Source organism: Scleropages formosus, chromosome 16 (genome assembly GCF_900964775.1).
Source record: "Scleropages formosus chromosome 16, fSclFor1.1, whole genome shotgun sequence".
NCBI lineage: Eukaryota > Metazoa > Chordata > Actinopteri > Osteoglossiformes > Osteoglossidae > Scleropages > Scleropages formosus.
In genome coordinates, this window is record NC_041821.1 from 962850 (window position 1) to 1026846 (window position 63997).

The 63997-nt window shown below is 47.8% G+C and overlaps 7 protein-coding genes and 2 long non-coding RNA genes across 14 annotated transcripts in view; 1 reads left to right on the forward strand and 8 right to left on the reverse strand.

Moving 5' to 3' along the window:
- The window catches only part of LOC114912437 (salivary glue protein Sgs-3-like), a 6045-nt gene extending 4167 nt beyond the window's left edge, over positions 1-1878 (reverse strand). Inside the window, exons 1-2 of the mRNA XM_029259266.1 lie at positions 1577-1878; positions 456-958 (exon numbers count right to left, since the gene is read on the reverse strand). Of these exons, the coding sequence (XP_029115099.1) occupies positions 456-958; positions 1577-1874 (801 nt within the window). The 5' untranslated portion in view covers positions 1875-1878. The remainder of the gene's footprint in view (positions 1-455; positions 959-1576) is intronic.
- A 1661-nt stretch (positions 1879-3539) lies between these two features.
- LOC114912410 (integumentary mucin A.1-like) lies at positions 3540-4179 on the reverse strand (the record flags this gene model as incomplete). The annotated part of the gene is made up of 1 exon (XM_029259045.1): positions 3540-4179. A coding segment is annotated over exon 1 (639 nt), but the record flags the coding sequence as incomplete, so codon positions are not given.
- A 3366-nt stretch (positions 4180-7545) lies between these two features.
- On the reverse strand, positions 7546-9839 carry LOC114912438 (mucin-2-like; the record flags this gene model as incomplete). Its single annotated transcript, XM_029259267.1, has 2 exons — positions 7546-7587; positions 7725-9839. Coding segments are annotated over 2 exons (2157 nt in total), but the record flags the coding sequence as incomplete, so codon positions are not given.
- A 1217-nt stretch (positions 9840-11056) lies between these two features.
- Positions 11057-14971, reverse strand: LOC108929981 (uncharacterized). The gene is made up of 3 exons (XR_003798261.1): positions 14753-14971; positions 11530-11591; positions 11057-11239 (listed from the first exon to the last, which is right to left on the reverse strand). It is a non-coding gene; the product is annotated as an uncharacterized LOC108929981 (long non-coding RNA).
- A 7520-nt stretch (positions 14972-22491) lies between these two features.
- Positions 22492-27088, reverse strand: LOC108929988 (ladderlectin-like). The gene is made up of 10 exons (XM_018744957.1): positions 27065-27088; positions 25541-25575; positions 25254-25319; positions 25064-25102; positions 24436-24483; positions 23720-23764; positions 23462-23550; positions 23233-23358; positions 22937-23036; positions 22492-22559 (listed from the first exon to the last, which is right to left on the reverse strand). Exons 3-10 carry the CDS (start codon positions 25303-25305, stop codon positions 22492-22494), a joined length of 567 nt encoding a protein of 188 aa, XP_018600473.1. The 5' UTR covers positions 25306-25319; positions 25541-25575; positions 27065-27088.
- A 2563-nt stretch (positions 27089-29651) lies between these two features.
- LOC108929976 (E3 ubiquitin-protein ligase DTX4-like) lies at positions 29652-40745 on the reverse strand. 2 transcript variants are annotated; one of them, XM_029259008.1, is made up of 9 exons: positions 40286-40745; positions 38971-39183; positions 36886-37882; positions 33902-33963; positions 33573-33734; positions 33311-33372; positions 31913-32233; positions 31742-31831; positions 29652-31471 (listed from the first exon to the last, which is right to left on the reverse strand). In XM_029259008.1, the coding sequence occupies exons 2-9, from the start codon at positions 39176-39178 to the stop codon at positions 31241-31243; spliced, it is 2133 nt and encodes a 710-aa protein (XP_029114841.1). In that variant the 5' UTR covers positions 39179-39183; positions 40286-40745; the 3' UTR covers positions 29652-31240. The 2 variants fall into 2 exon arrangements, with proteins under 2 accessions (XP_029114841.1, XP_029114840.1); XM_029259007.1 differs by lacking the exon at positions 40286-40745 and having other exon boundaries at positions 38971-39196.
- On the forward strand, positions 39910-43808 carry LOC108929975 (CD48 antigen-like). The gene is given in 5 exon segments (XM_018744940.2): positions 39910-39954; positions 42208-43188; positions 43271-43360; positions 43363-43512; positions 43677-43808. Coding segments are annotated over 3 exon segments (648 nt in total). The 5' UTR covers positions 39910-39954; positions 42208-42779; the 3' UTR covers position 43512; positions 43677-43808.
- A 3244-nt stretch (positions 43809-47052) lies between these two features.
- On the reverse strand, positions 47053-54813 carry LOC108930001 (matrix remodeling-associated protein 8-like). 5 transcript variants are annotated; one of them, XM_018744978.2, is made up of 7 exons: positions 54435-54813; positions 50097-50191; positions 49903-49999; positions 49136-49453; positions 48682-48996; positions 47877-48188; positions 47053-47794 (listed from the first exon to the last, which is right to left on the reverse strand). In XM_018744978.2, the coding sequence occupies exons 2-7, from the start codon at positions 50118-50120 to the stop codon at positions 47439-47441; spliced, it is 1422 nt and encodes a 473-aa protein (XP_018600494.2). In that variant the 5' UTR covers positions 50121-50191; positions 54435-54813; the 3' UTR covers positions 47053-47438. The 5 variants fall into 5 exon arrangements, with proteins under 5 accessions (XP_018600494.2, XP_018600493.2, XP_018600495.2 ...); XM_018744977.2 differs by having other exon boundaries at positions 50097-50237; XM_018744979.2 differs by lacking the exon at positions 54435-54813 and having other exon boundaries at positions 50115-50681.
- Positions 54814-60233: 5420 nt separating this feature from the next.
- Positions 60234-63465, reverse strand: LOC108930004 (uncharacterized). The gene is made up of 3 exons (XR_001965799.2): positions 63451-63465; positions 63180-63217; positions 60234-60537 (listed from the first exon to the last, which is right to left on the reverse strand). It is a non-coding gene; the product is annotated as an uncharacterized LOC108930004 (long non-coding RNA).
- Positions 63466-63997: the final 532 nt, after the last annotated feature.

Here is a 63997-nt window from a genome sequence, read left to right on the forward strand (position 1 = left end):
GTTGTCGTTGCTGTAGCTGTTGACATCGCGGCAGTGGTCGGCATGGTGGTGGTTTCGGTTGTCATGGGAGTTGTTGTCGTTGCAGTAGTAGTTGAAGTCGCGGCAGTGGTCGGCGTGGTTGTGCTTTCAGTTGTCGTGGGAGTTGTCATTTCAGTAGTGGTTGACGTCGCGGCACTGGTCGGCATGGTGGTGGTTCCGGTTGTCGTAGGAGTTGTAGTCGTTGCAGTAGTGGTTGACGTCGCGGCAGTGGTCGGTATGGTGGTGGTTTCGGTTGTCATGGGAGTTGTTGTCGTTGCTGTAGTAGTTGACGTCGCGGTAGTGGTTGGAGCTGTTGTGCTTTGGGTTGTCGTGGGATTTGTCATTTCAGTAGTGGTTGACGTCGCGGCACTGGTCGGCATGGTGGTGGTTCCGGTTGTCGTAGGAGTTGTAGTCGTTGCAGTAGTGGTTGACGTCGCGGCAGTGTTCGGCATGGTGGTGGTTCCGGTTGTCGTGGGAGTGGTTGTCGTTTCAGTAGTAGTTGACATCGTTGTACTTGTCAGGGTGGTGGTTGTTTCGGTTGTCGTGGGAGTTGTAGTCGTTGCAGTAGTAGTTGACGTCGCGGTAGTGGGTGATGCCGCAGCAGTGGTCGGCGTGGTGGTGGTTCCGGTTGTCGTGGGAGTTGTAGTAGTTGCAGTAGAAGTTGACGTCGCAGTAGTGGTTGGCGTGGTTATGCTTTCGGTTGTTGTGGGAGTTGTGGTCGTTGCTGTAGCTGTTGACATCGCGGCAGTGGTCGCCGTGGTGGTGGTTTCGGTTGTCAAGGGAGTTGTGGTCATTTCAGTAGTGGTTGACGTCGCGGTAGTGGTCGGCATGGTGGTGGTTTCGGTTGTCATGGGAGTTGTAGTCGTTGCTGTAGTAGTTGACGTCTCGGTAGTGGTCGGAGCTGTTGTGCTTTGGGTTGTCGTGGGAGTTGTTGTCGTTGCTGTAGTAGTTGACGTCGTGGAAGTGGTTGACGCCGCGGCAGTGGTCGGCGTGGTGGTTGTGGTTTCGATTGTCGTGGGAGTTGTAGTAGTTGCAGTAGAAGTTGACGTCGCAGTAGTGGTTGGCGTGGTTATGCTTTCGGTTGTTGTGGGAGTTGTTGTCGTTGCTGTAGCTGTTGACATCGCGGCAGTCGTCGCCGTGGTGGTGGTTTCGGTTGTCATGGGAGTTGTGGTCGTTTCAGTAGTGGTTGACGTCGCGGCAGTGGTCGGCATGGTGGTGGTTTCGGTTGTCATGGGAGTTGTTGTCGTTGCTGAAGTAGTTGACGTCGCGGTAGTGGTTGGAGCTGTTGTGCTTTGGGTTGTCGTGGGAGTTGTAGTCGTTGCAGTAGTAGTTGAAGTCGCGGCAGTGGTCGGCGTGGTTGTGCTTTCAGTTGTCGTGGGAGTTGTCATTTCAGTAGTGGTTGACGTCGCGGCAGTGGTCGGCATGGTGGTGGTTCCGGTTGTCGTAGGAGTTGTAGTCGTTGCAGTAGTGGTTGACGTCGCGGCAGTGTTCGGCATGGTGGTGGTTCCGGTTGTCGTGGGAGTTGTTGTCGTTTCAGCAGTAGTTGACATCGTGGTACTTGTCAGGGTGGTGGTTGTTTCGGTTGTCGTGGGAGTTGTTGTCGTTGCTGTAGTAGTTGACGTCACGGTAGTGGTCGGAGCTGTTGTGCTTTGGGTTGTCGTGGGAGTTGTAGTCGTTGCAGTAGTAGTTGACGTCGCGGTAGTGGGTGATGCCGCAGCAGTGGTCGGCGTGGTGGTGGTTCCGGTTGTCGTGGGAGTTGTAGTAGTTGCAGTAGAAGTTGACGTCGCAGTAGTGGTTGGCGTGGTTATGCTTTCGGTTGTTGTGGGAGTTGTGGTCGTTGCTGTAGCTGTTGACATCGCGGCAGTGGTCGCCGTGGTGGTGGTTTCGGTTGTCAAGGGAGTTGTGGTCATTTCAGTAGTGGTTGACGTCGCGGTAGTGGTCGGCATGGTGGTGGTTTCGGTTGTCATGGGAGTTGTAGTCGTTGCTGTAGTAGTTGACGTCGCAGAAGTGGTTGACGCCGCGGCAGTAGTCGGCGTGGTGGTGGTGGTTTCGATTGTCGTGGGAGTTTTAGTCGTTGCAGTCGTAGTTGACGTCGCGGTAGTGGTCGGAGCTGTTGTGCTTTGGGTTGTCGTGGGAGTTGTTGTCGTTGCTGTAGTAGTTGACGTCGTGGAAGTGGTTGACGCCGCGGCAGTGGTCGGCGTGGTGGTTGTGGTTTCGATTGTCGTGGGAGTTGTAGTAGTTGCAGTAGAAGTTGACGTCGCGGTAGTGGTTGGCGTGGTTATGCTTTCGGTTGTTGTGGGAGTTGTTGTCGTTGCGGTAGCTGTTGACATCGCGGCAGTCGTCGCCGTGGTGGTGGTTTCGGTTGTCATGTGAGTTGTGGTCGTTTCAGTAGTGGTTGACGTCGCTGCAGTGGTCGGCATGGTGGTGGTTTCGGTTGTCATGGGAGTTGTTGTCGTTGCTGAAGTAGTTGACGTCGCGGTAGTGGTTGGAGCTGTTGTGCTTTGGGTTGTCGTGGGAGTTGTAGTCGTTGCTGAAGTACTTGACGTCGCGGTAGTGGTTGGAGCTGTTGTGCTTTGGGTTGTCGTGGGAGTTGTAGTCGTTGCAGTAGTAGTTGACATCGCGGCAGTGGTCGCCGTGGTGGTGGTTTCGGTTGTCATGGGAGTTGTGGTCGTTTCAGTAGTGGTTGACGTCGCGGCAGTGGTCGGCATGGTGGTGGTTTCGGTTGTCGTGGGAGTTGTTGTCATTGCTGTAGTAGTTGACGTCGCGGTAGTGGTTGGAGCTGTTGTGCTTTGGGTTGTCGTGGGAGTTGTAGTCGTTGCAGTAGTAGTTGAAGTCGCGGCAGTGGTCGGCGTGGTTGTGCTTTCAGTTGTCGTGGGAGTTGTCATTTCAGTAGTGGTTGACGTCGCGGCAGTGGTCGTCATGGTGGTGGTTCCGGTTGTCGTAGGAGTTGTAGTCGTTGCAGTAGTGGTTGACGTCGCGGCAGTGTTCGGCATGGTGGTGGTTCCGGTTGTCGTGGGAGTTGTTGTCGTTTCAGTAGTAGTTGACATCGTGGTACTTGTCAGGGTGGTGGTTGTTTCGGTTGTCGTGGGAGTTGTTGTCGTTGCTGTAGTAGTTGACGTCACGGTAGTGGTCGGAGCTGTTGTGCTTTGGGTTGTCGTGGGAGTTGTTGTCGTTGCTGTAGTAGTTGACGTCGCGGTAGTGGGTGATGCCGCAGCAGTGGTCGCCGTGGTGGTGGTTTCGGTTGTCATGGGAGTTGTGGTCATTTCAGTAGTGGTTGACGTCGCGGCAGTGGTCGCCATGGTGGTGGTTCCGGTTGTCGTGGGAGTTGCTGTCGTTGCTGTAGTAGTTGACGCAGAGGTAGTGGTCGGAGTGGTTGTGCTTTCGGTTGTTGTGGGAGTTGTAGTCGTTGCTGTAGCTGTTGACATCGCGGCAGTGGTCGCCGTGGTGGTGGTTTCGGTTGTCAAGGGAGTTGTGGTCATTTCAGTAGTGGTTGACGTCGCGGCAGTGGTCGGCATGGTGGTGGTTTCGGTTGTCATGGGAGTTGTTGTCGTTGCTGAAGTAGTTGACGTCGTGGTAGTGGTTGGAGCTGTTGTGCTTTGGGTTGTCGTGGGAGTTGTAGTCGTTGCAGTAGTAGTTGAAGTCGCGGCAGTGGTCGGCGTGGTTGTGCTTTCAGTTGTCGTGGGAGTTGTCATTTCAGTAGTGGTTGACGTCGCGGCAGTGGTCAGCATGGTGGTGGTTCCGGTTGTCGTAGGAGTTGTAGTCGTTGCAGTAGTGGTTGACGTCGCGGCAGTGGTCGGCATGGTGGTGGTTCCGGTTGTCGTGGGAGTTGTAGTCGTTGCAGTAGTGGTTGACGTCGCGGCAGTGTTCGGCATGGTGGTGGTTCCGGTTGTCGTGGGAGTTGTTGTCGTTTCAGTAGTAGTTGACATCGTGGTACTTGTCAGGGTGGTGGTTGTTTCGGTTGTCGTGGGAGTTGTAGTCGTTGCAGTAGTAGTTGACGTCGCGGTAGTGGGTGATGCCGCAGCAGTGGTCGGCGTGGTGGTGGTTCCGGTTGTCGTGGGAGTTGTAGTAGTTGCAGTAGAAGTTGACGTCGCAGTAGTGGTTGGCGTGGTTATGCTTTCGGTTGTTGTGGGAGTTGTGGTCATTGCTGTAGCTGTTGACATCGCGGCAGTGGTCACCGTGGTGGTGGTTTCGGTTGTCAAGGGAGTTGTGGTCATTTCAGTAGTGGTTGACGTCGCGGTAGTGGTCGGCATGGTGGTGGTTTCGGTTGTCATGGGAGTTGTAGTCGTTGCTGTAGTAGTTGACGTCGCAGAAGTGGTTGACGCCACGGCAGTAGTCGGCGTGGTGGTGGTGGTTTCGATTGTCGTGGGAGTTTTAGTCGTTGCAGTCGTAGTTGACGTCGCGGTAGTGGTCGGAGCTGTTGTGCTTTGGGTTGTCGTGGGAGTTGTTGTCGTTGCTGTAGTAGTTGACGTCGTGGAAGTGGTTGACGCCGCGGCAGTGGTCGGCGTGGTGGTTGTGGTTTCGATTGTCGTGGGAGTTGTAGTAGTTGCAGTAGAAGTTGACGTCGCAGTAGTGGTTGGCGTGGTTATGCTTTCGGTTGTTGTTTGAGTTGTTGTCGTTGCTGTAGCTGTTGACATCGCGGCAGTCGTCGCCGTGGTGGTGGTTTCGGTTGTCATGGGAGTTGTGGTCGTTTCAGTAGTGGTTGACGTCGCGGCAGTGGTCGGCATGGTGGTGGTTTCGGTTGTCGTAGGAGTTGTTGTCGTTGCTGTAGTAGTTGACGTCGCGGTAGTGGTTGGAGCTGTTGTGCTTTGGGTTGTCGTGGGAGTTGTAGTCGTTGCAGTAGTAGTTGACATCGTGGAAGTGGTTGACGCCGCGGCAGTGGTCGGCGTGGTGGTTGTGGTTTCGACTGTCGTGGGAGTTGTTGTCATTTCAGTAGTCGTTGACGTTCCGGTAGTGGGTGATGCCGCAGCAGTGGTCGGCGTGGTTGTGGTTCCGGTTGTCGTGGGAGTTGTAGTAGTTTCAGTAGAAGTTGACGTTGCAGTAGTGGTTGGTGTGGTTATGCTTTCGGTTGTTGTGGGAGTTGTGGTTGTTTCAGTAGTGGTTGACGTCGCGGCAGTGGTCGGCATGGTGGTGGTTCCGGTTGTCGTGGGCTTTGTAGTCGTTGCAGTAGTGGTTGACGTCGCGGCAGTGTTCGGCATGGTGGTGGTTCCGGTTGTCGTGGGAGTTGTAGTCATTTCAGTAGTGGTTGACGCAGAGGTAGTGGTCGGAGTGGTTGTGCTTTCGGTTGTTGTGGGAGTTGTAGTCGTTTCAGTAGTGGTTGACGTCGCGGTCGTGGTTGGAGTGTTTGTGGTTTCGGTTGTCGTGGGAGTTGTAGTCATTTCAGGAGTAGTTGACGTTGCGGTAGTGGTCGGAGTGGTTGTGCTTTCGGCTGTCGTTGGAGTAGTAGTCGTTTCAGTTGTAGTTGACGTCGCAGTAGTGGTTGGCGTGGTTATGCTTTCGGTTATCGTGGGAGTTGTTGTCGTTGCTGTAGTAGTTGACGTCGCAGAAGTGGTTGACACCGCGGCAGTCGTCGGCGTGGTGGTGGTTCCGGTTGTCGTGGGAGTTGTAGTAGTTTCAGTAGAAGTTGACGTCGCGGTAGTGGTTGGTGTGGTTATGCTTTCGGTTGTTCTGGGAGTTGTGGTCGTTTCAGTAGTGGTTGACGCAGAGGTAGTGGTCGGAGTGGTTATGCTTTCGGTTGTTGTGGGAGTTGTGGTCGTTTCAGTAGAAGTTGACGTTGCAGTAGTGGTTGGTGTGGTTATGCTTTCGGTTGTTGTGGGAGTTGTGGTTGTTTCAGTAGTGGTTGACGTCGCGGCAGTGGTCGGCATGGTGGTGGTTCCGGTTGTCGTGGGAGTTGTAGTCGTTGCAGTAGTGGTTGACGTCGCGGCAGTGTTCGGCATGGTGGTGGTTTCGGTTGTCGTGGGAGTTGTTGTCGTTTCAGTAGTAGTTGACGCAGAGGTAGTGGTCGGAGCTGTTGTGCTTTGGGTTGTCGTGGGAGTTGTTGTCGTTGCTGTAGTAGTTGACGTCGCGGTAGTGGGTGATGCCGCAGCAGTGGTCGGCGTGGTGGTGGTTCCGATTGTCGTGGGAGTTGTTGTCGTTTCAGTAGTAGTTGACATCGCGGTAGTGGGTGATGCCGCAGCAGTGGTCGGCGTGGTGGTGGTTCCGGTTGTCGTGGGAGTTGTAGTAGTTTCAGTAGAAGTTGACGTTGCAGTAGTGGTTGGTGTGGTTATGCTTTCGGTTGTTGTGGGAGTTGTGGTCATTGCTGTAGCTGTTGACATCGCGGCAGTGGTCGCCGTGGTGGTGGTTTCGGTTGTCAAGGGAGTTGTGGTCATTTCAGTAGTGGTTGACGTCGCGGTAGTGGTCGGCATGGTGGTGGTTTCGGTTGTCATGGGAGTTGTAGTCGTTGCTGTAGTAGTTGACGTCGCAGAAGTGGTTGACGCCACGGCAGTAGTCGGCGTGGTGGTGGTGGTTTCGATTGTCGTGGGAGTTTTAGTCGTTGCAGTCGTAGTTGACGTCGCGGTAGTGGTCGGAGCTGTTGTGCTTTGGGTTGTCGTGGGAGTTGTTGTCGTTGCTGTAGTAGTTGACGTCGTGGAAGTGGTTGACGCCGCGGCAGTGGTCGGCGTGGTGGTTGTGGTTTCGATTGTCGTGGGAGTTGTAGTAGTTGCAGTAGAAGTTGACGTCGCGGTAGTGGTTGGTGTGGTTATGCTTTCGGTTGTTGTTTGAGTTGTTGTCGTTGCTGTAGCTGTTGACATCGCGGCAGTCGTCGCCGTGGTGGTGGTTTCGGTTGTCATGGGAGTTGTGGTCGTTTCAGTAGTGGTTGACGTCGCGGCAGTGGTCGGCATGGTGGTGGTTTCGGTTGTCGTGGGAGTTGTTGTCGTTGCTGTAGTAGTTGACGTCGCGGTAGTGGTTGGAGCTGTTGTGCTTTGGGTTGTCGTGGGAGTTGTAGTCGTTGCAGTAGTAGTTGACATCGTGGAAGTGGTTGACGCCGCGGCAGTGGTCGGCGTGGTGGTTGTGGTTTCGATTGTCGTGGGAGTTGTTGTCATTTCAGTAGTCGTTGACGTTCCGGTAGTGGGTGATGCCGCAGCAGTGGTCGGCGTGGTTGTGGTTCCGGTTGTCGTGGGAGTTGTAGTAGTTTCAGTAGAAGTTGACGTTGCAGTAGTGGTTGGTGTGGTTATGCTTTCGGTTGTTGTGGGAGTTGTGGTTGTTTCAGTAGTGGTTGACGTCGCGGCAGTGGTCGGCATGGTGGTGGTTCCGGTTGTCGTGGGCTTTGTAGTCGTTGCAGTAGTGGTTGACGTCGCGGCAGTGTTCGGCATGGTGGTGGTTCCGGTTGTCGTGGGAGTTGTAGTCATTTCAGTAGTGGTTGACGCAGAGGTAGTGGTCGGAGTGGTTGTGCTTTCGGTTGTTGTGGGAGTTGTAGTCGTTTCAGTAGTGGTTGACGTCGCGGTCGTGGTTGGAGTGTTTGTGGTTTCGGTTGTCGTGGGAGTTGTAGTCATTTCAGGTGTAGTTGACGTTGCGGTAGTGGTCGGAGTGGTTGTGCTTTCGGTTGTCGTTGGAGTAGTAGTCGTTTCAGTTGTAGTTGACGTCGCAGTAGTGGTTGGCGTGGTTATGCTTTCGGTTATCGTGGGAGTTGTTGTCGTTGCTGTAGTAGTTGACGTCGCAGAAGTGGTTGACACCGCGGCAGTCGTCGGCGTGGTGGTGGTTCCGGTTGTCGTGGGAGTTGTAGTAGTTTCAGTAGAAGTTGACGTCGCGGTAGTGGTTGGTGTGGTTATGCTTTCGGTTGTTCTGGGAGTTGTGGTCGTTTCAGTAGTGGTTGACGCAGAGGTAGTGGTCGGAGTGGTTATGCTTTCGGTTGTTGTGGGAGTTGTGGTCGTTTCAGTAGAAGTTGACGTTGCAGTAGTGGTTGGTGTGGTTATGCTTTCGGTTGTTGTGGGAGTTGTGGTTGTTTCAGTAGTGGTTGACGTCGCGGCAGTGGTCGGCATGGTGGTGGTTCCGGTTGTCGTGGGAGTTGTAGTCGTTGCAGTAGTGGTTGACGTCGCGGCAGTGTTCGGCATGGTGGTGGTTTCGGTTGTCGTGGGAGTTGTTGTCGTTTCAGTAGTAGTTGACGCAGAGGTAGTGGTCGGAGCTGTTGTGCTTTGGGTTGTCGTGGGAGTTGTTGTCGTTGCTGTAGTAGTTGACGTCGCGGTAGTGGGTGATGCCGCAGCAGTGGTCGGCGTGGTGGTGGTTCCGGTTGTCGTGGGAGTTGTTGTCGTTTCAGTAGTAGTTGACATCGCGGTAGTGGGTGATGCCGCAGCAGTGGTCGGCGTGGTGGTGGTTCCGGTTGTCGTGGGAGTTGTAGTAGTTTCAGTAGAAGTTGACGTTGCAGTAGTGGTTGGTGTGGTTATGCTTTCGGTTGTTGTGGGAGTTGTGGTCGTTTCAGTAGTGGTTGACGCAGAGGTAGTGGTCGGAGTGGTTGTGCTTTCGGTTGTTGTGGGAGTTGTAGTCGTTGCTTTAGTAGTTGACGTTGCGGTAGTGGGTGATGCCGCAGCAGTGGTCGGCGTGGTGGTGGTTTCGGTTCTCGTGGGAGTTGTAGTCATTTCAGAAGTCGTTGACGTTCCGGTAGTGGGTGATGCCGCAGCAGTGGTCGGCGTGGTGGTGGTTCCGGTTGTCGTGGGAGTTGTAGTAGTTTCAGTAGAAGTTGACGTTGCAGTAGTGGTTGGTGTGGTTATGCTTTCGGTTGTTGTGGGAGTTGTAGTCGTTTCAGTAGTGGTTGACGTCGCGGCAGTGGTCGGCATGGTGGTGGTTCCGGTTGTCGTGGGAGTTGTAGTCGTTGCAGTAGTGGTTGACGTCGCGGCAGTGTTCGGCATGGTGGTGGTTCCGGTTGTCGTGGGAGTTGTAGTCATTTCAGTAGTGATTGACGCAGAGGTAGTGGTCGGAGTGGTTGTGCTTTCGGTTGTTGTGGGAGTTGTAGTCGTTTCAGTAGTGGTTGACGTCGCGGTCGTGGTTGGAGTGTTTGTGGTTTCGGTTGTCGTGGGAGTTGTAGTCATTTCAGGAGTAGTTGACGTTGCGGTAGTGGTCGGAGTGGTTGTGCTTTCGGTTGTCGTTGGAGTAGTAGTCGTTTCAGTTGTAGTTGACGTCGCAGTAGTGGTTGGCGTGGTTATGCTTTCGGTTATCGTGGGAGTTGTTGTCGTTGCTGTAGTAGTTGACGTCGCAGAAGTGGTTGACACCGCGGCAGTCGTCGGCGTGGTGGTGGTTCCGGTTGTCGTGGGAGTTGTAGTCGTTGCAGTAGTGGTTGACGTCGCGGCAGTGTTCGGCATGGTGGTGGTTTCGGTTGTCGTGGGAGTTGTTGTCGTTTCAGTAGTAGTTGACGCAGAGGTAGTGGTCGGAGCTGTTGTGCTTTGGGTTGTCGTGGGAGTTGTTGTCGTTGCTGTAGTAGTTGACGTCGCGGTAGTGGGTGATGCCGCAGCAGTGGTCGGCGTGGTGGTGGTTCCGATTGTCGTGGGAGTTGTTGTCGTTTCAGTAGTAGTTGACATCGCGGTAGTGGGTGATGCCGCAGCAGTGGTCGGCGTGGTGGTGGTTCCGGTTGTCGTGGGAGTTGTAGTAGTTTCAGTAGAAGTTGACGTTGCAGTAGTGGTTGGTGTGGTTATGCTTTCGGTTGTTGTGGGAGTTGTGGTCGTTTCAGTAGTGGTTGACGCAGAGGTAGTGGTCGGAGTGGTTGTGCTTTCGGTTGTTGTGGGAGTTGTAGTCGTTGCTGTAGTAGTTGACGTCGCGGTAGTGGGTGATGCCGCAGCAGTGGTCGGCGTGGTGGTGGTTCCGGTTGTCGTGGGAGTTGTAGTAGTTTCAGTAGAAGTTGACGTTGCAGTAGTGGTTGGTGTGGTTATGCTTTCGGTTGTTGTGGGAGTTGTAGTCGTTTCAGTAGTGGTTGACGTCGCGGTCGTGGTTGGAGTGTTTGTGGTTTCGGTTGTCGTGGGAGGTGTAATCATTTCAGTAGTGGTTGACGTCGCGGTAGTGGTCGGAGTGGTTGTGCTTTCGGTTGTTGTGGGAGTTGTAGTCATTTCAGGAGTAGTTGACGTTGCGGTAGTGGTCGGAGTGGTTGTGCTTTCGGTTGTCGTTGGAGTAGTAGTCGTTTCAGTTGTAGTTGACGTTGCAGTAGTGGTTGGCGTGGTTATGCTTTCGGTTATCGTGGGAGTTGTTGTCCTTGCTGTAGTAGTTGACGTCGCAGAAGTGGTTGACGCTGCGGCAGTAGTCGGCGTGGTGGTGGTTTCAGTTCTCGTGGGAATTGTAGTCGTTGCAGTAGTAGTTGACGTCGTGGAAGTGGTTGACGCCGCGGCAGTGGTCGGCGTGGTGGTTGTGCTTTCGATTGTTGTGGGAGTTGTAGTAGTTGCAGTAGAAGTTGACGTCGCAGTAGTGGTTGGCGTGGTTATGCTTTCAGTTGTCATGGGAGTTGTCGTTTCAGTAGTGGTTGACGTCGTGGAAGTGGTTGACGCCGCAGCAGTAGTCAGCGTGGTGGTCGTTTCAGTAGTAGCTGAGGCCACGGTAGTGGTCGGCGTGGTTGTGCTTTCGGTTGTCATGGGAGTTGTAGTCATTTCAGTAATAGTTGACGTCGCGGAAGTGGGTGACACCGCAGCAGTGGTCGGCGTGGTGGTGGTTTCGGTTGTCGTGGGAGTTGACGTCGTTTCAGAAGTAGTTGAAGTCGCGGTAGTGGTCGGCGTGGTGATGCTTTCGGTTGTCGTGGGAGTTGTAGTCGTTGCAGTAGCTGTTGATATCGCGGCAGTGCTCAGCGTGGTGGTGGTTTCAGTTGTCGAGGGAGGTGTAGTCATTTCAGTAGTAGTTGACGCAGAGGTAGTGGTCGGAGTGGTTGTGCTTTCGGTTGTTGTGGGAGTTGTAGTCGTTTCAGTAGTGGTTGACGTCGCGGTCGTGGTTGGAGTGTTTGTGGTTTCGGTTGTTGTGGGAGTTGTAGTCATTTCAGGAGTAGTTGACGTTGCAGTAGTGGTCGGAGTGGTTGTGCTTTCGGTTGTCGTTGGAGTAGTAGTCGTTTCAGTTGTAGTTGACGTCGCAGTAGTGGTCGGCGTGGTTGTGCTTTCGGTTGTCGTTGTCATTGTAATCATTTCTGTAGTACCTGATGTCACTGTTGTGGTCGGAGTGGTTGTGTTTTCGGTTGCCGTTGGAGTTGTAGTCGTTTCGTTTGTATTTTGGCCTTTTATTGCTGTGGCTTGAGAGCAATGTGCAAACATTAGTTTTAAATTTTAATTTAAGCCTTTGTGCTTTTACATTTTTCGATGTATACTTTATACTATGTTAAACCATGTAGAATTTGTTTATCTTAGTCTTGAAGTTTAACATTTTTTCAAAATCTTTTTATTGGATATCCTCAGTTCAGTAGATTCCAGATTGATTCTATATATTTTCCATTTTGCTTATTTAATAATATGTTAAATTTATGTTCATGATGCTGAAGGTGTGAATTGTTGAAGGAATCATTTCATGGCTCTTTATCCTTACCAGTCAAAAGAAAGAGTGCGAATCTCCCCACCGTCCACATAGTGGCAAGAAGTTCTCGTCACCTGCAATGTGAACACTTTCTTTAGTATTAATACGAGTTCAGCGTGAAGAGCTCCATGTTTAGTATTTATATGAGTGCAGTGTCAAGTGCTCAGTGTTGACTAATAGTATGATTACAGTGTTAAGGACTGTTTTCCTATGCTTCAAAGCCAATAATTTGTGTTGTTTGTATTTGTACATTGATCAAATGTTATTACTTCCCTAAGTATTGTGTTCCAATTTGATATGCTGACAGTACATAAAGATTGCACAAGCCAGGCGGTTTGTTATAGAGTAAATTGTATTGCTTTTCAATGTATGCTGTGTAACTTGCTGACTAGTTTTTCTCATCACACACACACACACACACACACACACACACGCACACACACACACACACACACTTTCTGAGCTGCTTGTCCCATGCAGGGTCGTGGGGAGCCAGAGCCTAACCCAGCAATGCAGGGCATGAGGCTGGAGGGGGAGGGGACACACCCAGGACGGGACGCCAGTCCATCACAAGGCACCCCAAGCGGAACTTGAACTCCAGACACACCGGAGAGCAGGACCCACACCACCGCGCCCCCCCGGGAAGTTTTTCTTATTATCAAGACAAATTTTCAACACTAAGCCATACATTTTTTTTAAGGTTTATCACACCTTAAATTGAAAAAGTTTCAAACAATCAAATGTAAGCAGCTGTAACGTACACAGCACAGCAATAAAAGGCCTGTGTCAGTACAACCATAGTTCAACTGAGCGTAGGGTTAGGGTTAGGATTTGGGTTATGCTCAATATTTGACTGAGCTTGACATAAGTTAAGAGGGTGACAGTACTGCACGCAAGAGAAAAGCTGTAGGAACAACCCAAAAAGTAAATTAGCCCAAAGTGACGAACATAGAATAAAAACACACACGCATTTTCTGAACCGCTTATCCCATACGGGGTCACGGGGAATCGGAGCCCACCCGGCAACACAGGGCGTAAGGCCGAAGGGGGAGGGGACACACCCAGGACAGGACGCCAGTCCGTCGCAAGGCACCCCAAGCGGGACTTGAACCTCAGACCCACTGGAGAGCAGGACCCACTGCGCCACCACACCCCCAGAATAAAAACACACACACACACACACACACACACACACACACACACACACACACACACACACACACGCACGCACATTTTCTGAACCGCTTCTCCCATATGGGGTCGCGGGGAACCGGAGCCTACCCAGCAACACAGGGCGTAAGGCCGGAGGGGGCGGGGACATACCCAGGACAGGACGCCAGTCCATCACAAGGCATCCCAAGCGGGACTCAAACCCCAGACCCACCAGAAAGCAAGACCGTGGTCCAACCCACTGCGCCACCACGCCCCCTTCTGTCAAAGACACTAGGAAGTGAATTTTGTAATACCTTCTGGTATAATTTGTTATATAATTGTAAATGGTTGGTTGTCACGGCTGAGTTTTAGCCAGTTCTTTGTCTTGGGGTGTGGTTGTGGAGTGTGTGAGGGAGTTGAGAGAGAGGAGCTGTGACAGTTGGGTGTGTGCTAGTTGGGTGCTCTGCTAGACTTGTCTTTGTTGTCACTGTCGTTGGCTGCAGATGAGACAGCAGTCCGTCTTATTGTATAGGACTTCAATAAATTCCAGCCCTCTTGGAATTACCCCTAGTGTGGTTCCAAACTCCTTCGGGTCACTACAATATATTTACTTCTCTACAGCAGACATGACTGCATGGAGAAAGTGGTTTACGACTAGATTTTAAAACCGTGTTTCTTAATTCGGCGCTATCAAGACAAATATGTCCTTTCAAAAGGACAATATCACAGCTGTCCATGTGACATGTGGTTTTAAAGAATTTCAGAAAGAGTACTGAACCTGTGGAGTGTAGCCCATGGAGGCTGTCTGTACAAAGGAGTCTAGGTAATGCTGGGCTTAAATATAGCACATTCTACAACTTCATGCATACTATTATGTTTCTGTCACTGCATATGTTATATTCTGTACAGGCAGTCTTCGGATTACACGAGTTCCGTTCCTCAGTCTGTCTTCAAGTCAGGTCTGTTCATAAGTCAGAACAGTCAGGTATGGTGGGTATCAAACGTGAGTTTGTCAAATATTTGTCATAGTATTTGGTATATTATGTACTTTTCTATGCATAAAAAACATTAAAGAAACACTTCTGGATACACAAAAACATATTTATTATTATTATTATTATTATTATTATTATTATTATTATTATTATTATAAATGTAACTACAGTATTTATAACAGAGAGAAACATGGAAAGCGATAATTTCCACTTTAGTTTCGGTCATGATTGTTAACAGCAACGTGGTCTGACTGAAAAGAACCAAGTCTTTGTTCTACTTCGGGCTCACGTCACCACAAGCCGACAAACTGCTGTAGACACTTAATGTTTTGTTGGGCATCACAAAGTAGTGGCGGTTTGTTATTACATTACATTTATATATTTTGCGGACACTTTTCTCCAAAGCGACTTCCAATGAACTCTATGTAGTGTTACTATCAGCCCACACACCTTATTCACCACGGTGACTTACACTGCTAGATACACTACTTACACTGGGTCACGCATCCATACATCAGTGGAACATACGCTCTCTCTCTGTCACTCACACACTGCGGGTGAACCTGAACAGCATGTCTTTGGGAGGAAACCCACACAAACACAGGGAGAACATACAAACTCCACACAGGCTGAGCAGGGATCGAAGACACATTCTTTCGCACCACCCAGGCTACTCGCAGTGCCACCGTGCCGCCCAAAAACAGATACTGGCATAGTTACTCACAGCTGTTCCACTACATTAAATGTTACATATGATTGATACATTAAATGTTAAAAATGATTTCAATATAAGAAATTTTGTATAAAAGTTCATTTTGAAGAGCGTATACATATAGGCCTACAGGTGACTGGTTGCATTTTTAGTTACATTCTCAATCCTTGAAGTCAATTCCTTGATATCATTAAAAGGACAAAAATAATGCAGATACCATGTAATATAAATAGCAAAGCACTGGCACAGTTATTGGTGAAACAATATTTCATGTTGTACAGGTATGTATTCCTCTTGGTGTGAGGAGCAAAGGTACGAAATTTTTAATGTAAAAACAATCAGCGGACACATTTATATATTTTGACAAAGCTCTCACCTCTTTCCTTTGGGATGTTTTATGTTCTTCTTGCTTTGAGAAGATGAGATTTCTGTCGCTTCAAGGTGATTGTGATGTTTATATGACCCTTAATGGTTCTCCAGGACCTTCTCAGCTGCAGTGGTTTTACTGCTGTCCTCTGACTTGTCTTCTTACTGCTGTCCTATTACTGCCGTCTGTGCATATACAGTCACCTGTGTACCTGTCACATACATGTGCTGTGTGTCGTGTGATGTGTTTTGTTGTGGGTGTGTGACTTTTTATACTCAGCCTTAGGTGGGGCACGCTCACCTGCATGGCTGTACACGCTGAATGAAGAATGTGACCCTGACGTCTGCATCTGACGTTAGTAGAATCATGCAGACCTAATGGTATGAAAATTAAAACAAATCTTTACAGCAACACAAACTCTGCACCTTCTAAAATGACGTACAGCAAAGCTGTTCCTTGCATGACTGAATATGCTGAGTATCGGCTCTTTGCTAGTTCTTGAAAGAATCCTCTTTATCGCTTATTATGTAATTTAAATGGGATTTTCTAACAGAAATTAACTCAGATTAAAATATGAAAATTAAAAAATCTGTGCTTTGTAATGATATGGCTACTGTTTTACAATTCACTTCAAATTTCAAATTAAATTTTCTCCATGTCAGATATGTCCAGTGCCGCCTTATGAAATATAAATCTGTTGAAAATAAAAACTGATAGCTCAGTTACATTGTATAAATAACTAGGTAAAAAAGCATACATTCTGTCAGGATGCAAAGAGTCATGTTACCATAAATTTACATGTACATTTATTCATTTATCAGACGTTCTTCTCCAAAGCGACATACATCTCAGAGAGAAATTCAATTCAATTCAATTCAATGTATTTTTATACATTGAATACATTATATATGCAGTGACACAGAGAGCTTTAACACAGGCATAAGGCAAGAAAAACTAACACATCACATAGAAGACAGTTGACTACCGGCTATCATAATACAATACATTTACAGAGCTATAAGGACGGTGGAACAGCAAGTAGTGCTGCTGTCTCATGGTGCCTGGGTGGTGTGAGAGAACATGGGTTCAATCCCCATCAGTCTGTGTGGAGTTTGCATGTTCTCCCTGTGTCTGTGTGGGTTTCCTCTGGGTGCTCTGGTTTCCTCCCACAGTCCAAAGACATGCTGTTCAGCTTCCTCCTTAGTGTGTGTGAGTGTGTTTCACTGATGGATGGATGGATGGATGGATGAGTAGCTCCTTGTAAGTAGTGTATCTAGCAGTGTAGTTACCTTGGTGAATAATGTGTGTGGGCTAGTGACACTGCATAGTGTTCATTGTAAGTTGCTTTGGAGAAAAGCCTCTGCTAAGTGAATAAATGTAAATGTAAGTATGCCATGGGGGATGTGGTGGTGCAGTGGTTTGGACCACAGTCCTGCTCTCTGGTGGGTCTGGGGTTTGAGTCCTGCTTGGGGTGCCTTGTGATGGACTGGTGTCCTGTCCTGGGTGTGTCCCCTCCCCCTCCAGTCTTATGCCCTGAGTTGCTGGGTTAGGCTCTGGTTTCCTATGACCCTGTATGGGACAAGCAGTTCAGAGTGTGTGTGTGTGTGTGTGTGTGTGTGTGTGTGTAAGTATGCCTACTGGCCATGAAGGAAAGGAACAAAAATTCCCAACTGAAAATTGAGGGAGAAAGAAAAACCTCTGGGGGTCCAAAAGGGCCAGTGGCTGGCCCTCCTGCCACCCCTCCTGGATATTCTAGATTAAGTAATAATTCTAAACCAGTTTACAAATAATAATGATATTGTTGCTATATGGTATATTCAATTCAATAAGTGCTTTGCATCAGCCGAAGAGAGATCTGAATGCAGACGTGATTCTAAAGCACAGTTTATTTGTGACATACCACCATGCTAACCAGTATACAACGTGACTAAAAATAATTTAAAATGGAAGCTCATTATGAAAAGAATAAAAGTCACAAGCACCAAAAATTATTTCTATTCTGTCACTAAAAAGCATGACAGGAACATTGAATATTTAGCACATTTTACAAAGGTATTTCAGAGAGCATTCATATGTGTAGCCTTTATGGTGCGGGGGGGTTCGAATGGGAGTCGCTCATGAACCACCACTCTGCTTGCCAGGATCCAGCTGAGAAGGAACGTGCGTCAAAGCAAAACATCGTTGTGGGGCATGTGGATGAACTGGTACGTGTCACCCCGATGAAATCCACACGTTCAATGTGGGACCCAATGGAGGGTAGCGCACTGATGACTCTCTCCTGTGTGCAGTATCCCCTCATGTCTGGACTCCCTTCCTGCGCACCGTGGTCACACTCCTGCCACTGGAGGCCCTTTCATAGCAGCTGGTGCCAAGTGTGCATGAGAGCAGTGTGTGTGTGTGTGTCTGTGTGTGTGCAGGGCAGAGATCAGTGTATCATCCCACACGCACATCGTGTACTCTGCGTAAATCCCATCACTGGAACCAGAGCACAGATGGTCACTCTGGTCGGCTTTACCTTGCTCAAGGGTACTTCAGCTGGAGGTGAAGTTTAAACCTGCAATTTCTGGGTCCAAAGACCGCAGCTGTAACCACTGCACTGCCAGCTGTTTAAAAGCTTTATAAAAGCTACACAATTTATACATTATACTTTTATACAGCTCTTACTTTTGACATTTATACTGTTCTCTTAATTTTTTACGGTTACTTTGTGCTTTTAAAAAGCTGTTACTTCACATGTTTCTGTGGCTGTTCCAATGTCCCTTTACACACGTTGCAGTATATTATCATCCTGCACAGCCGTTACATTAGGAATTTTGTGGCGCTGTTAAGTTTCACACTCTAGCCACTTCTCTGCCTTCATGTTCACTACAGTAATTCATATCGAAAGCTGCAGCTCTATATGTCTGACCTGCTGGCCTCTGTGCTGTAGTACCTGCTCTTTGCATCTTCAACCTGCAGACTCCAGGTACCAGATAACAAACTAATAATATCGGCTGCGTATTATAAAAAAAGGAAAAAAAAAAAAAACACGACCGTCAATCCTGTGGCTCAGATTAGTTGTACTGACACTTCTAATCACGTCTTGTTTTTTTTTTAATTTTCTTCCTGAATAACCAGAAAAGAAGTATGCTAATTATACTCCTCACAATACCTATTTGTTGTGCCAGTACGCACTGAATATGTTTTATATTTTTTGTGTTCACACCCCAGCTTGCGAAATCTAGTTCATGCCTCGGGAGTTAACTGCATGCATGGTGGCTGTTTAGCTGTCACTTCTGTGTCCTCGCCTGGCCCGGAGGGAACTGTCACGCATTCCTGTGCAGATGAGCAGGTGTACAGATACCAGCGCAGGGATGGACGCGCACGCAGACTTGTCACACACATCACATGCATCACACACCACACATAACAGGTTACCTCTGTGGTTTGGAGAAAAAAATCAATTACATTTTCACTCTCAATTTAAACTTCCTAATCTAAATAAACTGGATAAACAAGTAAATATAATAAATTCCACCACCTGTTTCACCAGCTTTCTACCATTAAATAACACTACGATGTTTCCATTGCTCCCACGTGTCTCTCTGATACTCCAGTGTTTATGAGTGTTTCAGATCCAGAGTTACTCTTGAAAGAAGACTCCCGTCAACAAGTTGACGGAGGTCAAGAAAGACGCAAAGATCACATGTGAAGGGTGTCACATGAAGTACCCAAAGGGGGAGGGCTGCGACTGAGGTGACGACAACATGAAGCTGTCAGACTCCCCAGCACCTTCAGCTCAGTCCTGGAGGTGAGCGAGTCCTTTGGGGAGGTGTCCTCAGAGCGATAGCTGCTCTTGCCTTCCCACATCTTCATACTGGCATCTCTTTTTTCTCTGATGACAACACTTGACCTCTGCTTTTGATCCAGCCTGTGACAGAGGGGTCTCCACCTACGTCATGCATGAGTGCAGCACACGCCTGCCTACAAATTCCATCTGGATTAGCCATTACCCTCTGTTGAGTGAAGGTGCTTGTCATTTGAACTCATGGCTCTGCGTCGCTGTACTCTGAGGAGTCATCCTTCAAACCTGCCAAAAACCTCAAAAATCAGCCTCTCCCAGGATCAGCATCAGAATCAATGCTGCTCACTGACTGCCATTACCATAGTAATTATGCACTCGATCCCTTTTATTACCGCATCTTACAGACAGTGGTGATCACCAGCCTGAGACCTTTGAGTTTCACCACTTTACAGCTTGATCCACTGAATATCGTGTGGTGGTGGGAAAGGGATGACCAGATGACCGCTTCACTGCTCATTACAATTGTTCTGTTTCAGAGAAACAGAAGACAAGCTTGACGTACAATGAAATACAGGGCATGGGGGCTCGAATCACCCTGTTGTATGGGCCAGATGCGTTTCAGCAGGAAACCTTCATCAGTGAACCCATATTTCAGAAAAGAAAAAAAAACATACCTACACTTCTAAGGCCATTTCATGGAAACTGACGTCACATTCGAGCCAACAATGTGAAAGTGGCACGGGGTGGACAAAATGCAATTTAAAACCAAAAACAAGAATACACCAAGAAAAATGCATCAAACTGAAAAGAGAATCAGTAACAGAGATACGGAATGAATAAATGAAGCCTCTCTCCGGGGGTCACTTGCCGGATTTCAAGGGCTGTAATTGTATCCTGTTCCGCCCTTTTTTGTCTTGCCTTAACTTAACTTGCTTCTGCTTTTTGTCTTTTCAAACACTGGTTCTTGAAACACATTCATTCATTCATTCATTTGTTAATTTATTCATTTTTTTCATCTGTTAATTTATTTGCTCCTTAATATACTTGTTCATTCATTTGTTAATTGATTAATTACTTAATTAGTTTATTCATTCATTGATTATCAGTAACCTCTTGTTAATTGTAGTCTAGGCAGGAAATACCAGACTGGGTACTCCTCATGCCCACACACTGAGACATGTGTCGCTTTGGAGGGAAGCACCTGCTGAATGAATAAGAGCAAATGCCGATTTAGAGCCTCCGATTCAGCTGAAAGACACGTCTTTGTACTGTGGGAGGAAACGTAGCACCAGGAGGAAACCTCAGGCGAGGAGCCCCAGAGCCTCGAGGAACCAGCAACCCCTTTGTGTTACCTGTCAATAATATGTTTTACAACATTCTGTGAAGTGGCTTCAGACAACTACTGAAGCACAATCTTTCTTTTTTTGTTTTACTGCCATTGCAGCAGCACTCAGTCTCCTGTGTGTCACCTTGAAGATCATCTCTACTCACTGTGCTTCGTATATCTACTGACAAATCTGTTCTTCGGTCTTCTTCTTGCATACTGACATTACGTTAATCACTCCTCTGTGATCTGTGTGACCTAAGAACACATCCCACTGCCCTGTACTGCCCTGGAGCATTCAGTGTGTCCCAGTATAACTAATAAATACGTGCCGTTCTTCCGCTGTCTCCTGTTTACATGTTAATGGCGAAGCTCGGGGGGGAAACACTGTGCTGGGAGGCTCACTTTCATAATTTAGTGCATCTAGTGCAGCTGTGAGGCACCAGTGCTACCCGCTGCTCCAAGCCGCACCCCATGATTACTCTGGCTGCCCGCTGGCATCTCTGTGCTTCCTGTTCTGAACATTGTTGTGCTAAAGTGCCGAGGGCCGCACTGCTGGGAAGGACACATTATACGCTGGATCGGTGATCCGGCTGTGCAGGTTTCTCCTGTGCTGCTGCTTGGAATCCCCCAAAACCCTTCTGCTGCTGGTCTTGGAGGGTTCAGAGGTCACGGTCAAACCTCTTTTCCACCCTGACCCCTCGACGGTGGGAACAAGGGACCTCACACCTCACCCACCTTTTCGGGGGAATACTGTATCTCCTGCTTCATGACATCATAATCCTATAGGTTTGTGTTACATTTTCATCCAGCTGCTTCTGTATACATTTACTCGGTAAATTACTGTGTATTTACAGAATCTATCGCTGCGTCATCCTTCTCTGAGTTCATAATGCAGTTAATGGCTTCGCTCCAGCTTCCCTTTGTGCCATTATTAATTCTTACATTCTAAAACATTCTCTATGATCCTTACATGCCAGAAATGTGAGAGTACCTACAGCAACAAGATCTCAGTGGGAGCGGCATGTCTTCGGCTATAAAGCACACGAATCTTGGAATAATCTGCCCCTTCAGTCTCCTGTTCTTTATCTTTATGTACCCACTGTGGAGTAATGGTACAGCTCTGCATGCTGCACTCCTGCCTCTTAGTTATGAGAACCATGTCATGTGCAACTGTGTAACAGCCGTGTAGTAACCATGTGATAAGCGTGTAGTAACTGTGTTCCTCAGAAGGACCTCTGAGAGCTCCAGTAACCTTCACGCATGACGGGATCTGTGCTGTCAGTCATGGACTTTAAACTGTTTTAAAGTGCACTGGTCCTGGGTTTTTCCCCAGGTTGTTGCCCTTGCACTCACACACAACATCTCTTACACCAGTGTGTTGTATGTTGTAGTTACAGCCCTGCACAGTACAGCACAGTGTCCTGTGCTTTACTGCGTTTACACGGATTTCCAGGCGATCGACTGCGTCTTGATATGAGCTGATGGACAGTCATCCTGAGACAAGAGGTCCCTCGCATGGACCGACGGGACACCCGGGCCATTCCGTGGACAGTGGGTCACGGGACAACTCTGGTGTTTTCACAGCTTTAACTGAAGGCTTCTAAGACTTTACGGTTGAATTTATAATGTACTTATGTGGCCTCAAATGTGACAAATATCTGTTTTTTGGTTTTTTCTGGATTTCTTGAAATTGTCATATTTTCTATCACTTGCAGTAAGAGGTGATGTAAGAACTTAGCTGAGCTGAAATAAAAATTTTTCCCACACATTATTTAATAAATTGTTGCAATGCAATTAAAAATATTTTACCAATTTAATGAATAATTTTACATATGAGAAAAATGCTCCTAGAAAGTTAATATTTAACAAAGATAAACACAGAATATAACTGTAGAGCTTTGACTGGTTTTATTTTCATGTTTTCACCCCTAATTTTGTGTCACTTCTGTAAATCAGATGACAGAACATTTAATTCAGTGTCCTGTTATTTCAAGTCATAATACGATAAACTGTAAAACTGCGCTTAGAGACATTGCTAAACACTTTTGGGGGCGAATTTTTCCTTGCTTGTTCTCTGTGTGTGTTTGCACCCATGTGTGGTACCCAGAGGCTCTCGAGGGCATCACCCTGCTGGATCACTGCCATTCAGTCACTCAGGTATGCAGTCAGCGTACTTCATACCGCAGTGATGGAAAAACAAGTGTAATACTGCCACCAAAAAAAATATTCAATAAACTGGGAATCAGTTAGTGCTTCAGGAACTGCTTCTCACATCTCATGACAAGAAGTTTTCTGATTTATATGTCAACATCACGCTGAGGTTTATATGTTTTCTATTAATAATTTGCCTAAAGTAGAACAGAGGGAAGTCAGTCTGTCTTCGACAAACAAACATCGTGAGCGCAGGAAGGCGATGAGTCCGATAAGGTGGAGGAGCTCAGCTGCCTCCTTTCCGCTGACCTTGGACTGCAGGTTCCACTCATACATCGTGTACAGTAACTGTGAGAGACACTCAGTTGATCAGCCAAATCACCTTTATTGTTCTCCATATTCTTATTCTCAATTTACAGTCCACATTGATTCACCTCAGTGCATTTTTATACTGGGGCTCTGGGCAACATGGATGAGTGACACAATTTAGCAGTTCAGCTTTTTGACACAGATGAATGGGTACGCAAGAGTGCACTGATAGTTTGACCAGCCGCCTGCAAAAGAATTAAAAACACTAAGTCAGCAAGTCCCAAATAGACTAAATGCTTCAGTTAATAATAAAGAGATAATAAATAAGCATGTGCAATGAACTCTCATAAGACTACTTTATGTCAAAAGAGATATTCTTTCTGTTGTCATATTTAGAATATAAGCATATAAATTATACAATGAAAACCAAACGCACGTAAGCATTGTAGTAAAAATACGTTTCTGGGCTTAACTTACAAACACAATGGAGACCTTTTGTAACTTGTTTTGTTTGTAACTTCAGAGTAACTTTTAAAAAGGTGTGATGTGATCTGAAGCTTTAGTGGAAAGAGGTTCGCAGAACTGGGATCGTTTTTTGCTCAAACTCAGATGTGCAGCTTACCTTGGGATCTCAAGTACACACACGGGTAGCTGCTGGCAGAGTTGGTCGAGCCCCAGTTGTTGTAGTAGAATCGCGACTGATCGACCCACATCCACCGACCCTGGAAGTAACACACAACAGGTGACTTATCTCCAACGGCACCTTTCGGCACATTGCCTTTCACAGCTGGAAATGTCCACTGCCATAAAGGTTCTTATTTTTTTGGCAGCTCTTCAGCACTTCCCAAAATAAATGGTGTCCCATTTCTCCAGGTGCTGCTCATCTGAACTTCTAGAACCCAGCCAGGTGTGCTGTACCTGAAAGTAAAAGCCCCCGGTCCAGGTGATGCTGTGACCACTCATCTGCATCAGCGATTGAAGGAACTGGTTCTCGCTGGGGTTCTGGATGGAGACGAGGCTCGAACCCAGTCCCGCACAGTGATTCTGGGGAAGGAGAAGACTGTGTGTGTGGAGAACTGAACACTGTGGACAGAGCTCTGTGTGTGTGTGTGCGTGTGCGTGTGCGTGTGCGTGCATGCATGTTTACCTCAGCGTTAATCCATGTCTGGCTGTTGCTAACCAAGAAGTAGCAGTTGCTCCCATGGTTGAGCCACCCAGGGGGACAGTACATCCTCTCTGAGAGGAAGACGTATACAGTAGTAATTCATTCAAATGTTCATCCTCTTTTATTCTATTCCTCTTTATGTATCTCAACATTTCATGTAAAAGCAATTTTTTATTTGTTCTTTTATTATGATGGTGGGACCTCAGCTTTACTACATTTCTGCTCTCTTCCAGAACCAACCTGAGAGAAGGGCGGCTCCATTCGTTTCCAGACTCTCAGTTTTTACTGCAAAGAAGAGACAACAAGAAAGACGGGATCACACAAGATGAAAAACAGCTGGTCGGTAGGTTCTGTCGCTTTCGGTCACTCCCTGGGGTGGAACTACACCGTCTGGTTCTTCTCAACAAAGCTCAGTGACAGCAGACAGCTGTTTACTGAAGGGCAGTGGAAGGCCCAAAGGGTACAAAAGCAAAAGCACAAAGGTTTTCGGTTCTGGCTCCAATGTGGTGGAATGACCTCCCACTCCCACTCAGAACTGCTGAATCCCTGTCTACACTTGAGAAGGGTCTTAAAACTCATCTCTTTCAGACTCACTTATCCCATGATCTTGTAACTTTGTGTATTGTGTAAATGTTCACACTCTGTAACTTTGAGATCATAACTGTTGAATAATAGGTAAATTTTCACACAGCTACTCATGTGATGTAAATATTTAATTTTTAAAAATTAGGAATGTGATTAGGAATTGTCGATTATTTTGATAAACCTTTACGCAGCTACTATTGTGATCACGATATGAAATCAAGCGTCTATGTAATGAACACATTAAATTTCCTATGAGATGTACATCACTTTGGAGAAAAGTGTCTGATAAATGAATACATGTAAATGTAAATGTAAAGGCACAGCTCATTGACATTGAACTACTGTTCATTCAGGTGAACCCCTGTGCTGACCTGCGGCAGGGAGAGCCTCGATGCTCATGTCGATATCTTTTGTTTGATCTGAGGAAAGACAGAAATGTTGGGGATTATTATTATTACTATTATTATGAGCAGCAGCAGTAGCGAACAGATGAGAAATGGACCCTGCAATAGACCCGAGCTGCATTCCTCGTTCAATGGATTAAAACAATGTTAGTAAAAAGGTGGCAGAAAGAAAAGAGCCTTCAGCTGCATTAAAGACAGACACAAATGAGAGACAACAGAAGATGCTCTCTGCTGGGTGCAATTAAGTCCAGGTTTATGTAAAGCGAAGATGAGAGATCAGATGTCACGCTGATGAAGGCATCCTGCTAAAACGCACCCGTCCTGAAGAAATAAAAAATATGTCGGGAAGTTTTTGTGCAAAATGATAGATGCTGTGGAAACTTGACAGGAACAGGAAGTCCCCCCCTAAGGAGGGAAGCTCCAGAAGACAACGGAGAAGGACACGTGAGGACAGGGAACCGTGGTCTTGCTTTGACCTGCTCTCCTGGAGAAGCAGAGCTCCATCAAGGCTACCATGGGGGGCCACCTATTCACCCCCTGTATGCAATAAGTCGTAAGTGAGGCTGTTCTCCAGGGAGAAAAAGGGCATACTCACCAGGCACGGTTTTCTCGAGCACCACCTTGGCAACCTCTTCTGCGGTGAAACCAAAAAAAAGCGGCCGTGACCCACCAACAAAAGACATTTCACCTTTACCCTTCCATCGTAGCCTGTTACCCCAAACCCAGGACCCTGTTCATATTCTGTGGCTCTGAGTGCCCGGGGAGCGGTAAGATGAGTGGGTTACCTGCAGAGGCACTGAGGCTGAAGACGACCAGCAGCAGGACACAGAGCTTCATGGTGTCGTTGGTTCCTACAGAGGGATGAAATGGCAGAAAAAGTCACTATTGCCGGCAGTTACACTTAGTATGTGTTTTTACTCTGTGGTTGACTCGCTATCTTTTGCCGGCTCTTTTTGCATTAAACACCTGCACAGTCATCATGACCACAGAGATCCCTCCCCTCCCGCCGAACCTGGACACCATAAAATACCACACTTGACAAAGTGAGCTGAACGGAATGGAGTTCTGTTACCTGTTCTTTTCCGTTACGGACACAGCGGTTCAGTTCTGTTGATGGAAAGAGAACTTTTCTTAACACTTCAACTGCACAAAACACCTGGCAGACAAGTTCTGATTCATAAGCGCCCGTATTCATATACACCCATTACCCCTATAACAGAGTTAATGGGTTCTGTGAAATCACCGAGAGGCAGATTCCTGTTGAGAGGGGGTCAAACTACCATCATTTCTTCTGGGACAAAAAATGGTCCAAAGATGGAAAATATGCCTCCTAAAAATGTTTCAAAAGACTTTTTATAAAACACAGGCTGTTTTCACGCCTGACCGCAACAGAGATACATTTTATATTTGTTAAAAATCAAATAAATTTATTTGTAAAAAATATTACTGAACTTATGCTTTAATATAATTCATTCAGTGTAAGAATAATTTGTAGTGTAAGAATATTTGCATTAATAAACCTGTTTATATTATTTAAATAATCCTTTAATAGTTAAAAGTTTATAGTTTTTGCCCATACACACTCAAAATCCCACCTCCTGCTGTTTCACCCTCAGTCAAGTTACTTGCCCTGAATTGGTACAGTATTATCATATTCCCACAAGTATGGGATGCTGTATTCCCATGCTGTATAAATGGTAAATCAGTGCAAGTAGTAGTTTCACTTGTGATTTATATTTACCTAAATCAACGGCTATGACTGGCTGAGGCTGCCAGTAAGAAGTAGGAAACAGGTGTACAGAAGTGTAAACTGTCATTGGTTTCACAAGTGTGACCGTGTTAAAGAACTGGACTCACTGACTCCACTGAGGGACAAAACCTTTTGGGTTTGAGACCCCAAGCGTGTATCTCTGGCCCAAAAGCCTGATACAAGTGTCTGATACAAGCCCTTGTGCAGAATTTAAACACCTGCTGTGGAAGTGAAATGACGACATCGTACTGGATAATAAGGCTCTTGTATAAAAGTTTTATAGATTTCAAAAAGCTGCTAAAGTGGCTTTTTAAAGACTCTGTTGTATATTTTTCATTATAGGACCTTGTTATATATTTTTATTGACTGCAGCCTTGTTGCATATTCTTATTGATTGGGAGCCTGTTATATGAGCCACTTATATGTTTCTATTGACTGAAAGCCCGTTATATGACAGCTGACTGTATGCTCACACGCCGGATTCTCAGAAGAGCAGAAGTCATAAAAAGGAATGCTATCATTACTAATTATTTCACATCATGTAACACCACCATTTTTCGAATTCTACAGAGAAACAATATGATAAAGAGATGCACCTTACTGTACCAGAGGTGCTGTAAAAGATTGGGAAAGGTGTGCAGAACAGGGAGTCAGGGATACATAAGTAACACAACACCATCTGTTCGTACACAGTGCTGCATCCTCATGGCGCTTGGCGACAAACACACATAACGGACTGGTAACATTTAAAAAGAATAGAATCATCAGTAAATATAGTAAACGCAGTCACCACAGATGTTCTCCGAGGAGACAGGGTGATGATGACATGGATGCCGAAAGTCTTACCTGAGGCAGGTGAGTCTCTCCCAGGTGCAGTGAGTGCCAGTCCCCATGTACCTGTACGCCTTTTATACACAACTGAGGCACCAGGAAACGGCCGCGGCCTTCACAGGGCCAAGCCCCAGTGACTCCAGTGCAAAGTTCTATTACACCTTCTGCGTAACAGTGTAACGATTAACTTGTCATTATTACGGTAAATGCAAAAAAAAAAAAAGGACAACATAATGAGCAGTAAGGCATCATCAGTAACAAATACGGAAAAGTACATTCAGGTCAACTTAATAACTCGGTTCAGTTCCACCTTTGTGTGTGTGTGTTTGGCTCCAAAACCAGAAAGTAAGAGCTGTATGGAAATATAAGTAAAAACTAACACTTGTTCAGAACGTGAATGGGTAGGGCTGCTGTAAGTCAAGAATTGGGGACTGAATCAGCAAGACCCACTCAGTGAAGGATCTGCTTTGTAATCAACCACATCATTAGAACCATTACGATCCCACCTCCTGCTGTTGTGCTCTTGATCCAAGTACTAACCCTCAATTGATACAGTAAAAATGTACTGCTGTAGAAATGAGTAAATGTATGTAAGCAGTTAAGTAGAGTCCTCTCAAAGTCAGCTTTGTGGAAAGGCTCAGCTAAATGAGTATCAATAACAAATAGTAAATATGATCATTAAAATGACTGTCCAGTTGTCTGTTAAAGCTGTAATTCACTTATGTCCATATACTCCACTTTCCAGATGAAACTTACTCTATGTGTACTTTCACTTGTGTTTTCGAGGTTGTGCGGCTGTTGGTACATGTGTATGTCCTGTGTATCTTTTCTATACAAGTCTGTCAGTTCTCAGGTTCAGCCCCAGTATGGTGGAATGAGTCTCTTGTGTCTCTCAGAGCTGCTGAATCCTTCCAGCATTCAAGAAGGGTCTTGAACCCATCTCGTTGAGAGACACTTCTCTCCTGACAACTCCATACATGAGTCCAACACTATCTGCATGTGATTAGCTCTGTATTTTCTATTTGAATGTCACTTCTAAAGGAAGTGCTGGAGGGATGTAAACCAGCAATATGGTGGTGTCACACACACAAGTAGTGTGTCCTTAGTCCTATGTCTGTGCCTAAAGCTCAGCTTTGTTGGTGGACTTGGTTTATTATGAGCTGTGTATCACTTTGGAGAAAACAATAAATACAATGAATGTAATTAAAGAGAAGCTTGTTCTGGTGAGCGTTTGGTAAGTGAAGTAAATGGACTTGCGTCCAGTCCGGATCCACCGGGTTCCGAGATGCCGTGTGGCTCTGATGGAAGAACTTTTCTTTCTATATTCTGCCAACGACGAATTTTTATTAATGACTATTACTTTAGCGTTCATGGCAGCTTGAAATGATATCAGTGGGATAGTCCAGCAGTGAATGTCAAAAAATATATATGAAAAATAGCAATATAACAGAATGAAAAATATGATGAAATCAAGTCACTTAATTATGCAATGACAACATTTGTGGGACACAAGTCTCAAGCGCAGCGGTGCACAATAAACCCTAGTAAAGGGACTGATAAACAGGAAATTTTAATGTTCCAGCTTAGCAGTTGGAAAATGATGCATATTGAATCACACATTCAGTTGTTATGCATATTAACTCTTATCAATGCTAAGGGGTTGTAATGCAATAAACGTGTTCACACTGCGACCCGTCAGACTGCTGGCCTTCATCAGGAGGACAGACAAGCCAGGAAATGTGCTCACTGTGCTCTGCCGCAATCGCTGACAGTTCACTTGTAAGGTGTGCCGGATGCAACGGTTCCAAGAAGCCCAATTAAATACTTTATCAGCATCTCTCAGCTCACACTTTCTGGCACATTCTGCATACCCTCACACTGCAGACGCGGTTCCTCTTTCAAAGGAAATTTTGCAGAAAATAACTCGTGCTTCAATAGCTACATTTACACGTATTCACTGAGCCGATGAAACATCTGAGAATATACATTGTAGCTATTAGTAATAAGAACTATTAGTATTAGCCGTTAGCAATTGCAGTAATTGCTGCAGTGCCTGCATATTTTTTCTGTGCGTATATATCCCTCAATAAATAGATACAATACACCATGAACAGCATTTCACCAGAAAGTTAGTGTGCGAATCACTGTTGTGGGGTCACAAGGGGAAATATTCACAGCCCATGAACATACCCAGCATCAACCAAATGTATTCCTATTTCTGCTCTTATTACAAATAACACTTCCAGATTTTGTAATTAAAAAATTAAAGCAGATGAAGTCAGATCTGAGGGCAGAGTGAAGAAGTTGGATGTTTTAGTGTTAGTATTTCATAGAAGATGTATATTTCATTAAGGAAGGTGTCCTTCCACATTTTCTCCGGCTGCCCTTCTGTTATCTACCACGGAAAACTGTTCCCTGACCTGGGTTTCACCATTAATATTCTGTGCGATTGGGACAAATTTACTGACAGTAATTTGGACTCCAGCTCCGGTTTCAGGGAAACACTGTTTCCTTATTGACTTTTGAGCATTTAGAGTTAGGCAACAATGAGCGACGAGCACATGATCAGTGGAAATATGAAAAAGACTTTGGCAGTGATTTAGGAGGACACCTTGTGTGATGCTCCACTCGGTGACAGGTGGCTGTTTCTCACCATATCAGTGTGTTTTAAATAAATACAAACAAACAGCAGCATTTTCATTGGGTTCAGAACACAAGCTGTTCATATCCCGTTTATTCCTTACTGGTTAATTAATACGTCTGCATTTGCTTTTTTGAAACCTTCTCGCTTTGGCCCCTTTCGACCTTGAGGAAAGACTAAAGACACATACCGATCAGAGAATTACACACTACGTATTAAACGGACAACAAGTCCCAAAGAAGTAGTTCAACCAACAGAGGAGGTTATGGAACAGCACCCAGGATATCATCAGGACATGATCATTAAACGAGGTTGAAATCAAAACGGCAACTTCAACTCAAGAAAAGTATTGAGACATAAAATTGTTAGGAAAGTTACAGAACACACACACACACACACACACACACACACACACACACACACACACAGCTAACAGTAGACATTCATGTAGAGGTCATCCACATCCACTGACCCAACATGGAAAGTAGACAGGCAGGCCAAGGGGGCGGAAGACCAAGCCAAGGACCACGGTACGACCACACTGCGGTCTCGACTTGGGACCCGAAGAAAGACTAAAGTGTAAGAAAACAAAACCACCGCATCACCGGGACCCAGAGATGAAACCATGCGGTCATTACAGCTCAGCGTTACAAGCGTCCCAGCTGCAAAAATCCAAACTGCAGCCATTTTTATTTTACACCAAGACAGTAACTCACCTTAAAAACACAACACAAAGGGTGCTTTAACCACAAGTATGTTTTGTTTGTTCAAATTAAACATTTATAAACATGTCCAATCCCAGCTCTCATTTCTCGAGCCGGAGAAATTCTAAGGATCGGTGTCCCAGAGCTGTGAAACCCCGGACACAACAGTGCAGCGGACATCGCGGACAGTACTCCCCCCCCGCCGGCCCCCCACCAGCCGCGAGCCATCTCAGCCACTAGAAAGTCTTAAAAAGAACACAAATAAGATACATTCTATCGTGCAAAATGATAAATGGATTATATAGAGTAGAAAACTATCAAATATGCAGCATCACAATAAATTACAAAGCAGTTTTAAATTAATTAACTTCAGGTTTTATACTGAAAGTAACGGCGAAGGAAAGGAAAGTGCCACTAGATGGCGCTATACACACATTCAGTCGTGGGCTCAGGCTAAGTGTTGTTGATCTCAGTCACATTCTTTTTCCTCTGGCTCAGCTCTAAGATCCTAGACAGACAAGTTAACACTTGTTTTACTCTATATACCTGACTATTTCAGCCTATCTCCATGGTATTACAATTACTTCTCGAACCCCCGCCTGACCGGCGTCTCTCAACAGAGTGTTCTCAAGTGTTAATGATGGTGGCGTTGACATCCACCAAACCACCCATACCCCACTGGCACTGCAGGCACGGCATGTGACTGACGACGCAAATTTATTCTACTCTTACTGCCCACTACTTTCCTACAAATCCAAGCACAGTGGCCCTCAGGCTCCGCCCCTCTCCACATATACAGTTGGATGGGGTTCTTCGCTCTCCTGCAAGAGGGCGCTGCATCCTCCCTCAGTCCTGGTCAATACTGTCCTCCTCAGTGATGCCCTGCGCACGCAGCTCCTCCAGCACATTGTCCAGGTGTCCCGGGTCCGGGTAGCCGTGGCCTGTCAGGTTGGAACCAAACTCGGTCTTGTGGTGCACCTCATTCCAGATGACCGTGTCCGACTCGCCCGTAGTGCTCGACGTGCCCACGGAGAAGAGCAGCCTGCGGTCCCAGGCCACCAGCAGCAGCCGCAGCACCTGGGGGAGGTGGATCATTAGTGAGGACACGCCCACACAGAGGAGGTGCGTTACTGCAGCTTTACCTCCGAGAAGGACTGTCTGGATCGCCTAACTGCACTATCTACTGTGTATGTTAAAGGGGGGAAAAAGGTGCTGAGATTTTCAAGATGCTCTGCTTCAAACCTTTGAAGCCACAGAACACAGCGCCCCCTGCTGGTACGCAGTGTGTAAACAGGTGTAGAGGCGGCGGCTAACGGGGCCGGAGCGGACTGGACTGGCTCGGCTCACCTTGCGCCCCTTCTCGCTGTCTGGGAGGTAGCAGTGTCTGGGGAAGCCTCTCGCAGTGAAGGGTTTACCGGGGTTCGGGTGCTCGGGGCCCTGGGGAGTGGGAGTCAGCCATCACTACAGGGACACACAATGAGTACGTGTACGTGCACGCTCGAGTGCCCAGGGCAGTACCTGGATGCCGGGTGGGATGGTGTAGATGATGCGGATAGTGCGGCAGTCGGGGTGCCCGGGCAGCGAGTGCGGGATCACGTGGTACTCCATCTTGCCGGGTGGCTGGTTGCCCGTCTTCACACCGTAGATGGTCTTGCAGGTGGGGCATTGCAGGCTGCCATCGCGGTTGCCGTTGTTGTACATGGCGACCAGGCACTGTAAGTGGTACTGGTGACCGCACCGGCTCAGCCGGCCAACTGACTCCGCCCGCGCCACACCAGCCACGCCGGGGCCCTTGTACCCTGAGGGGCCCCCCAATGTCTCCATGCAGATGGTGCAGTCCTGGGGGAGGGGGAAATGGGGGGTTCTTAACCATGGCATTATCTCACTGCCCCTCGTGATAGAAACCATAGAATTACAAATTTAAACTCATTTTCTTCACTCTCCCTCCTCTAAAATATGTGTCTAAGTGACTGTGAGCCAACAGGGGGCAGTAAAGTGCAGCGAAACAGGAGAGGGCAGAGGAGCCGCCTTCATTCACCTCACTGACACAGTGTTTACAGCTCTTGTCTAGAGCTCCTGAGCGGAACAAACATTCATTGGACGAACCAGGCGACAAACTACATTTAACAGCAGTTTGTGCACACGGTGCGCTTGTTACTTTGTCACTTAAATTTAGTTTTCAATTTTTATGTAACAATTTTTTTTACCACATTAAAAATAATGTACATTTATTATAGCTACATTCAAACATTTAACAGAACTTAACCCGTAAGTAAATTACAGAGCATTGCAACGTGTCGGAGGGTCATTACTGCAGTTTCACTGCGGCTGCATGTCAGTTTACTTTGTTTTAATAGCTCCCCTGCGTGAACACCATTTCAAACGTGGCACAGACACCGAGCGCACTTGAAGGAACGCGTGTCTCTGCGCCCGTCCGCAACACACACACACACACACACACACACACACACACATTTTCTGAACTGCTTGTCCCATACGGGGTCGCGGGGAACCGGAGCCTAACCCGGCAACACTGGGCGTAAGGCCGGAGGGGGAGGGGACACACCCAGGATGGGACGCCAGTCCGTCGCAAGGCACCCCAAGCGGGACTCGAACCCCAGACCCACCGGACCGACCCACTGCGCCACCGCGCCCCCTTCCGTCCACAACACACTTCTGTTTACTCTGAGCGCAGTGTCACTTTGGAAAAACGCATCTTCGGGATGGATGAATCCCTCTCTCTCTCTCTCTCTCTCTCTCTCTCTCTCTCAACCATGTTACAGGTAGCATTACAGGTAATAATCACTGTGCAGTTACAAACACACGGAGTTACAAACACATTTCTCTGTTTGTGAACTGAAGAGCCACTATAACTTAGACACAAAAGATGAGCGATCACACACCGGCGGCTCTCACCTCCTCAGGTGGGCTGCGGACCTTCTGCAGGTACTTCTTCACCACCTCCTCCGGACTCTTACCTGTCGGCGGAGATAAGAGGGACAAACATCTGTCGTCAGCGGCCGCAAGAAGCAGCGAACACGCAATGACACCTGTTGGCAGATTACAAACGCAGTACAAGTCCATCAAGGACCCACTGGGCCACCTGGCAGTTGACCGACACCCCCTGTGACCCGGTCGCAGACTCGCCCCGAGAAGCAGGACACAGACACATGCTCACCTTTGCGGATCTGCTTCTTACTGATTTTGCGGCAGCAGTGTCCCAGACCTGGAATGGGTTTGATGTCGCTCTTGCTGACGGGCGGCGGGTGCAGCACCAGCTTGGGGGGGCGGGTCAGACAGACGGGGAGGCCTGCGGCGCTCATCAGAATGCCTGTAATACCTGGGGGTGCCAGCCGGGAGCAGCCATGAGGAACAGACTAAGACACAGACATGCACGTTATCTCGCGCGCGCGCGCGCACGCACGTTCACCAATACCTCAGCACAGCGTCACCTGTCGTTCAGTGGGAGAACTGCCAGGGGTCACCATGTCTGGACTCATCTCTTACCTGCCAGGGCTGGATGGACCGGGCTTGAGCCATTCAGGTTCTTCACAGGGACAGTGGGGACTCTGCAAGACAGCAGATGCGTGCACGCACACAGTTACACACAGCGCTGAGTCACGACTCGTGCAGCAGATGTAATCCTCCACTAGTCACGCAGTCGGGTCACACAGCCTTCAGCCAACTGCCAGACACAACACAGGAAACACGCGCACCACCATGACCACAGAACCACATCATCACTACTGACATAGATTCATCTCCACCAAGGTGATGATTGAGGGAGTAAGAAAGGGCTCCGTGGTGAAACCCGAATGAGGAACGGACCACAATGCACTGCTCCACCCTCACGCAGAATAGCCCGTTTTCATCACAACCACACCTGGCAAACCCCCCTGCTCGACCCTTTCACATTAACAAGGCTGGATCATTTTTACAGTGATCAGTTTGAGGGCTCTGCTGTAGGAAGTGGGATTCAAACTTGTGTCCATGAAGGACAAGCCAGTATCTCTTACCTATACGCCACCTGCTGCCCCCAAATTACTTGTAATATACAAAACTATGAGAAAGAACGGCAGCCCCAGCCACGAATACTCACTCGAGTGCCTTGAGGATGGTCATCGTTCGGGCACCACAGTAAAACTGAAAGACGATGGAATGTTCCGGAGTTGATGTGTCTGTTCTGATGTGTCCCTCTCTCTGCTGGCACCGCGAGCTTTGCTTTTATAGCGCTAATCCACTGGGTGCCATCTGCCCACTGAGCCATAAGGCCAATGCCCACACCTGGCCTAGATTACCTGTACGTCACAGACACACATGTGCACGCTCTCTCTCTCTCTCTCTCTCTCTCTCTCTCTCTCTCTCACACAGACACACACACAGGTGGCCCTTCTAATCTCTACTAATTCAAAATAAATAAAACTGCAGTTTCTCTCTCAGTTGAAAACTTTTCTTTTTTTATTTTTATAATTTAATTGCTGAGGTGGAAAAACTCATTTTTACCCAGTTTTTACCTGGGTCGAGTGTGTGTAGATCATGTGTTCCTCACCATCAGGGCAATATTACAGGCCACTTTACAGATATGTATAGCACCCCCTGTCTGCAGTTCAGTGGGTTCTCTCTGTGTTCCCTGAAGTACCTAGGAGGAGGAGCACTTTAGGGGCTACACTGTGACCACCTCCTCCCCTAAGCAAGGAATGCGCCAGGTGGGTGTGTGTGTGCGCGTGTGTGTGCGTGTGTGCGCGCGCGTGGGCGCAATATGGGGTGTGCAGACTATTAGCAGTCAGTCACATTTGATCCCAGCTAATCAGCCTGTATTAACACAGCGCCCATCTGTTCAGCTAACACACACACACAGACACACACACGGATAGCTTTTGCAAACATTACTTTATGATTTTTATGACATCAGTGCCCCCCAGGACTCTGTTTACAGGTAATAATGGGAGGGGGGCTTTACCCCTGAGTGCCAAGACAAGGAGACCCCTGGAGACGAGAGGATCTCTGGATTGAGCTTTGGGGGAGGGGAGGGGTGCACTAGTGGACAGGGTTTGCATTTAGGAGGGGCAGCAGATGATGTGACCTGCAGGACATCAGGCGAACCAGCTGCACCGCCATATGGCTGTGACGTGAAGTCGAAGATCAGAGGGGACAGACACACACACACACACACACACACACACACACACACACACACACACACACACACACACACACACACACCCCTGCTCAGGCTGTTTGGGATGAGGGGGTCATTCACAGAAGTCTACTGGCATATCCATGGGTACTGATGGGATTCCGAGACCTACCTCTCATTTTCATTTTACTTCACTGGGGCTCCCTGTCAAATGCGGACAGTTGCCAGTGGACTTGATTAAGGTTAAAAGTGATCGCAGTGACCAAAGCGTGACAGTGGGCCAGCAATCCAGCAGGGGGCGCTCAGGAGCAGCAGCACATGGACGGGAGCCACATGGCGTGAGGGGGATATCTGTGGACACAGGCTGCCCCCTAGTGGAAGACAGTGGGTACTGCATAATGGCCTGGCACTATTTCCCCGGTCCCCCGTCACCCCACTGCTCCTTAACTTAACGTAGGGAATGCGCGCGCACGCACACACACAGAAAAGGCTCTGCTGCTTTCACTGGACACACTGTTTGCAAGTCATGCCCTTTGAGGACTTTACCCTGTCCTTTGAACCCAGCTATACTGTGCCCCTCCTCCACTCTCCCCTTGTTTCCCAGAAGCACCACGGGAGCTCAGCGGGGGGGCAATGTGCTGTTAACATGGACCACGCTGCATTGGAGCAACAAAGTTGCTATGGAGACAAGGTCTACACAAACAATGAACCCTGAGAGCCCCCAGAAAGCAGGCCTGGGAAAGAGATGTGGCGAAGGGCCCAGGGAGAGGGGGGGGGGAAGGCCCCACCAACAGCACTGTTTGTTAGTCCCTTCCCCCCCCATACCATATCGCTGCTCCGCTCTGCTACTTGCTGTCGCCCCCATGTGACGGAGGTTCTCACTCATGTCCTCCACAACAGCAGCTACCCCCACCTTCAACAGTTCACTCGAGTGTTAGAGAGCTGTGGGGGGGGTTGTGGACCCTCAGCAGAGGGGAGCTTCACCGTAGGAACAAGAGCTGCCTGCGTTAAGGTCCAGTTCGCTGCTCAGTGGCCCACCCACATCATGTGAAGAGGGCATTCCGAAGCACCCACAGGACTGTTTGTTCCCCGCAAACTATGTGACACATCAAAGTATGGAACAAAAATCATGTTTTACATATATATTCCACATGTACACATGTTTTACGTATGTTCGTATATCGTTTTAAGAGATCGCCGGTAACAAGCTTCACTGTTCTGTCACTGCAGTAACACCACATCAATGTGACAAAGTCAACATCACAGTGGCAACAACCTCATCACCATGGCAACTGCAGCCTCCACACAGGAACAACCTTGTTGCTATGACGACAGCGGCGGCGAAACCACTCACCCGGAGGCGATGAGGGCGCGGGACTGTGCCATGGCGATGCGCTGCAGAGCAGGACGGCTGAGCCCTGCCAAGCTGGCACGTGATGGCAGGGGGGGCGCGCAGGCAGCGGCCGAGCCTGGGGGACGAGGGGCGGGGCCAGGAGCAGCCGGCGACGAGGACAAATTGGGCATGGTCGCCGAGGACTCGAGGGCAGTCGTGGGTGCCACTGGGGCTGAGGCGGTGGCGGAGAAGGAGGAGGAGCCAGACATGGGCGGGACAGAGGTGCTGGGCGGTTGGTGCTGGTGGGATGGCGGCAGAGGGGGTGGTGGCAATGGGGGCAATGGGGGCGGGGCACGGGCTGAGGCCCCGCCCAGCAGCGAAAGGGAGTGGCCAAAGGCAGTGGGGACCTTGTGTTGCGATAGGGAGTGAGAAGCAGACAACGGGTGCGGTAATGTGTGCGAATAGGAGCCAGATGTGGCCACTGTCACAGCACGGCCCCCAGGGGCTCCTTTGGGGCTTGGAGGCTTCATATGCGGGGGCCTACGGCCCAGCGTGTGCGCCATGGCACCGGTCTTCACGCTCAGGACCAGCATGCATTGCGGGCACGTGCAGGGCTGGCCCAGGGCACTCAGGGAAGGTACGGACAGCGTCCCACCGGGGTACGCCCCCACGCCGCTCCCGCCGATTCCCACGGACCCAAGGGGTCCCGCCGCCCAGGCCTTGGGCAGCGTCCCTGCCACCAGCGGGTATGCCAGGTCCAAGCGCCTCTGGATGCGGCGGCGCCGCTGTGTCTGCCTGTTGATCTGTGTCATGGTCTGGAAGTCGATGAGGTAGCAGAAGCCGAGCGGTGCCAAGTCGAGCCACGGCTGCTGGCGGTCACGTGCTGCCTGGATGGCCACGCCCACCTCCGAGTCATAGGGTGTCCAGGAGCCGGCATCGTTCTCCCACTCCCACACCCAGCCCCGGCCCGGCGCTGACGTCGCCTCATAATAACTGCGACGCACGGGACGCAGGGTTCCTGTGGGAAGCGACACAGAGACAGCCCTCAGTCAGGAGTCTTTCACTGGACAAATACAGATGAAGAGTGACGACTGACAGAGTGCAGTGTTAAGTGCAAACGTGAGAAAACCTGACAACAGAGAACTGAGAACAAACATTTCTTTGTGGGGGGTCATCCAGGGACAAGGGTATGTCAAGGGAAACAGTCCCTGGGACAAGGCCTCTGACGTTTACCTGCAATGTACAGGGAAGAAGTGGCCCGTGTGTGGGTATGTGTACAGCTGCACTGGGGACAGCCCATCTGAGGACAGTCTCCTGGACAATAGAGGACAAGCTCCCGGAAGAGCTCATCAAGGGGTTACAGTCAGCATTTCACCCAGTTGGGGGGGGGCGGACATCACCCATTACCCGTGTGCTCTTCACTTCACACCCACATCCGTACCCATCTGAGTCTGAATCAGTGTCCCACATTGTGGGGGGGGATTACAATGGCATCTCAGATGGGGAAGGGCAGTGCAGTCTTTAATATTCCAACAAACCTTTTATTCCCAGCGAGTTCTTCTTTTACCCATTTATAGAGCTGTGTAACTTTTACTGTATCAGTTCATGGTACGTACCTTGATCAAGGATACTAGAGCAGGGGGTGGGATTCAAACTCGATCCAAGGAACTCATTCTGACTATGACTAATAAACAAGTAAGAGGCTCAGCTTAATGCTGGGCTCCTCTGACCCCGTTTCCGTGGAGCTCCGTCACATGACGGTCACACTGAGGGACAACAGGGGAGTTTGTGAGAAGAGCCCCACCCCCCAGGACACCCCCACCCCGACTGTTTTGCAGAAACGGCCTGATTCTGTTAGCATGATGGAGAGCATTTCAGCTATGTGTGTGTCTGTGGGGGGGGTGTTATCTGGTAATAGTTCACATAAATTTTATTGGCTCAGGACAGACAGCTACTCAGTGAAGAAGAAAACGTGGTAAGTAGTTGCATGCCTCCACAACCACTTGTCGCACACAACAAGTGAAGGCCTGATGGCCACCAGGTCTCGAAGCAACACCCTGCCCCCACCCCTCCCCATGATGGTGACCCTCCCTCCCCCCATCTCACCTGTGTCCTGACGGAACTGATGCATGGAGTGCAGGTCAATGATGTATGGCGAGAGGCGGCTGTCCACCTGTCCGAGGACAATGCTGCCCCCGCGGGGGTCACTGCGAATCGCCGCCTCGATATGGTGCGACACGGCAGCGCTGTAGGGTCTCCAGCGGCCGTGCTCGTTGAGCCACTCCCACACGATGACGGCGGATGCCTGCAACATCGCCGCTGTGACACACAAAAAGTTAGCGACTTGGAGAGAAGCGGTGCGTGTCGTCACATGGCCTTTCGACACAATTGCTCACACAGTCCGATTACCCTGCTATTTAGCTATATAAACAAAGAGAAATTGCAATAACATTGTCATATTTTGGGCATCCAGGCATAACGATAACACGACGGAGACGCTGGACTACACCCTAGACCGCTTACAATAACACACAACTCGTTTAACTGGTTTGGCTAAGTAACGGCAGGTGTAAATTGGAGTAAACAGCAGAAGGTTGTAGGGCAGGAGAGCAGTGGGCCGTGCGCCGTTCACCTCTTCGTGTCACTGGAAGCATTAAACATCAGTGGAAACAACTGGATTCAAACACTGCTGGAATCATCAATCACCACCGGAAACATCAAACACCACTAAATTTGCCACATTACACAGTAGATACATGATCAATCACCACTGGAAACATACACCGATACACAGCGGTGGGAACAAGAAGAAGGACTGTAAAGATTAAAAGACACCGGTAACCCTGCTGGTAACACAGTGAGTAACACACTAAGTGTGTCTCCTCACCCGACTGCTTCATTTTCACCAATCACTCTGTTTTTACCATGTTAGACGAGAAAACATCACATCTGAGGCCTACAGCCAGTTCGCATCACGCTGCAACAGAACACGATTACATCAACAGTGTGTGTGTGTGTGTGTGTGTGTGTGTTCGTTTCGGCGGGGGGGAACTGAACTGAAGTGCAGATCGTCATCATCGTGTCACTCAAGTAAGTGAAAGACTAAGAGACAATAGTCTAGAGACACAAGAAGAAGATGCGAAATCATCAGTGGCCACACGACACGGCGCTACCTGTGTGCTGCACGTACGGTAATTGTGGAAAAAGCGTGTCTGTGTCTCACACGTCCAGCATCTCCATGAACAAAAGCCCATCCGTCGGTTCCGTCTCAACACCCGGTTTTTACCGCAGGAAAACGGTGGAAACCCGCTCCGCTCCGCTCGCGCTGTATTATATACCGCGGTAAAACGCGGTACGCAGAACAGCAGCAGCAGCCTGGGTGTGTTACCGTGTTATGCCCTAGAGAGAGTGTGTAATTCACCAGTTGCTGCGGGTCTCCGCTCACTCAGTCGCCGCTCCTGCGCGTCTCCATGACTCCGCGGCGTCGCACAATGATCTGCGCTTTAGTGGACAAACGTCCCTTTTTCTGTCCCTTTCGCTCCATTTGCATTTCTGTCCCGCAGAACCGCTGTAGCGTCGCCTCCTCGCCTCGGCGCTCCTCCGACATACCGGCCTGCGGGTGGGCGTGTCCGTGGGAGCGGGGTCCGCCGCCGCCGCCGCCGCCCCCCCGCGGGGCCCCCCGCACCGTCGTTGGGCGGCGCTGGGAGCGCCCCCGTGTGGCCCCCCGTGTGGCCGCCCGTGACGCCTTTGCGCCTCTTCCGCGCTCATCGAAATGTATTTGTGTCTCTTTTTATTGCCGACGCGACTTGACGATGATTCCGCACATTCTATTAAGACGCTGTTCTGTCTGTGTGTGTGTGTGTGTGTGTGTGTGTGTGTGTGTGTGTGTGTGTGTGTGTGCTGTACACTGTGGCTCTGTGCGGTTTCCTAATAACCTCTCCTTCGTGCATTCATTCATTCATGAATTCATTCATTCATTCACGGAACCCCCGGCGGGTCTCAGAGTGAATCTACGTATACTGTACATGTCAAGCAGCACTCGGAGCGTTTAACCATCATGGTCCCTGTTGGCTGCTCCCGCGATGGATTTTTAGTGCTCTTTAGTGCCTCCTGCTGGTCTCTCTGGGCAGCGCCGCTCTCGTCCGAGCGCCTTCCACACGATGGATTCATTCATTCATTCATTCATTCATTCATTCAGTGAGTGCACGTTTTGCTCCAAAGCAACTTTCAGTGTTAGGTCACCAACTGTTAGTTACCCATTTATACAGCTGGGTAATTTGTTTCCCTTTTTTAGCTGGAGCTATTTCAGGGTAAGTACCTTGCTCAGGGGTACTACAGCTAGAAGGGGGATTTGAACCCGCAACCTTCAGTTTCCAAAGGCACCAGTTCTAATTACTACACTACTACCCACCCTAGCGCAGTGTTGCTCAACATACATTATACTTTGTCCCAGCTGGAAACTGGACAGGGCTACGGCAATTGACACATTAGAGCAAACTTGTCGCTCGACTTCGAAAAATAAGTGGCACCAGAAGTTGCTTCATAACTCAGAATCCTAATTCCCCTAACATCAAATAAAGATAAAACAAACTGAAAATTTCCTATAAGATTTTATTTATTCTGTCACAAAGCGTAGGGTCTGGGTCCTGCTCTCTGGTGGGTCTGGGGTTCGAGTCCCACTTGGGGTGCCTTGCAGTGGAGTGGTGTCCCCTCCTGGGTGTGTCCCCTCCCCCTCCAGCCCTTCGCTCTGTGTTGCCGGGCTAGGCTCCGGCTCCCCGTGATCGCCTATAGGACAAGCGGTTCAGGCAGTGTGAGTTTATATGGGAGGTTCATGTTTTCTTTCGAAACTTGACAATGGGTATGAAAATGAGTTTTGTTTACATATTTATAATTGAAATATCCATAAGTTTATGTTATGGCTTGTTTTGTGGTGTGTAATGCTTTTCACTGAGGTTTTTAAAATTATTTAGAGTGTTTTAATATTGGTGCGGTGGCGCAGTGGGTTGGACTGGGTCCTGCTCTCTGGTGGGTCTGGGGTTCGAGTCCCGCTTAGGATGCCTTGCGGCGGACTGGCGTCCCGTCCTGGGTGTGTCCCCTCCCCTTGCGCCCTGTGTTACTGGGTAGGCTCCGTGTGTGTTTTTTAATATTTTTATTGAATTTTCATTACGTTTGGAGAAAAATACCGATTCGATGATACTTGTTGCCTTAAAATAATTCCCCCAAGTGAGAAAAAGAAAAGAAAAAGCTAATAAATAAAAGGATTTGCTGCTATAATCTGGTAAATAAGTGCAATTTTTGGATTTTTGATTGGAACATTTTATTTTGCTTTTTTGCCGAGGTCAGCAGTTTGTGAACAGACCTGAGGCGCACAGGGAGAGCAGCGTCTGCGCAGCATCACCTCTCCTTTTCAGTCATGGGTGTGAAGAGGCAGGACAACTTGCCACCTGAAGGCCTGTCTGTGTGTGTTTCTGTGTGTGTTGTGGGGGAGGGGTGACACAGGGGAGAGCCGTATATCTGTCTCTGTGAAAGTACAGTGACAGAGTTCTCTGGGTTTGATGGAACGTCTCTTCCCTCTGCTCCTGCTCTCCTCCCTCCTCCCAGGTAAGGTTCTCAGCTGGAGGTGAGAAGAACCCCTGGACTGAACCCTGGTCCTGGGTCCACCACATCTGCTTCTTTCAACTTAATCCACAGATGAGCTGTGTGTCGAAAGGGTTTACCATCCAACTGTGGTATAAATACGGTGTCCAAAAGTTGTGGACCTTCATGGAAACTGCAGGGGTTTTTATACGGAGCCTCTTGATGAACTCAGTCGCTGAAACTGAGTGCTTCTACAGCAGCTCAGCATGTCCAAAGCGCCAGGAAGAAGGACGTGTTTGTGAAAAGTGAAGCCAAAGCCCTTTCTCCCTGTGGAAACCATGTTTGGGGTCGTGACCGTAGCGGTTATGAACAAGGTGAAGAGCAGTCTCGTGGTTCTCTTCCTGTCCATTGCAGACCTTCTCCACGGCCTCGCGCTTGTAGAAAGAAGGCAGCTGACAGCAATGAAGGGCAGGTCCATCACCCTCGAGGCCGGCACCGCAGAGCTGCGGAGGGACTCGCACGTGGTCTGGTTGTTCGGCTCGCCAGAACCCACCACGGTGATGGCCGCGCTCTTCGACGGACGGAGCTCCACGGACTACAGCGACAGGTTTGGGGACAGACTGCAGCTCGACACCAGGACAGTGTCCCTCACGCTGAGCAACCTGTCCACCGGCGACACCGGGATTTACCAGCTGAAGCTGCTGAAGGGAGACCTTCCTGTGGCAACGTTCACCTTGTCTGTGTACGGTGAGTACTGTTCTCCAGCAAACCTTTTTATTTCCAAGAACATGAAGATGGAAGAAGTTGAGATGCTCCGTTTCTTCTCCAGACCATGTGTCCAAACCTCAGATGATATCACTGTGGAGCAATGACACCTGCAGGGTACTGTGTTCAGTGGAGAACGACAGAGATGTGACCCTGTCCTGAACCAGACCAGCAGTCCTCATCTCAACACCACCCTCTCTCTCCCTCTGGACATAGAGGAGCAGGACAGTGACACCTACAGCTGTGTGTCCTCCAACCCAGTGAGCACACAGAGCGAGAGGCTGGACACTGAGACGCTCTGCTAAGGTAAGAAATACACTTTGCACATCTTCAGTCACATACAAAGTTTGTAGTAAAAGTTTGAAGAATCTTAAAAACGTCACTGAAGGAGCACAAGGTGTGCAGATGATACGCTCACCGAAGAGCAAACTGCCGACTGTGACACCCCGCCCCCCCCAATCTGCCCGCAGCACACAGCACCCCATCAACCCCCCCTCTGGAAAAGTGGGTGTTCCCCTCTCTCTGCAGCTTCCTGCTCAGCCTCCTGCTTGCGGGGGTTTACGGGAAACGACACGAGACGCGACGAAAAGCCACAACAGCATGTGCAGGCAAGTGTGAGCTGTATGTGCAAGAGGTGTGAACGTACACCACGAGGGCCAGCACCTGATGGGTCACGTGTGTTTTCTGTAACAGAGTGCAGTTCTGCGAAGGCCAACCCCGCAGTGCACTGGATGCTGGGGGACAAACCAGTCAAGAGCCATGGTTGAACTGACGTCAGAGGTCTTCATGTGGGGGTCTCGCTTCTGTCTGCCTTCAACACACTGTCCAGCACTGCCCTTTTTTTTTTTTTTTTTTTTTTAAATCTTGGAAAAAAATAAATAAAAATCCCTATGGACATTTGAGACCAAATGGATTTTTTTTTTATTAGAGGTGACACTGCATTTCTAATGTCTGGATTGTTTCATTGCTCCAACCCATTTAAAGAGCTTTTAATAACTGCACAGGGTCATGTGTAAGTGCACTCTCGTTCTGTGACAGGTGCATTGCTGTGGAGAAAAGCGTCTACTAAACGAATAAACATAAATGTACGAAGGACTAAAGGAGAGTGCATCTACTCAACTCGATGCTGTTGAAACCACACCACTGAGCTGTTTTCGTTTCCTCCCCTTTCCACATCACCACCAACCCTGGAGCTGCAAACTAAGGCCCACGCAAAGGGGAAAAGTATGTTTAATAACAGAAAAATAACTCATTGCCTTCGAGGAGCTCTAAACGACCAGCAGCTCAGTTCAGAACACCTTTCACAGTTTATATCCAAAACTTTTTAAAAGTTTGACAGCATTTTCATATATTTGTAACAGTTATTTTTTGTAATTAACATTCTGAATTACGAGCAGTGAAAAAGTTCCCTTTATTTACATTAGCAAAAAAAGACATTTTGGGCACAATATTCTACGTTAATCAGGATTTCACATCATTTGCCAAATGGTTGTTTTTCATTGACAGTATTGCATTATTTACCCTAATAAAACATCTGGAAGTGTAGTGCAGAGGCCAATGTTTCTCACAAAACAGAGTTTAAAGTATTTCACATTTCAGAAGAGGATTTTTTTTCCCTGTCTGGATTGATTGGGGCCTTAGCGTGGCGGAAGGGCTTGCATAATCTAGGGACCTCCAGAGCAATGTTGTCGGGAGCATTATGCTCCTGGTAGGGTCTCCCAAGGTAAACAGGTCTGGAGTGAAGATCCAGACTAACATGATCCAAAAACCTCCATGAAAAAACTAAACAAGAGAACGTTTTACCCTGCCCGGAATAGGGTCACTGAGACCTACCCCTGGGCCTGGGAATAGTATTCCTAGGCGAGCGCCTGGTGGCCGGGCAGCCCACGTGACCCGGCCGGGCTCAGCCTGAAAAGGCATCATGGGGGGGGCCATGTAGGCCCACCACCTGCAAGGTCCAGCATGGGGGTCGGGTGCCATGTATACCTGGAGGCGGGGTGGCGCATGGCATCATGGCCCCTCGTGACGAAAACTGGTTCTTGGTACGTGGAATGTCACCTCGCTTTGGGGGAAAGAGCCGGAACTGGTACGGGAGGTTGAGAAATACCAACTAGATATAGTTGGGCTCACCTCCACTCACAGTGTTGGCTCTAGAACAAACTCCTTGATAGGGGGTGGTCTCTCTCCTACTCAGGAGTTGCACAGGGGGGTGCCTGCTAGAGGTGCCGGGCGGGTGGAGAAGCTTCACTCGAGCTGTGTTTAGCAGGAGTGGAGAAACTCTGACCTCTGATGAGGACATTGTCAGGAAGCGGAATGAGCACTTTGAAGAACTCTTAAACCCGAGTGATACGCCTCCCTTACAGGAGTCAGGACCAGAGGCTTTCGGGCTATCAGAGTCCATTTCCCTGGTGGAAGTCACTGAGGTAGTTGGTAAGCTCCACAGTGGCAAAGCACCAGGGGTGGATGAGATCCGCCTAGAAATGCTTAAGGCCCTGGATGTTGCAGGGCTGTCATAGTTGACACTCCTCTGCAACGCTGCATGGACCTCAGGGACAGTGCCCTTGGATCGGCAAACTGGGGTGGTGGTCCCTATCTTTAAGAAAGGGGACCGGAGAGTGTGTGCTAACTAATCGGGGCATCACACTTCTCAGCCTCCCTGGGAAAGTCTATGCCGGGGTGCTGGAGAGGAGGCTCCGGCCGATAGTTGAACCTCAGATTGAAGAGGAACACTGCGGATTCCGCCCTGACCGTGGAACAGTGGACCAGCTTTTTACCCTCTCGCAGATCATTGAAGGAGCATGGGAATTTGCTAATTCAGTCTACATGTATTTTGTAGACCTGGAGAAGGCCTACGACAGTGTTGCCCGGGAAATTCTGTGGGAGGTGCTTCGGGAGTACGGGGTACCGGGGCCACTACTGCGAGCCATTCGGTCCTTGTACATACGGAGCGAAAGCTGTGTCCGCGTATTTGGCCTTAAGTCAGGCCTGTTCAGTGTGGGTGTTGGACTTCGCCAAGGTTGTGCCTCGTTTCCACTCCTGTTTGTGGTTTTCATGGACAGGATATCAAGGCGCAGTCGAGGTCAGAAGGGCATTCTGTGTGGGAGTCGGAAGGTGACATCTCTGCTTTTTGCAGATGATGTTGTCCTTTTGGCATCATCACATGGCTGCCTCCAGCACGCACTGGAACGGTTTGCAGTCGAGTGTGAAGCGGTGGGGATGAGGATCAGCACCTCAAAAGTCCATGGTTGTCTCACGGAAAACGATGGTATGCCCCCTCCAGGTAAGGAGAGAGTTTTTGCCCCCGGTGGAGGAGTTCAAGTATCTTGGGTTCTTGTTCACGAGTGAGGGAAGAAGGGAGCGTGAGATCAGCCACAGACTGGGAGCAGAGGCAGCAGTAATGCGGTCACTGTACTGGACTGTAGTGGTGAAGGGGGAGCCATAAGGCAAAGCTCTCCATTCACCGGTCGATCTACGTCCCTACCCTCACCTACGGTCATCAACTTTGGGTGATGACCGAAAAAATAAGATCACGGATACAAGCGGCCAAAATGAGTTTTCTCTGCAGGGTGCTGGACTCACTCTCCGTGACAGGGCGAGGAGTTCAGACATCCGGGAGGAACTCAAAGTAGAGCCGCTACTCCTTCACATTGAGAGGAGCTATTTGAGGTCTTTTGGGCATCTGATAAGGATGTCCCCTGGGCACCTCCCTTTGGAGGTATACCAGGCATGGCCAACTGGGACGACCTGCTGGAAGGATTATATATCTCACAGTTGGCCTGGGAACGGCTGGGGATCCCCCAGGTTGAGCTGGAGGAAGTTGCGGGGGACAAGGGCAGCTGGGCCTCTCTGCTCTCCCTGCTGCCACCGCGACCCTTTTAGGACAAGTGGGACAGAAGATGGATGGATGGAGAAGAGGATTTTTAGTGATAAATACAAACAACGTGTAATGCTAGCGATCAAAATTTGAGAGTGGTCTCCAGTATCAGAGATCCAGTCGGTCAGTGTTAATGCACAAACTTCCCACTTCCAAGAAAAAACATCTGGAAGCCCAACTGGACTCCATGGACTCTTTAGTGACTCTCTCTACTCCAGGAGGACACGATTCCAAACGGCCTCAAACAGTGGGGGGGGGGGGGGCAACCTCAGTCTGGAGAGGAGAGTAACAAAACTCATTGAACCTCATACCGCACTGTGTCAAATTGCACTTTGGCTCAGATCAAGTGTGTTAAATACTAGAAATGCCCTGCTTCCACCCTCCCAGAGTGTCTGGAGCTCCCCGACAGTAGGGCGTCATTGACAAAGGGCTCAGTGGAGCGTTTTTCACCACTTATACTCTCTGAGGAATAGTTGTCAATTTCAGCGGTTGACTCAGGGACTGATATCTTGATGGTTTCGCTGGCGCTCTGTGTGGGGTCCAAGCAGTGATCTGAACACTCCCCATTGGTCAGGCTCTGCAAGTTCATTCGCAGGGTCTCCTGTGCTGGGAAGTGTGGTCTTTGGGTTCTTCGTCTGCAATACCAGCACACTGCCAAAACCAAGACTACCACAGCCACCAGTGCCAGTGCCAATACCGGTGGTATCCAATGTCCTACAGAGAGAAGGGACAGTAAGCGAAGCATGTAAAAGTGATGAGAAAAACACACGAGTCACATCAGAGGAAAACTGGGCACCTTGAGACGACTGCTCTGATGGAGAAACACTGACAGTGGTGCTGCTTATGGTGATGTTGGTCCTTTGGTCTATGACTCTGTACACACCACTGTCAGATGGTGACGCATGGTGCAATTGGAAACTCCCATTCTGGATGGACACCCTGTGGTGGTACTGTGCCTCACACCATGGTAAACCTCCTTCCACCACACACACAGAAACACCAGTCGACTGGTTACCGGTACTGAAGAATTGGACTCTTGCTGGTTCTGTAGAGCGGAGCAGCAGGATGATGGACTGACCGCCTGAGACAGTGAGGGTGTCCTCATGGGCTGAGATGAGCACAGCAGAAGGAGGTTAAGGAACCACCCTTGTGAGCAGAAAGCTACTGAAGTAAATCGCCAAAACACCAGACTTGGACCATAAGGCACTGAACTAGAATGTTCCACTTCAGTAATTCTCATTTTAAGATGTTAAACATTTATTTGAAACTAAGAAGTTTTTAATACTCATAGAAAAACTATCCGGCAACCCCATGTGATCACTGCAGTAAAGTCCAAAATGGGTACCTAACACTAGCACTTGTAATTAAATTTAGAAATGTAATAATTTTAGTTGTTACAACTTATAAGAGCTTCCATTTCCTTTTCCTTCATAGTCTCATCAAGGTAATTTATCGCCAGTAAACCTTACTAGTCTCGGCATGGTACTAGAGCTCACGGAGGTAGTATCAGACCCAGACTCATCACACATTGCTATTCCTACAGACAGGTGAAGAGGAAAACAGAAAATATGGAACAACTAAAGATTCAAAGAGAATCCCACCTGCAATGTTGAGAGTGACCCTGCCGAGACATCCCGTCAGGTCGTTGTAGAAACACTGGTAGTGTCCTTGATCCGAGAGACGTGTATCGTTCAAGATCAATGACAGGTCGCCCTTTCGGATGTCCTCTTTAGACACATCGACTCTGTTTTTGAACCCAGAGCCCTGAGTGACCAACCCAGAATGAAGGTGCAGAACAAGTTTTCCCTCCTTCTTCCAACGCACATCAAGCTGGCTGTCTTCTGTCTGTCTGTTGATGTCGGCATAACAGTGGAGTTTGACGGGGTCCCCTACTGGTACAGAGACCACCGTAGGCACTGAGGGGTTTAGGGTTAGGAACACGGTGAGGGGAACATGGACAGAGAAGACAGACAGGAATGGAGCCCAACTCATGTGTTGCAGTGACACTCAGGACTCACTTTGGACACAACAAACAATGTATTTAAAACAACTTACCAACAACATCCAGTCTGACATCATGAAGCCATTCATTGTTGTAGAAGCAACTGTAAAGACCTTTATCGCTGTATTCAACAGGACTGATGATGAGGGAGAAGTTTCCACCCTCAATCTCCTCCTTGGACAGATGGACTCTGTTCTTGAACCCAGGACCTGTGGTGAGCTTCCCCTGGTGGTAAACAAAGACAGGGTCTCCACTGCTTGTCCATTTCACCTCTGCCTGACCCCTGTGGGCGGTGCCAGTGCAGGGCAGGAGGGCAGAGCTTTTCACATCAGCAGTTACAGGTTCCAGTCCATTAGATTCTGAGAGCTGAACTGTGGAGAGAGACACAGAGAGGGCTGTGAGTTTGAGGCTCCATCTAAGGTGTGAATAAAACACAAAATTTTTAATCAACAGATAAATATTTACAAAAATATAGAAAAACTAAGCAACTGAAGATGTGAAATTTTAATCTCAGCTAATGAGATGAGTTTAGTGCAGAGATGGGCTACTTTATTCTGTAAAGAGGATTGAATATTTCTGCATCAGTAAGTTACACAGCATTTTGATTTTAGAAACAGGACTGATTTTTTATTTTGTATTGGAACAGGAGCTTATTATTAAAAATATTTCTTGAAAATATAAAAACTTTCACCTGAGTGCTGTTTTTGACCTCCAATCTCTAACAAACACCCTGAAAGACATCCAGTCCCTTAAGCTGAAACCTGTCATTGGCACCATCAGCCCTTTTCTCTCACTGTCCAGGTGCACAGTCTTTACTCACCTAACACAAGCAGGAAAGTGAGCGCAGTGCAGGTGGTGCTTGGGTGCATTTTGAAATCCTTCACACGGAACAAAGCATACTTGAAACACATGGAGCCCTGTTGACACACAGAGTCAAATTCAGACTGTCGCTCTAGGACCTCCTGCACACCAGTCTACCCCACCGTCTCTCTGTTTTACTTTGTTTTATCCCACCTTCACTCGGACACGCACCACCATGGGGCTCCACCTCCGGTTGCCGCTGGCAGGAAGCAGCACGCCGTAAAACCGGAAGCACTTCACTCCTCGGCCTGTCAGGCAATGATGGAAACCAAAAACAGAGGCCTCCGTCCACCCCTTATATGTGGAAGTGGTGGCAATTTTTTTTTTTTTTTTTAATTATTAAACAATTCAAACACTCACAATACAAGAACATTAATCCAGAACAATCAAACCTAACCATGAGGAAGTAAATAAAGTAAAAAAAAAAACAAAGTTACAAAACCCCAATAACCAGATTATAATGTACAGTCTAAATGGCCTTATTATTACACTCCTCAATAGTGTATATGTACTGTGTAAATTTCCAAAAAACAGAAAACACAGGTTTATTAGCAAGTTTGTACCGGTGTTTATATTTGGCTGAAATGATTAATAAATTAATGATATATACCCGTTTCTCTGTACTTCTACCAAAATGTAAAAATCCAAACAGTACATATTCATAGTGCAAAGGAAAATCCTTACACACACACACACACACTTTCTGAACCGCTTGTCCCACACGGGGTTGCGGGGAACCGGAGCCCACCCGGCAACACAGGGCGCAAGGCCGGAGGGGGAGGGGACACACCCAGGACGGGACGCCAGTCCGGCGCAAGGCACCCCAAGCAGGACCCAAACCCCAGACCCACTGGAGAGCAGGACACGGTCCAACCCACTGCACCACCGCACCCCAGAAAATCCTTACAGTTTATCAATAATAAATTTAGAGACATCTCTCCATAGCTTTTTTTTGACATAACAACAGTGCCAGGAGAAGTGAGGCACCGTCTCTGGGTGTAGGTTACAAAAAGAACAACCAATATCTATCCCATCCTTGAATTTCCTGAGGAAAACTACTTTACAGGGTAAAATCAGTGTACAATTGTAAAAGAGATTTCCTTAACTTTGTTAAGTATTTGTGTCAGAAGCCAGACTTTCTCCTGTGGGACACTGTAAACAAAGGTGTTCCAACAGGCAGTGACATAAGGTAAGGTAGCAACTTCTTTCTGAAAAAGAGAGCAAACAGCTCTGTTATTATGTCTGAGAGACTGTGAGAAACAGATTCTTCCACAAGGAGCATCAACTGGATTCGCTATAGAAACAACAGCAGGGTAAGAGACACTAAGTAGTGTCACAGAGCCATTAGAAATAGCCTTCATTACCAGGCCAAACTTTAACTTTGTGTCACAAAACACAAAATATGACAAATTCAGTGCAATGCATGAGAACTCCTCATGAGGTCATCAACTGGCCAGCAGAAGGATATTTCTGTGAAATCAACTTCTTAAAAACATACTCTTAGCCTTACACAGGACCTCGCCATTGTTCCAAATAATACCAGTGCAGAGAAAAATTGTACTTGCAAGGTAATTTCCATGCCAACAGCACCTGTATGTGAAAGGCTGACAGCTTAATAGGTAACTTCTCTATACTGCAATTGCACATCAGAAGGAATGAGAGCCATCGATTTGGTCAAAAACTAATTTTGGAATGAAACCGTTTCATCCAGTTAATTCAAGGTAGAAAAGTGTTTGGGGGGGAATCAAGGCCACCATTCTTATGATTTAACAAAAACAGACTTGCTGATATAGTGAACTCAGTTTTTCACAGAAAATTCAAGAGCATCTCGTCTATTGTCTTGGCAGGTTTTACTGTACAAACGTACCGAAGAGAAAACACAAGTGAGCCTGGAAAAACCTTCTGCTTTGGACAGAAGGACTTGCCCTTTTAAAGACTGGTCTCATTGCCACCAAAGATTGATTTGTTTTTTGTCTTATCAATTATGGGTTGAAGTTTAGAGCAATTCTATCCAGTGGATCCTTATTTATTTGAATCCCTAAATTATTTTCTCTTTACATTTATTCATTTAGCAGACACTTTTCTCCAAAGCGGGGGGTGCAGCAGGTTTGGTCAGGGCCTGTTCTCCAGTGGGTCTGGGGTTCGAGTGCCGCTTGGGGTGCCTTGTGATGGACTGGCGTACCGTCCTGGGTGTATCCCCTCCCCCTCCAGGCTTGTGCCCTGTGTTGCCGGGTTAGGCTCCGGCTCGCCGCAACCCCGCATGTGTGTGTGTGTGTGTGTGTGTGTGTGTGTGTGTGTGTGTTTTCTCCAAAGTAACATACATTCTGTAGAAAATACAATCTGTATATTACATTAGGAGAAAGTGACATAGTTGCAGATGTGTGACTCTTAAGTACAGTTAGTTTGTTTCCTTCACTATATGCACCGACGTTCATCACACATATAGCTGCATAAAACTTGACCAGAATATCGCTGATTCCTAATCACCTTTCTAGTAGTTTTTTTTTGGAGATACATACAAACATTTCAAGTTTATTGTCATAGGTACAAGGACTGTGTACAAGTATCGTGAAATTCTTCCTGAATGCTTCTCCACAGACCATGGACAGGACAGAGACAATACAAATACTGCACAAACAAAACAATAACAACAGTGAGCAATGCTAATAGCAATGAGAATAACAGTAACAGTAATAACAATAATACCAGTAGACAGCCAGAGAACTCAGAATGTGAGAGTGAGAATGTGAATGTGCTTGGGAGGAGCAGTCCAACTCCAGTTACTAAAGGTGGCACATTGGTGATTGTTGTATAGTCTTACAGCAGTGGGGTAAAAGCTGTTCCTGTACCTAACAGTACGGGTTCGACTAGACCTGAGCCGCTTTGCAGACGGCAGCGAAGAGAAAAGTGCCCGTGTGGGGTGACTATGATCTCTCATGATGCGCATCGTCTTTCTGAGGCAGCGTGTGGTGTAGAGCTGTTTTGACCACTCTCTGTAGGGCAAAGTGAGCTGCCTTAATGACTATCACCCAGTGGCACTGACCCTCACTGCAATGAAATGCTTTGAGAGGCTGGTGCTGGGACACATTAAGGACACCGTCCCAGACGCTCTGGACCCACTGCAGTTTGCCTACTGCCACAACAGATCCACTGAAGACGCAATATCATACACCCTTCATAGCACTCTGGCTCACCTGGACAATAAAAACTGCTATGCAAGGCTATTATTTGTGGGCTATAGCTCAGCATTCAACACTGTCATCCCAACCAAGCTGATCCACAAACTACTAGGGCTGGGACTGAGTGCCGCATTGTGCAACTGGATCCTGGATTTCCTCACCAACAGACCCCAGCGTGTGCGGATTAGCAGTAATACCTCCTCCCCACTGATCCTCAACACTGGCACTCCACAGGGAAGTGTCCTGAGTCCAGTGCTGTACTCCTTGTTCGCACATGACTGTGTGGCCAATCACAGCTCCAGCACCATCATAAAGTTTGCTGATCACCAACAACGATGAGACGGTCTACAGAGAGGAGGTGAGGCTCCTGGCAGAGTGGTGCCAGGACAACGACCTGTCTCTCAATGTCAGTAAAACTAAGGAGCTGGCGATTGACTTCAGGAAACGGTTCAGGCACCCATCTACATAGGAAGGAACGTTGTAGAGAGGGTCAACAGCTTCAAATTCCTCGGGGTCACCCTCGCTGTCAAACTCACATGGACCGAGCACATAGCATCGACCTTCAAAAAGGCTCATCAACGCCTCCACTTCCTCAGGCGTCTGAAGAAAGCCAAGATGTCCACTACAGTCCTTGCCACTTTTTACAGGTGTGCTGCGGAGTCCGTCCTCACAGGGTGTATTACATCCTGGTGTGGCAGCTGCTCCGTACAGGTGAAGAAAGCCCTACAGAGGGTGGTCAAAACAGCTCAGGGAATCGTCGGCACACAGCTACCAGCAGTCCGGGACACCTACACCACACGCTGCCTCAGAAAGACGATGCGCATCATGAGAGATCATAGTCACCCCACACGGGCACTTTTCTCTTCTCTGCCGTCTGCAAAGTGGCTCAGGTCTATTCGAACCCGCACTGCTAGGTAGAGGAACAGCTTTTACCCCACTGCTGTAAGACTACAACACTAACCAATGTGCCACCTTTAGTCACTAGAGTTGGACTGCTCCTCCCAAGCACATGATTGGTAAATTACACTGCCACTTTAAGCATAATTCTCTCCTTCTGAGTTCTCTGACTGTTACTATTGTTACTACTGTTACCATTACTTATTGCTATTGCACTACTCAGTCACTGTCATTGTTTTGTTTGTGCAGTATTTCTATAATTGTCCATGGTGTGTGGAGAAGCATTCTTCAGGAAGATTTTCATGATGTATGGTACCTGTAATGATCTACGACAGTAACTTGAAACTTGAGTTGAGACCAATGAAATGATTGGTCGCTTCACTCTCGCGAAAAGAAGGAAAAAAGCCGCAGTTACCTCATCAGCCGAACACTCGCGTTCTGCAGGAGGCGAAACTCCACCGATGAATGAAGACCGAGAAACTTGGCGCGTTTCCGGGAGCACGAAGCGCTGAATCGGCTCGGCTCGGCCCGGGTCTCCGGGGTTTTTTCTTCTCCTCCTCCTCCGTCACCCGTCACCGCAGCTCGAGACGAGTCGACGACGTGACGGGCTGGATCTCGCAGTTTCCTGACAAAATGTCTCGCTGCACACAAACGAGTTCAGCGCGGAAACTTACCTCAACCCTCCACACAACACAACACAATCAAAAACGAAACGATAATACTCTCTCGTTTCGTTGTTTGGTCTTGGAGCAATCGGACAATACGAGCGCGCTCCAAAACACCTCATTTCTCCCTCCCGCTCCAGCCCTCTGTCCTCCAATTGGTTTCCCCCAAACTAAAACCCAATCAATTTACAAGAAATGCAAAACCGACATCAAGTTCGGTTGTACCGGTTCCAACACATGTTGGCACGACTGCAACCAAACTATCGAAATCAGGAACTTGATTTAAACGTTGAAAAAGTGAAGGAACAAACTAGGGGTTACATGTAATATATTGGAGTAGTTAGTCATTTATATTTTCTCTGTTTTATTTATTTGTACACTTCCCCCGGTTAGCTTGTTGTTGAGTCAAAATTGAATGTTCTCGTATTGTGAGTTCTTCAGTTGTTCGCTTAATAAAAATAAAAATACAAAAAAATCTGTCATTCAGCTGAATCGCTCAACAGGAGTCAGTACTTTTAATTTATGTGACCTGATTCGAACACTTTACAGAGTTGGGAATTTTGGGAGTAGCTCGTTGGTGAAACGGAGCCCTTCCGGGTTTTCTTGTTCCACTGTTGCGCACGTTCCTTACTGTGAGAAGAAACCAGAGCACCCCACCAGAGGAAACCCGTGCAGACACGGGGATTGTGCACACCGAGCTGGATTCGCACCTACATCCGCACAGCGTTACACTAACGTTACACTATGGAGAAAAGTGTCGTATAATATAAATAAACGCACGAAAACAAACCTGACCCTCCCTCTGCCATCAACTCTCTAACCCTATCGGGTCTAATACTGCTCCCTCGTTTCTTCAGCTGTGCTTTAACACGAGTTCAGCGAAAGGGCCCCTTTCAGGGGTTTAGTACCAAGAAAAGAGCCACTGATCCCCAGCTAGGCACGCGGTGCTAAAGCAGAAGTACCGTCCAGTTACTGACACAACACAACGCAGCGCTGCACAATAATGGCAGTTTCACTTTTTGCAGGCTACGTCTTTGCACTTTCAATTCTCACATATGTGTTACTGATATATGTTATATCTTAATTTATTATATATTAATTATCATGGGGCAGCATGGTGGTAGAATGAGTGGCGCTGCTGTCTCATAGCGCCCATTGTGTGCGTGTCCGTGCATGTGTGTGTTTGTTGATACCATCTTATGGACTGGCATCCCGTCCAGAGTATCCCCCCCAGCCCTGTGGCCAGTGATTCTAGGATAGGCTGAAGACCACCACGACCCTGGCCAGAACAAAGGCGTTGGAAAAGCGACTGAGTAAGCGAGTAATTCCCAGTAAGTACTGGGATTCAAAGCTGGCTCCTCTGAGGGTGGTATCAGGTTGGGTGTGGAAAATGAGTGGAATCGTGATGGAGCTGGAAAGGCTTGGATGAAACCACTGGGCTTGATCTTCCCCATCCATCTGACGACTCACCGTAATAAAGATCTCTGGCTGTGGCCAAAAGCACCTGCCACCCTTTATTCTGGAATTTTATTTTTCACATTATGTGTATTACTGAAGCTGATAAATGCAGGGTTAGAGAAATGTCTGCCCTCCTCTCACGAACACCGAAATCTGTCAAATTCAAATTACACCGCTGAGATGAGTTATTATTCCCAGTTTGGCTTTTCTGTACCACTCAGAGCTTTTTCTCTTTCACTTGAGGCCCATACTCAACTGTAAGACAGCAAACTGAGTTCAAGGTGAAGGAGAGCAGAAATAATAGCAGGATGGACACACGCGCTGCGCCGAGAAAACGTCGCCGAGACTCTCAGTGTGAGAGACGCAGTCGGTGGCACAGCGGTGAGATCCGATCACTGCCGTGCGTAGCGTCCATATTCCAGTACCTCTGAGCAAAGGCCTCACCGGGATCGGATACGGTAAACCTCACCTGGCTGTGTAAAAGGCTAAATCACTGCAAGTTCCTTAGTTTACAAATGTTATGAGTTCCACCGGACGAAGCGCGAGACGAATAAATGTTTTCAGTCACAAATAATCCACCCTTTCCGTATGTTTCCTGCTGCCCATGCTTCATTCGGCACACCGCAGATGTGCCCTTACAGAATATTTTGTGGTGAAAAAATACAACCGAAATGACGTTTTCACAACCGAAATCTCCTTTTCGAAAAGTGTTGCAATGAGAAGTGAAAGAAAAAAGTTGTGTGAGCTCCCGGCGTAGCGCGTGTCCCGGAGCGCCAAGAAAACGCACGTGCCAGAACATGAAGGAATGAGGGTCTGGAAGTACCCGAAGGTAAAAAAACAGGATTGCTATGGAGATGGGGTAGCTCAGGACAAATAAAACTGGTCGTGTTGGTCACAGAACGCAGAGTGTGACTTTTATTCTGTATAAAAGAGCACGGCACGATGAGCAGATATTCAAGAAGGAATAAGTCTTGTTATGCAAGAGAAGCCTGTGCTTCTGTATTGTATAATCCCGACACAAGAAAAGTGAGTTAAATAGTAATAATAATAATGATAATAATGCAAGAACAAAAGAAAGGAAACCAATTTGGACTATTGTTACACAAAGCAAATGAAAAAGCTTAATTCCTTTTTCTTCAAATTCCATTTACAGAAGTAACTTTCCAAATTCTCCTTTTTCTCATCAAAATTATCTGAAAGTCCACTTGAAATCAGTTCTTTTTTTTTTTTTCCCAACGGTCTCTCTGGTGTTGCGAGGATTCCTTTTTAAACAGCGCATAGTGTCTCCATGCTCTTCCAAAAGGGGCCCCAGACACACCCTGTGATCAGGGTCTCCTCCTGGTCTTCAGGTGGACCGTGACAATGGCCACTATCATACAGAGCAGACTGAAGCCCTGCAGGGCTGCGTACACGTAGAAGGACAGGCTGCTGAAGGACTCCTTCTCAGCTACTGACACACAGACACAGGGAGAGAGAGAGAGAGAGAGAGACAGTGGGCAGGTGGGCGAGCATCTCGAGGCCCTGGCTCACACCCCTGGAGGTGTCTGGAATCACCACTTCCCCTAAACCTGGTATCTTTGGACTGTGCGAGGAAACACACGCAAGCACAGTACGTGTGAACCCTGTGAAGTGCACACAGATAGAGCCAGGGCTGGATTCGAACCCACCCTGACAGACCACCATGTATACCAGTCAGATGAAGACTCATGGGTTATGAGTTACATTACTTCAGCATTTCATTTGCAGAAAGTATGTGACTGAAAAAAGTTAAATCCAGCATTTATATTTCAAAAAAGTTGTTTTGCTGAACAGGGGGGTGCGATGGCGCAGTGGGTTGGGGCGCAGTCCTGCTCTTCGGTGGGTCTGGGGTTCGAGACCCGCTTGGGGTGCCTTGCGACGGACTGGTGTCCCGTCCTGGGTGTGTCCCTTACGCCCTGAGTTGCCGGGTTAGGCTCTAGTTCCCCGTGACCCCGTATGAGACAAGTGGTTCTGAAAGTGTGTGTGTGTGTGTGTGTGTTTTGCTGAACAATTAAAACATGGTTTATATGGCATTTTTTTAATCTGACCTTCACTCAGACATGAATAAAATAGTTCATATGGCAATAAAGGTGTGACGTGCAGAAAAGAGCATTTCAAAACTCACTGGAAGAATGACCTGGTTCGCTGTCCTCCCTTGGTGGTTTGTCTGTTGCTCTTGCAGCGGAAACTATCAAATCAACATGTCAAAACCCAGAGGAACTTAATAACACGGTACGATATGCAGGTGGGATGTTTCCATATTTCTTAAATGGAATTGACCTGTTTGACCCCACAGTCCAGCTTCCCTCCGCATACACACCGCATCCTTCTCAAGCACTTTCAAACATTTGATTTCCAAACTGCTGATATTGTCACTCTTACGAAATTTCCCCAACATGATTATGAAATAAGGTGATAATTTTATTTACCAGCAGAATCATATTAGGCGCTCCCTGAGCCTCCTTACCCGTGAGTGCGACCCCGTGTCCGAGAAGAAGGTTTTGCTCCGTTTTGCCCAAACAGTAGTACAGTCCACAGTCCGCAGCGGTCACGTTCCCAACGGTCAGCATGATTGACCGCTCCGACACCTGTGCTGTGAATCGGGGACTCAGCTGCTTTTTAATGAACAGCTTTCCATCATTGCCGATGTGCGCGGTCAGAAGGAGCGCGGGGCTTTCGTCGGTGGGCTGTTTTATCCAGGTGATCTCGACGTGGTACGAGATGTTGCAGCGAAGGGACACGGTGTCTCCGGGGACAACGTTTCTCCTGTCCACTGGTTCCACGCACTGGTGCAGCAGGAGCACTGCTGTGGTCATCAGCAGGACAGGAAACACTTTGTGTCACAGGTGTCACCTTCAGTGTCTACAGGGTCTAGAGCCTTATGGTTTTAGATTTCAGTACAGCTGTGGTAACAATCGTACTCACCAGCCAGCAACAGGACACAAAGGAACCTCATCGTCCACCGAAATCACGCAAAATGTTTTACTTTCAACATGTGTCGTTACTTCCCTGAAACGAAACCAAGGTCCAGCTCTGTCGTTGCTGAACGCTGCCAATGGTTCAGGTTCCGGGGGCGTTTCTCTGAGCATCATGTAGCGTCAGGTTATGAAACCACAACGAGTTTTCAGGGTGTCCAGCTTCCGCTGCTCAACCGCACAAACAAGGTGTGAAGCTTCCACAGAAGTCTCATCTTCAAAGGATCCTGTAACACAGCTAGTAGGAAACTGCTTATGGAAACATGTGCTCTTCTTCATAAAATGGGCCTATTATTGAGTACAACAGCAGGCATCACAGGAAGTGTTGAAACGTAAAGTGGAAGAAGGAGTAAGTGACAGTAAGTGAAGCATGTAAAAGTGATGAGAAAAACACACGAGTCACATCAGAGGAAAACTGGGCACCTTGAGACAACTGCTCTGATGGAGAAACACTGACAGTGGTGCTGCTTATGGTGATGTTCGTCCTCTGGTCTATGACTCTGTACACACCACTGTCAGATGGTGACGCAGGGTGCAATTGGAGACTCCCATTCTGGATGGACACCCTGTGGTGGTACTGTGCCTCACACCGTGGTAAACCTCCTTCCACCACACACACAGACACACCGTTTGAGTTACTAGACCCAAAGAGCACAACTCTCACTGATTCTGCAGTGCGGAACAGCAGGAGGATGGACTGACCCTCCCGGACAGTTCAGTCGTGTTCATGGCCTGAGAGGAGGAGAAATGGATGCCAAGTCCACCAGCCAGGGTAGAAGTGGTTAAGGAGCTGCAGTTGTGAGTCATGGACAATGTTTAAATCCCAGAAAGGGACCAACTTTATACCTTTAAATCTAGACTAGACTTATTCCAGTTTTTTCCATCAAGCGACAAATGTTTTCCTGAGCACTTTAACACAAATCCAGAAACATTTTGACTGTCAATAGTGTGAAATACAAATTTTCTGACATGTGGACTTGAAGATCCTGCCTCACAGTATTTTCCACCCCGACAGACAGTGACATTGTGCTGCAGTAGAAAGAGCACAAGAATAATGAAAGAGAAGATTGAAATCACACTGTACCTCTAACTGTGAGATTGATTGTCCCTGGATATCCCGTCACATTCTCATTGTAGAAACAACAGTAGCTCCCTTCATCTGAGAGACGCGTCTCGTTCAAGAGCAATGACAGGTCGCCCTTTCGGGCATCCTTTTCAGACACGGTGACTCTGTCTTTGAACCCGTAGCCCAGAGTAACCGACCCATGATGAAGGTGCAGAACAAGTTTACCGTCCTTCTCCCAGCGCACATCAAACTGACCGTCTTCGGTCTGTATGTTGACGTTGGCGTAAAAGTGGAGCGTGGCGGGGTCCCCTACCAGTACAGAGACCTCCGTGGGCACTGAGGGAGTACAGGACAATTACTGCTCCTAATCTCACAATTTACATTTACTAACATCAAACTTGTACCCTTAAATTTGTATAAAATGTTAACAAGTCATACTTTGCAACACAGAAATTAAATAAAGTGAACCTTATGAACCTATGCAAATACTCTTTTACAATCATGCATCTGTGTGCTTGCATGCAGCTAGAAATCTTGTGAGTCTTTGCCATCTACAATAATAAATAAGCTGTCAGATAAGCAAATAATTTTTATAATGCAAAAAAGTTAATGACTTGTCCAAGGCAGAGTGGGAGTGGTTTGGACAGGCATAGGGTCTAAGTTCACTTCAGCTGAGGTCAATGAGCTGGACTCCAAATCAATGCGGGAAGAAACAACCCAATTGTAATTATTGTCACTGCATGGGAAACTGTGCCTGACTGTAGCCAATGAAACTGAAAAAAAAAGTCAGATGAAAGTGCAGAATTGTTGTTAATGGTTTACTAGAAAGATCCCCAGAGGGTGGCACAGCAAGTAGTGCTGCTGTCTCACAGTGCCTGGGTGGTGCAAGAGGACATGGGTTTGATCCCTGCTCAGTTTCTGTAGAGTTTCTCTGTTCTTCCTGTGCCAACATGGGGTGGTGCCCCTTTTTTAACCTTTAGCCTCTTGCCTAAAGTTTCCGGAAGAGGCTCTGGGTCACCATGACCCTGCTTGAGACAAGCAGTTACAGAAATTGGACTGGGGGGATATGGCAGGCTCTAGGATGCTGTGACCTTGAGCAGGACTAGCAGTTACTAAAAATGAGCGTGGGAACTCTAATGCAAAGAATTTTTACAGTATTATGAATATCAGCAATTAAATATATTACTTATACAAACAATTACATACATGAACAACCATATCCATCCCATCTGTCCAGTGCAGGTTTGCCATGGCCCTACCTACCATGACTGTACCATGGAAGCACAGGGCGCAAAGCATGTGTGGGAAGTAATTAATATAATGAACTACATTATAATTATTTCCTTGAGCCACCAATGGACCTGTGATTTCTCCAGGACTGCAGGCCACAGTGATTCTGCAGTGTCATCTTGATCCTTCCTTCTCAGTTTCATTCCAAATGCATTGATAAGGGTGTCTCTTCAACTTAGGGGTGGCCCTCTTTTTTTTTTTTCGTTTTTTATTTTACTCTCATATAGTGTTTCTGCAACATTTCCCATGCCTTCCTTTCCTTCTTATTTTTGGGGGCCTCATGGGTGCTTTTTGTTTGATACTAATTTTTCTTTTCATTGCTTTCTGTGTAGTGATAACACATTTTGCTTCAGCTAATGTGTCCCATGTTTCACAGCCATAGCTCAGAGTACAGTAGAGTATGGAAGATGTGGAGCTAGGATCTTGCTTTGCGTAAATTTGGATTTATTGTGCTTTTTAATGTGATCAAAAGCCTTCCAAGGCTTTTTCTTTTGTTGATTTTTTATTCGTTACTCAGTTTATTCAGATAATATCATTGTTAATTTAATTAGCTAACCCAACTGTACATATTCAATTTTTTCAGTGTTATTGTTTTGGTGTTGCTCTGCAGTCCTCACATGATTAATTTTTCATTAATTTGCTTTTAAAGGGTGATTTTTTTTTTTTTATGCCCAGCTTTTCAAAATTTTAGTTTTTTTTTCTAATTGTGAGAGTCAAGAAAACGTTCAGAGGCTGGGATTGAGGTGAACTCTGGTGCAGAGATTTAATGTCAAGTAACTTGTGTAGCCGATGAATTGTAGATTCATGGTGATGTAAACAAATGAAGACCTGGATGAGGAACATTGGAAGCTTGATGGAGACAAAGGCAGGTATGGTCCTGGAACAGGACTGCAGGAAAAGGTTCTCTCTGAAAGGTGGGTCGGTATGTTGTCTCTTCAAATGTTGCAATGCTGCTCTGCATCCATGTTCCTTTTGTAAAAGATTTAAGTTTGGATGTGGTGACACTAGGAGACTGTTCACTAGTGGTGCATATGAGTGTATGATGAGTCTTTTCTCCCCTCCGGGTTTGCCATAGGCAGGACTTCGTACATGCGCACTGGAGTGCATCAGCCAGTCTTCTTGTGAGTTTCACATGTGTTGCAGCTAATAACTTTGAAAGTGTTTGAAACCAACCTGGACGGGTAGCGTTGGTTATTTTTGGGAGCCCTAAGTGTCTAGGCGAACCCTACATGAACGCTTGGTTACACTTTTATTCTTCTTCTGCTGATTGTGATCTGGTGCAGTAGTGTGGGTTAGGGCCCACAGACCTGCTGGCCATACTTCACGAGGTGTGATGCCGATGGATTTGCAGAAATCAGGACAAGATCATCAGCAAATAGCCACACAGTTTAGGGTTTCACCATCTAGGTTGATGCCACCGTCTAGATCACATATCAGCTTTGGATATTTTTTCCACGACAGCAGTAAATAAAAAGGCCACTTCTTGTCCTTGTATTATCTTTGTTACTTTCACACATAATGCCTCTTGCGAATATGGATTGTACACTCAAAGAGCAAGTTAAAGTCACTAGTTAAAATGGAAAAATGTGTTTTGGCTATTGGAAGAAGTCAGAGCACCTGGAGTAAAACCAAACGCACACAAGGGGAACATGCAAACTCCATACAGAATGAGCTGCATTCAGACCTACATTTGAACCCATCACCCAGGAGCTCTGAGACACTTTCACTGCAACAGAACAAGAGTGTTTGTTAGTAAAACACACTAAAATTGTCATTTGGCCTTGAATGAGGTAATTCAGTTCAAGACTTTTCAGTGAGCCTCCTGAAATTAAAATTATAATTAAATATTGCAGAAATTGAAAGTATATTGTACTTTAGCTCATTGCACACTGCATCGTAATATCAAGGAAGTGAAAGGCCTATTTTTAAAATAATATGGATTTAAAAACACAGACTTACCCTAAATATTCAGTCTGACATCATAGAGCCATTTCATGTTGGAAAAAGCACCTGTAGGTATTGTTATCATTGTGCTCAACAGGGTTGATGAGGAGGGAGAAGTTTCCACCCTCAGTCTCCTCGTTGGACAAAAACTTGCCCTGGAAGTAATGAGCAACAAGCTCTCCACTGTCCACTGTCCAATTCACCTCTGTCTGACCCATGTGGGCAGTGCCACTGCAGGGTACGAGGACGGAGCCTTTCACATCCACAGTCACATTTTTAAATACTGTGGTCTTCAAGGGATGAACTGTAGACATAAAGACACACAGAGACTTATGAGTTCAAGGTTCCATCAAAACATCAGGTCTTCTGGGCCTTTTCTAGACTGTGGTCCCCTGTAACAATCTAATGAAGTCCAGGCATCCCCTCCTGGAAAACTGTCCATAAATAAAATATTGTACTGAATTCATTCACTGAAACCTGATTATCTTCACAGAGAAATATGCCATGGCAGGTGATGGCATAGCAATCTCTTCATCTCTGAAGCTTTTGAAAACCTGGTCAG

What these genes read in the sequence shown, in the direction of transcription:
- LOC108929976 (XM_029259008.1), bottom strand. Translation starts at nt 39,178, where the DNA reads ATGTTGCAGGCATCCGCCGTCATCGTGTGGGAGTGGCTCAACGAGCAC. An exon ending in GGTCCATCCAGCCCTGGCAG is followed by an intron (nt 33,735 to 33,901) that starts GTAAGAGATGAG and finishes TGGCACCCCCAG; the next exon opens with GTATTACAGGCATTCTGATG. An exon ending in CCATCCCACCCGGCATCCAG is followed by an intron (nt 31,832 to 31,912) that starts GTACTGCCCTGG and finishes CCCACTCCCCAG; the next exon opens with GGCCCCGAGCACCCGAACCC.
- LOC108929988 (XM_018744957.1), bottom strand. Translation starts at nt 25,305, where the DNA reads ATGAAGCTCTGTGTCCTGCTGCTGGTCGTCTTCAGCCTCAGTGCCTCT. An exon ending in GCTCGAGAAAACCGTGCCTG is followed by an intron (nt 24,484 to 25,063) that starts GTGAGTATGCCC and finishes GTCTTTCCTCAG; the next exon opens with ATCAAACAAAAGATATCGAC. An exon ending in TGGAGCCGCCCTTCTCTCAG is followed by an intron (nt 23,551 to 23,719) that starts GTTGGTTCTGGA and finishes TCTTCCTCTCAG; the next exon opens with AGAGGATGTACTGTCCCCCT.
- LOC108930001 (XM_018744978.2), bottom strand. Translation starts at nt 50,120, where the DNA reads ATGGTGGTGCGTGTCCGAGTGAAG. An exon ending in TGGTGCGTGTCCGAGTGAAG is followed by an intron (nt 50,000 to 50,096) that starts GTGGGATAAAAC and finishes GTGTGTCAACAG; the next exon opens with GGCTCCATGTGTTTCAAGTA. An exon ending in ATCAGAGCAGTCGTCTCAAG is followed by an intron (nt 47,795 to 47,876) that starts GTGCCCAGTTTT and finishes TTCTCTCTGTAG; the next exon opens with GACATTGGATACCACCGGTA.